General features: G+C 38.2%; 1 long non-coding RNA gene across 1 annotated transcript; it reads left to right on the plus strand.

Annotated features, from left to right (window-relative positions):
* The first annotated feature begins 13826 nt into the window (after positions 1-13826).
* LOC147356904 (uncharacterized) lies at positions 13827-33466 on the plus strand. The gene is made up of 2 exons (XR_015142825.1): positions 13827-13994; positions 33077-33466. It is a non-coding gene; the product is annotated as an uncharacterized LOC147356904 (long non-coding RNA).
* The last annotated feature ends 38623 nt before the right edge of the window (positions 33467-72089 follow it).

Genomic DNA, 72089 nt, shown 5'->3' on the forward strand with positions numbered 1-72089 from the left:
CTATTTTCTATATATGCTTGGTATTTTTTTTGTTTGTTTCTTATTTCCTCCATTACTGATTCCTTTTGTCTTTGTTTGTTGTCATAATGAAATGTTTTGATTCACTTCTGTTTTCTTTTGTGTATTTGCTACATTTTTTTTTCTTTCTGTTTTCCATGAGATTACATTTAAAATTCTAAAATTATAACAGTCTAATTCAAATTTATATCAATTTAACTTCAATAGCTTACAAAACCTGTGGTCCTCCTTTTTTGTTGTTTTTATAAGTTACATCTTTATACACATGTTCCCCAAAACATAAATTCATAATTATTTGTTCTATGTGCATCTTTAAAATTATATAGGAAACAGAAAGTGAAGTTATAAACCAGAAGTACAACAATACTAGCTGTTATATTTACCCATTTTTTTTAACTTTACTGGGGATATTTATTTCTTAATATGTCTTCCAGTTACTATCTGGTGTTCGTTTATTTCAACCTAAAAGATTCTTTTTAGGATTTCTTTTATGAGAGGTCTAGTAATAACAAACTGCCTTAGCCTTTGTTTATTTAGAAATTTGTTAACTTCACTGTCTTTTTTAAACTGAAATATAGTTAACCTATAGTATTGTCTTAGTTTCAGGGTTATAACATAGTGATTTAGTTATATGTGTGTGTGTCTGTGTGTGTATGTATATATTGCTTTCAGATTCTTTTCTGTTATAGGTTACTCCAAAATATTGGGTGTAGTTCCCCACGCTATACAGTAGGTCTTTGTTGGTTATATATTTTATGTATAGTAGGGTATATATATTAATTCCAAACTCCTAATTTCCACCACCTTTCCCCTCCTTTCCACTTTGATAACCATAAATTTGTTTTCTGTTTCTGTGGATCAGTTTCTGTTTTGTATATAATTTCATTTGTGTAATTTTTTAAGATTCCACATCTAAGCAGTATCATATGATATTTCTCTTTTTCTGTCTGGCTTGCTTCACTTAGTATGATAATCTCCAGGTTCCGTGTGGCTGCAAATGGCATTATTTCATTCTTTTTAGTGGGTGACTAACATCCCATTGTATACATACTACCCCGAAGACCGTAATCTTGACTATACAGACTTTTGTCGGCAGAGTAATGTCTCTGCTTTTCTACAGTCTGTCTAGGTTTGTCACCACTTTCCTGTCAAGAAGCAATTGTCATCTGATTTCATGGGTGCAGTCACCATCCACAGTGATTTTGGAGCTCAAGAAGAGGAAATCTGTCACTGCTTCTACCTTTTCCCCTTCTATTTGCCATGCAGTAATAGGGCCGGATGCTATGATCTTGGGTTGTTCTTTTTTTTTTTAATATTTAGTCTTAAGCCAGCTCTTTCACTCTCCTCCTTCACCCTCATCAAGAGGCTCTTTAGTTCCTCTTTGCTTTCTGCCATTAGAGTGGTCTCATCTGCATATCAATGGTCACGTATGGTTGTGAAAGCTGGACTATAAAGAAGGCAAAACACCAAAGAACTGATGCCTTCCAACTGTGGTGCTAGAGAAGACTCCTGAAAGTCCCCTGAACAGCAAGGAAATCAAACCAGTCTATCTTAAGGGAGATCAACCCTGAATATTCACTGGAAGGACTGATGCTGAAGCTGAAGCTCCAGTATTTTGGTCATCTGATATGAAGAGATGACTCATTGGAAAAATCCCTGGTGCTGGGAAAGACTGAGAGCAAGGGAAAAGAGGGCATCAGAGGATGAAATGGCTGTGCGGCATCACTAATGCAATAAACATGAACTTGGGCAAACTCCGGAAGTTGGTAAGGGACAGGGAGGCCTGGCGTGCTGCAGTCCATGGGGTCGCAAGAGTCAGACACGACTGGGCGACAGAACAACAACAACATACATACCACATCTTCTTTAGCCATTCAACTGTTTTTTGACGTTTAGTTTGCTTCCGTGTCTTGGCTATTGTAAATAGTGCTACTATGAACATTGGGGTTCATGCATCTTTTTGAAGTATTGTTTTCTCTGGATATATGCCCAGGAGTGAGATTGCAGGATCATATGGTTGCCTATTTTTAGTTCTTTTTTTAGAACATTCCATACTGTTTTTCCCAGTGGCTGCACGCTCCTTCCCAACAGTGTAGGAGGGCTGTTTATTCTCCACACCTTCTCCAACATTTATTATTTGTAAATTTTTTGATAATGGCCATTCTGACTGGTGTGAGGTGATACTTAATTGTAGTTTTGATTTATATTTCTCTAATAATTAGCAATGTTAAACATTTTTTTCATGTGCCTTTTGGCCATTTGTATGTCTTTTTTGAAAAAATGTCCATTTAGATCTTTTGCCCATGTTTTGATTTTTTTTTTTTTTTAATATTGAGCTGTATGAGATTGTTGTATATTTTGGAGATTAAAGACAGTCTGTTCAATAAGAGGTGCTGGAAAAACTGGATAGCTACATGTAAAATAAATTAGGACAGTCTCTAATACCTCACACAAAAATAAACTCAAAATGAATTAAATGCTTAAATATAAGACTGCTACTATAAAATCCCTAGAGGAAAACATAGGCAGAATACCATGACATAAATTATAGTACTATCTTTCTGGATCTGTCTCTTAGAGTAATGAAAATAAAACCAGAAATAAGCAAATGAGACCTAATTAAACTTAAAAGCTTTTGCATAGCAAAGGAAACTACAAGCAAAATGAAAAGACAACCTACAGAATGAGAAAAAAAAATATTTGGAAATGATGCAGTGACAAGGGATTAATTGCTGTCATTTTTTGAAGGACAATTTTGTTACAATCTTGGTTGAAAAATTTTTTTTCCCTCTCAGCACTTTAAATATGACATCCTGCTGCCTTTGTACCTCTGTGGTTCCTGATGAGAAAATGAGTGTTAATTTTATTGAGAGCCCTTCATAAATGATGAGTCACTTCTCTCTTCTTTCTTCCAAGATTCTCTAGCTTTTAAGAGTTTGATTATACTGTGTCTCAGAGGGGGCATCTTTCTTTTTATTCAACTTGGAGTTCATTTGCTTTCTTATATTTATAGAATTATGTCTTTTATCAGGTTTTAGACATTTTTAGCAATTATTTCTTCAAGCATTCTTTCTACAATTTTCTTTTTCTTCTTCTTCTGAGACTCATAAAATGTATGATGGCTTGCTTGACAGTATCCTACAAATCTCTTAGGCTGAATTCACTTTTATTCATATTTTTTCTACTGTACATACTCAATAATTTCAATTGCTTTGTGCTCAAGTTTGCTGATTCTTCCTTCTGCCAGTTCAAATCTTCTTTTAAATTCCTCTAGTGAATTTGTTTTTTTTTTTTTTATTTCAAGTATTGTATATCTTAACTTCAGAATTTATGTCTAGCTCCTTTCTATACTTTTCTGTATTTTCTTATATTCACTCTTTTATCAAACATCATTTTCCTTACTTCTGTTAGTTCTTTCCTCATGACTTCCATTAGCCCGATGAGCATGTTTATAACAATTAAACTACTTGGCCAGTTACTTTGATATCTTGGTGTCCTCAGGGATGGTTTCTATTCATTTATTTTGTTCATTTGAATGCAGTATATTTTCTGTTTATTTGTATGCTTTGTCAATGTTTGGTTGTTGTTTGAATCTGGACATTTAAATGTTATACTGTGGTAACTGTAATCAGATTCTCCCCTCTCCCTAGGGTTTGCTGTCTTAGTTGGTTGTTGAAGGTTGTCCATTCGTTCAGATATTCTTCTAAGCTATTTTTGCAAAATCTGAATTTCTTGTCCTGTGGTCACCAAAGTCTGTTTTCCTTTCTGTCATGTTCAACAAATGTGTTGACAGATATATCCTTGCATGAAAGAAGCTAAAAAGAAAAACAGAATCAGAAGCCAAAAAAATTAAAACAAAAAAAAAAATGGGGAAAATAAAAATTAGTGGGTAATCCAAATAGAATTGCAGATGTATACAATAAGGATTTATTAGCATTTTGAAAAGCCTTCCAGTTTTTATTTCATGTTTGTTTTAGTACCACCAGTTTATCAATTATAATTTGGTTTTTTTCCATTCAGACATCAGAAACATCCATTCCATTCTCTCTTATACAAATCTAAGATTGCAGATCAACTCTATATTAGAAAGTTTTCAATGTCCCAAAGAAGTTCCCTAACATAGTACTCTCTTTACCAGTTATTTCCAGGCACTTAATTTTCCATCTTTATCTCTTCCTCTCACCAAGCAAGAGGAAGAAATTTTCAAAATGGAAAAGATAAACAGCAATTATTTTGGGTCGACTAAACTATCAGTAAGTGAGTGAACAGAAATAAAAAGAAAATATACATCAGAACAATTGACTTCCAATACTAATAAATATTTCTCTAGCTGCAGTAAAAGGAACAGATATTTCTTTTTATTTAAAGAAATAAGAAGCATTCCCTCTTCTAACAATTATTTATAGGTTGTAACTATTCTACAAAGAGATAACTGAAATGTAAATTAAATGATACATCATTTAGAAATTGAGATTGCTGCTGACATCCTATATTTTACAACTTGATGAAATCCTTTTTGAAAGTCCATTATATTTTGAGAAACATTTTAAAACAAGAAACTATAGCAGAGTTTGCATAAATGGGTTCATCAGTTTCTCTCCCCAAGTTCTCAATATAACATGGTTCAATGAGTGTTTGCATATGCTCAAAAGTGGTCAAAGCCAAAAATAGCTGTCACATGGATATAGTAACTTATAAGTTATATTAATATTTATTTTTTCCATTTAATATAACTCTTGTAGTAAGTCAATACAATCCTCAAGAGTTAAATATATTATGTTTCAAATAAAATATAGTTAAGCACTTAATCTGTGTTTACTATTATTAACAACACTCCATGGCAGCAATCTTTCATATTTACTACATAAAAGAAGCAATAGTAAGTCCTGGATTAAACATATGAGTAATTCATGTTCCACTTAAACTGGAAAAGCAAAGATTGATATGTTTTATATAGGCCACGATTATAATCAGAAAATTTTAATGTTGTTTTTGGTTATGGCTGTATAGTTTTCAATTTGTTCAAAAGTTGTCTTGCTGGAATTATTTAAACATAGTAGAACATTAACCTTTCTTTTAGGTGACATGAATTTCAGCCAAAAATGACTTAAAACTTTACATGAATATATTCTATATGATTATCATAGTCTTAATGAAGCAGACTGACTTTTTATCACTTTACATCAATTTGTAGATTAATCATAAACAGTACAATTTAAAGTTCAAGTTAATTCCACTTGAAATTGTCATACTCTTCAAATGCATAATAAACATTTAGCCATTTTCTTTGGTTTTCAAAGAAAAGAAGTATCTAAACCAAAACAAAAGCAACCAAAATAATTTGAGTTGGTGCCATACTATTTTACCTGAGAGGGTAATATCTATGACAAAGGGAAGATGACTCATTCTATATTCTAAGAAAAAGTATAAATTTCTTACTTCAACAGAAAAATAAATGCTTAAATATAGAAAGCTTGTATCCTATTTCATGTACAAATTCCTCTGAAAAATGTATGTATTGCTCTCTTCATTTACTTATTCATTTATTAACACCTTATATGTACCAAACATTATAGAAGGCACTATAAAAATCAAGATCAGAAAAGAATCTCCCGTTTCTGGTATAAGAGATTATATCAAACCAGTCTTCATAACAAAAATCTTAGAGTCTGGACTAAACAAAATGAAATAAATAAAAAATAATTCTGTAGGGGGAATGGAAGAATGACTAAAGAAAGCAGAAACACGAAGGAAAGAAGTCATTCAGGATGAGATCCACGTTTGACCACTTTCTCAATGAGTACACTCCTGCTGCTGCTGCTGCGGCTAAGTTGCTTCAGTTGTGTCCGACTCTGTGTGACCCCAGAGATGGCCACCAACCAGGCTCCCCCGTCCCTGGGATTCTCCAGGCAAGAACACTGGAGTGGGTTGCCATTTCCTTCTCCAATGCATGAAAGTGAAAAGTGAAAGTGAAGTCGTTCAGTCGTGTCTGACTCCTAGGGACCCCATGGACTGCAGCCTACCAGACTCCTCCATCTATGGGATTTTCCAGGCAAGAGTACTGGAGTGGGGTGCCATTGCCTTCTCTAGAGCACACTCCTAGTCTGTGCTATATATGAGGGATAGAGGCCAACAAGAAAGTGACATTCTTGCTGGCTAACCAGTCAGAGATTGGAATTAGGAGCTTCCAGAATATACGAAAACTGAGGAAGAAGATCTCTGTGAAGAGGAATTCATAAAGATGAGGGAGCCAATGATCTACAAGTGAATTCGCTCAAAGTTTTACCTGACCACTAAACAGTGAGTTAAGGATGTTGAAATAATATTTTGAACTGAATGATATTTTGCCTACATTTGCAAAATATCACAAAAACAATAATAGAAGACAATTTATAGGTGTAAGTATGTTTGTTTGAAAAGAAAAAAGGCTTCAAAATCAATGAGATAAACTTCCAACTTATGCTAGAAAACGAGGAGCAAATTAAACTCAGAGTAAGTTGAAAGAAGGAAATAGAAAGATAAGAAAACGTATCAGTAAAATAGAAAATAAACAGTTGAGAAAGAAAGCCAAAAATATGTTCTTTGCAAAAATAAATTTAGTAAACCTTTAGAAACTCTGATTAAGGAAATATAAATAGAAAACACATATTACTAATAATAATAATGAAGGAAACACACCACAGAGCCCACAAATATTAAAAGAATAATGAAACATTATAAATAATTTTAGACCAATAAATTCAGCAACCTAGAAAAATAGACATAGTACTAAAACTCACTGGTTAATTAATAGAAGAATACCTGTGTATCTGTTTTAAAATTTAAATTTGTAGTTTAAAACTTTCCTACAGAGAAAAGTTCAGCCCCAGATTATTTTACGAGTGAATCATTTTACATAATTAAGGAAAAAAATAATGTCAGTTTAAATAAAACCTCCGTTCGTTTCCTAGTGCTGTTGGGAACAAATATTACCGCACAATGGTTTAAAAACAACAAAAATTTATTCTTCCACAGCTCTGGAGGCTAGATGTCTGAAGTTAAAGTATCAGCAGGACTGTGTTCCTGCAGACTCTTGGGGAAATCTGTTTATGCCTTTCTCTCAGCCTCTGCTGTTGCCAGTAACCCTGGGTGTTCCTTGGCCAGTAGAAGCATCACTGCATTCTGCCTCTGTTGTACATGGCATTCTCGCTATGTGTCACTACCTCTGTCTCTTTTCGTTTTCTTAAAAAAATACATCAGTCGTATTAAATTAAGGCTCACCCTAATGTCCACAGTAGATGTAGCTTAATTATATCTGCAACTGGCCAATTTCCAAATATCTGCAAATGGCCAATTTCCAAAAGGTCATGGTCACAGATATTAGGGATTATGACTTCAACATGTATTTTGGCTTCCCTGGTGGCTCAGATGGTAAAGAATCTGCCTGCAGTGCAGGAGACCTAAGTTCTGTCTCTTGCTGAGGAAGATGACCTGGAGAATTGATGGCTACCCACTCCAGTGTTTTTGCCTGGGAGGACCCATGGACAGAGGAACCTGGCTGGCTGAAGTCCATGGGGTCTCAAAGAATTAGGCACAACTGAGCAACTAACACTTCAACCCATAACAAACTATTTCTGAAAATAAAGAACACGTCCCAACTCTTGAGGCCAGCATAACCATGATCCCCAAATAAAAGAGGCATATTGATTCAAAATTCTCCAAGCCAGTCTTCAGCAATACGTGAACCATGAACTTCCAGATGTTCAAGCTGGTTTTAGAAAAGGCAGAGGAACCAGAGATCAAATTGCCAACATCTGCTGGATCATCGAAAAAGCAAGAGAGTTTCAGAAAAACATCTATTTCTGCTTTAATGACTATGCCAAAGCCTGTGACTGTGTGGATCACAATAAACTGAGGAAAATTCTGAAAGAGATGGGCATACAAGACCACCTGACCTGCCTTTTGAGAAACCTATATGCAGGTCAGGAAGCAATAGTTAGAACTGGACATGGAGCAACAGACTGGTTCCAAATAGGAAAAGGAGTACGTCAAGGCTGTATATTGTCACTCTGCTTATTAAACTTCTATGCAGAGTACATCAGGAGAAATGCTGGGCTGGAAGAAGCATAAGCTGAAATCAAGATTGCCGGGAGAAATATCAATAACCTCAGATATGCAGATGACACCACCCTTATGGCAGAAAGTGAAGAGGAACTAAAAAGCCTCTTGATGAAAGTGAAAGAGGAGAGTGAAAAAGTTGGCTTAAAGCTCAACATTCAGAAAATGAAGATCATGGCATCTGGTCCCATCACTTCATGGGAAATAGATGGGGAAATAGTGGAAACAGTGTCAGACTTTATTTTTTGGGGCTCCAAAATCACTGCAGACAGTGATTGCAGCCATGAAATTAAAAGACGCTTACTCCTTGGAAGAAAAGTTATGACCAACCTAGATAGCATATTGAAAAGCAGAGACATTACTTTGCCAACAAAGATTCGTCTAGTCAAGGCTATGGTTTTTCCAGTGGTCATGTATGGATGTGAGAGTTGGACTGTGAAGAAAGCTGAGCATCGAAGAATTGATGCTTTTGAAGTGTGGTGTTGGAGAAGACCCTTGAGAGTCCCTTGGACTGCAAGGAGATCCAACCAGTCCATTCTAAAGGAGATCAGTCCTGGGTGTTCTTTGGAAGAACTGATGCTAAAGCTGAAACTCCAATACTTTGACCACCTCATGCGAAGAGTTGACTCATTGGAAAAGACTCTGATGCTGGGAGGGATTGGGGGCAGGATGAAAAGGGGACGACAGAGGATGAGATGGATGGATGACATCACCGACTCAATGGACATGAGTTTGAGTGAACTCCAGGAGTTGGTGATGGACAGGGAGGCCTGGTGTGCTGCAATTCATGGGCTCATAAAGAGTCGTACACGTGAGCAACTGAACTGAACTGAGTATGTATTTCACCATGCTAATGAAATAAATGAGAAACTATATCCTTTCAATAAATGCAGCAAAAATATTTGTTTCTTATTAAACATTGTCAAGATAAAACTACTCTTATCAAACTAAGAATAGAAAGGAGTTTCCTCAATCTATGAAAAAAGGGCATCTATACAAAAACCGGCCTAGTTTTAAGAAATTGAGGAAAATGCAGCTTACTTTTTAGGGTCATCTATTCAGCATGTGGAGAAGGCGATGGCGCCCCACTCCAGTACTCTTGCCTGGAAAATCCCATGGATGGAGGAGCCTCATGGGCTGCAGTCCATGGGGTCGCGAAGAGTCAGACATGACTGAGCAACTTCCCTTTCACTTCTTGCTTTCATGCATTGGAGAAGGAAATGGCAACCCACCCCATTGTTCTTGCCTGGAGAATCCCAGGGACAGGGGAGCCTTGTGGGCTGTGGTCTATGGGGTCACACAGAGTTGGACACGACTGAAGCGACTTAGCAGCAGCAGCAGCAGCATGTATTGGAGGTCTTAGTGCACTAAGACAAGAAAAATACTTTTAAAAGCATAAAAAATTGGAAGTAAAGAATTCAAAATCTTTTTTACTTGTAGACAGTATGCCTGTGTATATAGACAATCCTAAGTAACTTAGTTAGGATTTTAATTAAGAAATTCAAGAACCAGAAACACATTTAGCAAGGTTACAGCCCGCTGAGGCAAAATACAAAACACAAAACAAAGCAAAAAAACCCCAAACAACCAAGTTCCTGCCTTCCAGTAGCTCACAATCTGCTGAAAAGAAATCTCTATACAAATACAGTTTTAGAGTGATTTCAGTAATATGGCAGAGTATGCTGGTCCATGTTCTCATCCCCCCACAGACAGATCAAAAAACAAGCAGAAGCTGTCAAAGCAACTTAGTTAGACCTCTGGAAAACAGTCAGAGGTTTATAACCACCCAGTGAATGCTGAATAAAGGCAGAAGGAATCTGAAAATGGTAGCAATCTTTGTGTCATTTTTACTGGCTTTTGGCTGCATCGCTCTCCTGGCGTGGCAGCTGGTATTGCCAGAGTGGGACCCTAGTCCCTGGTTTTGGAGGGAGCACTGCTGACCTTATTTGAAAATGATTGTGTAGGTCCATTCTCACCGGTCTAGGGGCTCTCTAAAGGACTGACACAAGATAGCCTTGACTAACTCAGAACTCAGGCCAGAAGAGCAGGGTGCATAGCTGGGAAAACAACAACAACAAAAAATAGCAGGGCCAAGTAACCACCCATAGTGATGCTTGGACCTTTCTTCTTAATTAAATGTTTCATAATTATATAAAATGTTTACCTGAATCCAAAATTAAACCTAACATCAGTTCAGTTCACTTCAGTCACTGTCATGTCCGACTCTTTGCGACCCCATGAACCACAGCACGCCAGGCCTCCCTGTCCATCACTAACTCCCAGAGTCCACCCAAACTCATGTCCATTGAGTCGGTGATGCCATCCAACCATCTCATCCTCTATTGTCCCCTTCTCCTCCTGCCCTCAATCTTTCCCAGTGTCAGGGTCTTTTCAAATGAGTCAGCTCTTCACATCACATGGCCGAAGTATTGGAGTTTCAGCTTCAACATCAGTTCTTGCAATGAATACCCAGAACTGATCTCCTTTAAGATGGACTGGTTGGATCTCCTTGCAGTCCAAGGGACTCTCAAGAGTCTTCTCCAACACCACAGTTCAAAAGCATCAATTCTTCTGCTCTCAGCTTTCCTTACAGTTCAACTCTCACATCCATACATGACGACTGGAAAAACCATAGCTTTGACTAGACAGACCTTTGTTGGCAAAGTAATATCTCTGCTTTTGAATATGCTATCTAGGTTGGTCATAACTTTCCTTCCAAGGAATAAGCGTCTTTTAATTTCATGGCTGCAATCACCATCTGTAGTGATTTTAGAGCCCTGCAAAATAAAGTCAGATACTGTTTCCCCATCTATTTGCCATGAAGTGATGGGACTGGATGCCATGATCTTAGTTTTCTGAATGTTGAGCTTTAAGCCAACTTTTTCACTCTCCTTTTTCACTTTCATCAAGAGGCTTTTTAGTTCCTCTTCACTTTCTGCCATAAGGGTGGTGTCATCTGCATATCTGAGGTTATTGATATTTCTGCCTGCAGTCTTGATTCCAGCTTGTGCTTCCTCCAGCCCAGCGTTTCTCATGATGTACTCTGCATAGAAGTTAAGTAAGCAGGGTGACAATATACAGCCTTGACGAACTCCTTTTCCTATTTGGAACCAGTCTGTTGTTCCATGTCCAGTTCTAACTGTTGCTTCCTGACCTGCATACAGGTTTCTCAAGAGGCAGGTCAGGTCATGGTCTTGTATTCCCATCTCTTTCAGAATTTTCCACAGTTTATTGTGATCCACACAGTCAAAGGCTTTGGCATAGTCAATAAAGCAGAAATAGGTGTTTTCCTGGAACTCTCTTGCTTTTTCCATGATCCAGCAGATGTTGGTAATTTGATCTCTGGTTCCTCTGTCTTTTCTAAAACCAGCTTGAACATTTGGAAGTTCACGTCTGACGTATTGCTGAAGCCGGGCTTGGGGAATTTTGAGCATTACTTTACTAGCATGTGAGATGAGTGCAATTGTGTGGTAGTTTGAGCATTCTTTGGCATTGCCCTTCTTTGGGACTGGATTGAAAACTGACCTTTTCCAGTCCTGTGGCCACTGCTGAGTTTTCCAAATTTGCTGGCATATTGAGTGCAGCACTTTCACAGCATCATCTTTTAGGATTTGAAATAGTTCAACTGGAATTCTATCACCTCCACTAGCTTTGTTCGCAGTGATGCTTCCAAAGGCCCACTTGACTTCACATTCCAGGATGTCTGGCTCTAGGTGAGTGGTCACACCATCTGTGTCATGAAGATCTATTTTGTACAGTTCTTCTGTGTATTCTTGCCACCTTTTCTTAATATCTTCTACTTCCATTAGGTCCATACCATTTCTGTCCTTTATTGAGCCCATCTTTGCATGAAATTTTCCCTTAGTTTCTCTAATTTTCTTGAAGAGATCTCTAGTGTTTCCCATTCTACAACATAAATTATATTAAGAGAAATCTGTATATCCCTATATTCACCACTACATTTCATTCCTCTTATAATCATTATCTTACCATATAAATTTGTTTTCAATTTCTCCATTTCTAACAGAGAGAGCACAATACATGCGTTTTTCCACCTTCCTTTTTTTTCATTCGACAATCCTTCTTTGAAATAATTCCATAGTGATATATAGAGATATCACATCCATATTTAAGGCTGTACTCCATTGTGTACCATAATTTATTCTAATCTGCCCCATATAGAAGAATAGTTGAAATATTTTCATTCTATTTTTACTATAAAACATCCTATAATAAATATCTTTATTCATACATATATTATAGCTTTGCCACTGTATATAAGGAAGATCATAAAACACGGACTTATGAATTAACTGAGAAATATATTCGTAATTTTGCTAGATATGCCATATTGCCTTCCACTGGAAATGTATCATTTAACATTTATCCCAACAGTGTATGAAAGTTTCTGTTTTCCAACAGCCTCACAGAGTATGTTGTATTTTTTATTTTAATACTTTAATAATGTTGTATTTTGTATTTTAATACTTTTATATTTTGTTACCAATCAATCTGGTAAGGAATGGTAGAACATGGTAGTTTTAATATACATTCTCTTATTATGAATGATTATGACCAACCTAGATAGCATATTCAAAAGCAGAGACATTACTTTGCCAACAAAGGTCCGTCTAGTCAAGGCTATGGTTTTTCCTCTGGTCGTGTATGGACGTGAGAGTCGGACTGTGAAGAAGGCTGAGCACTGAAGATTTGATGCTTTTGAACTGTGGTGTTGGAGAAGACTCTTGAGTGTCCCTTGGACTGCAAGGAGATCCAACCAGTCCATTCTGAAGGAGATCAGCCCTGGGATTTCTTTGGAGGAAATGATGCTGAGGCTGAAACTCCAGTACTTTGGCCACCTCATGCGAAGAGCTGACTCATTGGAAAAGACTCTGATGCTGGGAGGGTTTGGGGGCAGGAGGAGAAGGGGATGACAGAGGATGAGATGGCTGGCAGGCATCACTGACTCGATGGACGTGAGTCTCAGTGAACTCCGGGAGTTGGTGATGGATAGGGAGGCCTGGTGTGCTGCGATTCATGGGGTTGCAAAGAGTCGGACACAACTGAGTGACTGAACTGAACTGAATTATGAATGAAGTCTTATTATGAAGTCATCTTTATCTTTTCATATTATAAAGTCATCTTTTCCTATTATTAAAAGCCATTTTTATTTCTTTTTTCCTCCTCTGAACAGTCTGCTTTTCTAGCTCATTTATTCCATGGGGCAGTGAGAATTTTTCCTTTTCTATTTTCAGAAGTTTCTTATATGTTATGAAATATGAACCCTCTGATTATGATATAATTTTAAATATTTTTCTCATTTTCTCATTTTTATTTTTACTTTGTGAAGAGTCATTCTGCATATAAGATTATAATTAAATGTATATAATTTATCCTTATTGTTTCTAGATTTTCATTCATCATTAGGAATATTTACTCCTACTCCAAAATTATAAAGGAATTTACCTATCATTTGTTTTTAAAATCTTGGTTTTATTTTTATATACAAGTCTCTGTTTCATTTTGAATTTATTCATGTGTACTCCAAGGGATCTTCCCAAGCCAGGGATCAAACTCAAGTCTCTCACATTGCAGGCAGATTCTTTACCATCTGAGCCACCAGGGAAGCCCATTGTACAAAAATTGAATCTGACTTCTGGTTTTCAGTTCTAATATGTAAAGAGTTCTGAAGTTATCACTCCCATCTTTACAGCAAGAAAATCTGCACAAACTGAAGATCAATGGCTTTTTTTAGACCCATGAGAAAACTGAGGTTCCTGGGCAAATAATCACCCTGAAATCTGGAGAGACAAGGGAACCTGAAGAGTTACAATTGAGTTCTGCTTGTTTGGATCAGAAGCCACTGGAGTTATTAACTGGTAGGAACCCTGAAATAGTAATTTTGAGATTGTCAAATTCCTCATGGTTATGGGGTATATCTCTAAGAACCCATACCAGGTTCTCATGTTGAGGTTCTGAGAAAGATCCTCCTGTGGATCTGGCAGAGCAATGGGAAGAATAATCATTATACACTTTGCATTGATATATAGGAATATTTGAATGTTTTTTAATACGAAGGAGTATGGAATTTTGTCAAATACCTCTTGTCCATTTAAGATATGATCTTTATATCTAGGAATATACCATATTACATTAATGGATTTCCTTATTTCAGATCATCCCTGCTTTCCTGAAGTGATCACTTCTTGAATGTGCTGTGTTATTTTTGAAGTGCTGCTTGTTACAGTTTGCTAATATTTTAAGATTTTTACATGGACAGTCATACACATGAGATTGGTTTGTAGTTTTCTTTTTCAGTGCAATCTTTGGCATATTTTTAGAATCAATGCCCTATTAATTTTTAGAACCAATGCCCTATTAATTTTTAAAAATTCTGTGTTACGATTTATTTATTTTTGGCTGTTCTGGGTCTTTGTTGCTGTACAGGCCTTTCTCTAGTGGTAGCGAGCGGGCGCTACTCTCTAATTGCGATGCGTGGGTTTCTCATTGTGGTGGCTTCTCTTGTTGCAGAGCACAGACCCTAGGGGAGGTGGGCTTCAGCAGTTGTGGCTCCTGGGCTCTAGGGCACTGGCTCAGGAGTTGTAGTGCACAGGCTTAGTTGCTCCATGGCATGTGGGATCTTCTCGGACCAGGGACTGAACCCATGTCTCTTGCACTGGCACGCAGGCCTCTACCACTGAGCCACCAGGGAATCTCTTTACTAATTTTATAAAATAAATTTAGAAGTCTTTATTTCATTTTTCTCTATCCTCTACATTAGTTTTAAATAGAATGGAGATTTTTCTATTCTTTAAAATTTAGATGGAATTTCCCTGGGAAACCTTCTGGGGCTTATGCTTCTGTACTCCTCCTTGTTCATCTCTCATAATTGAGATTATTTAAAATTTCTTCCTCAACTGAGGACAATTTTGGCACATTTTCAAAACAAAAAAATTCACTTCATCTAGCAATGTGTCTCTCTCCTCACCTAAACTGGAGGTTCTTGGGGTATATTCCAACAGCAATTTTATGACACCAATTTGGTGTCCAACAAATCAGTTCGATTCTAGCATAATAATATATTATATATAACCAACTGGAGTTGGAACCCACAGGCTAAGGAGCCTAGTCTCATGATACTGTCCCCATTTGAAATGCCAGGTACAAGTCCCAGGTCCTCAATCTACGTGTAATTCTGACCAACTGTCTTTTCTTCAAATTCAGAGGATCTCATGACCCATCTTTAGGTTTGATGTTTTTCTAGAACTAGTCACAGAATTCACTGAAAGCACTATACATACAGTTATAATTATATTGTAAAGAATGCAGTCAAATGGAAGATGGAGCTGTGTACAGAACCTCCCTGCCCTCTCCAAGCATGCCACCCTCCCAGCACACTGATGTGCCTACACCCCAGAAACTCCAAGAACCTCTTTGTTTTCAGAGTTTTATCTGGACATTCATTACTTGCTTGATTAAATCACCAGCCACATGATTAAATGTAGTCTCTAGCCCCTTTCCCCTCACCAGAGATCAGAGAGTGAGGCTGAAAATTTTGGCTTTCCAATCAGATTGTTGTTCAGTCACTCAGTCATGTCTGGCTCTTTGCAACTCCATGGATTGCAGCATGCCAGGCTTCCCTGTCCTTCACTGTCTCTCTGAGTTTGCTCAAACTTCTGCCCTTTGAGTCGATGATGCCATTCAATCAGATGCTTGGTATCATTTCTAGGCAATCAGCCCCTCCCTAGAAACTAAGAGCCCACTGGTGCATTACCTCGTTGGTTGTAAACTCTAGTGTGGTAGAGTGGGGCTCATTACAAATAACAGAAGACACTCCTAACTTGCAGGAAACTGTGTTTTAAGAGGAGCCTGGTGGGCTACAGTCCATCGGGTCACAACTGAGCTCACATGCACACCAATAGTACTAGTAGTATTTGTATAATCATTATGTATTAAATTAGTGAACACAAGTGAATAAATTATTGTGCCAGTTAGTAAGGCTATGCTTTATTTATGGAAGAAAACTTGAACTTGCCTTTGCATATGTTATCTGGTAGTGCTAATTCATTACATTCCCTTCAGGATCTCCCCAAAGTGCAGGTTACTCTAAAGCTGTGCAATCCACAGACCTGAAACCTTGATTTAAGAAATACCAATGTGATCTTATGACCAGAGCTTTCACTGTAATGTACCTAGTCTCTAGTTACATGAAAGTATGAATCTTGCATTGACAAAAGTAGGAGAACATTTGGGATAAGGTCCAAACATCAGTTCTCTTCATTGCTCTTTTATTGACACAGGTATATTTGGAGGTTTTCTAATTGCATGTTCCCTAAAGGTTGTAAAATCTAGTACAATGTCTGTGTGTGTGTGTGTGTATGTGATCTCTCACATATTTCAATGGGAAAAGATCCAGTGCTCAGCTAGAACCACTTGAAGATAGGAACCAATTCCATTTGACAGTCACACCTGATGCTCCGTTAATCCTCAACATTTTGATCATCTGGATTTTGTAATTCTGTTGTGTTTTGTAGGAAAAGCAACTATGTTATGTGAGAGAGAAAACTTTGCAGTCTTCTCATGTTTTATTTTTTCAAGTCTGTCTTGGAGAACTTTTCCAGCTGGATGACTAATGCAGAGGGATTTTTCTCTTCCATTGCTATCATCCCTTATGTGAATTATTAATATATGTTTTTATTTATAATTCATTACCTTTTAAAAAAAGAGCCATGGATGAGCAAAGCCCCAGCTGCACTTGGGCTCATCCAATGTCCCGAACTATTTTTCAAAGTTTGAGCATATTCCCAAACTTGTTTCCATGAACATTCTCCCTTTATTTATAATCCCTGGTGTGTTTAAGGGAAATGTAAGCCTTATGTTTCTTTTTCATTTATACTTAACTCATCAAGATGTTTTGCAAAACAATTTAAATGTCCAAGAAGATTTTTATTACTGATTTTCTTAGAAACAGAAAGTTCTATTCTGCCAATAGTAGAAGAGAACAACACCTATATATAAGCCCAAGAACTAAAGTTTACTTCAAAATGTGAAACCAACAAAGTTTGATTAGGTTGTGACCTTGGCAATCCTGCCCTAAATCACTTGTAGGATACCATCATCTATTAACTACAAATAAGCAGTTTCATGTGTAAACTGACACTATAATTATATGCCTTACTGCTCGTTTTGCTTGTGCTTGTATTGATATAGAGCTATGAGTCAAATTGTAATATTTCGGAAAACAAGAGTTAGAGGCACAAACCATGTGGCCAAGTTATATTAGGTTGGTTTAAAAGTTCATTCAGGTTTTGTAAAACCAGAATGAACTTTTTGGCCAACCCAAGAGAATGAATTTGTCAGCCAACCAGGGATGAAAGAGATGTAAATTCTAGTTTATGAAGAAACAGTAAGAAACTGATTTTTTCTGTGTCTGTATAGTTTTCCATGTGACCTAATTAAAAGCATAGAATTGGAGTTTAAAATACTTCATTTCTTTAAAAGTTCCAAATGTTTTTCAAATCTTTTAGCTGCTTTTATATGGGCAATCAGTAGAGTTCAATTAGTCTAGTTTAGCCTTTAAAGCAAGACAATTAAGACTTCAATTTGGCACTAATAGAAACAGATCAAATTCGTATACTGAAGAATGAAATAGAGGCTCACCCTGAGCTTGGGTGGGGAGAGGTGGCAGTGGGGAATTTGATACATTTTATGAAACACTATCCATTTACCCTTTAGTTTCTTCAAAATAGTGGAATTGATTTTGACTTATTAAATAAAGTACTTAAATAGAGGTCTATTCTTTCTTTCATAACTTTTCAAGGTTGGGGTTCTTGGTAAGGCTAGGAATTATGACATCATAGAAAAAAGTCATATATCTGTTTTAAAATCCTGACTCGTCTGCATTGATTTTTCCCAGCTGTAAATAGAAAAAAAAAATCACTTTTGCAGGGTCGCTGTGTAAAGAGTCTAGTGTAATACCTGAAAATTGTCAGGTGCTCAGTAAATGCAAGTTCTCTGACAGCAGGAGAGCTCCCAGCAATCAGTGGTGTCTAAGCCTCAGTAAGCTCATTACTTAGTGGAAATATTATAAAGTTGGCCTCAGCATCTGGATAATGGACTTGATGATTTCAAGGCTCCTTCCAACGCTGATCTCTTTATTTCAGGTTCCTTTTCACCCACAGATGTGTTCATAACTGCTTTTTTAAGTCCATGTGCCCTAGACTAACATGGCATCATTTTGACCTATAACCTATAATCTCACAATGCTGAAGTCAATTGAGAAACCCAATGTGCCAGTTTGACAGAGGTTAACACTTTAAGAAGTCCCTATTTTTAATAAGACCTGAAAAGAATGCAGAAGGACGCTTTAGGGAAGTGTACTCCTTTCTAAAAAGCACATTTCGAGTACTCCAGTGCTGGTAGGAGAGCACTGTACTTCAATGAGAAACTTTTGTTTGTTTTTTGGCTAGGATTTATTAAAGCATGTGTTCATTAGAAAACAAAATAGAACAAATTTCTTTATAAAGCTATAGAAATAGAATGGACCCTCAGAGGAACCAATAAAGGGGGTGTCCATTTTACACACATCTGGCTTTCTTACCTCATACCCCCAGGACAGACTTTGCAAGTCAGTCAGTCAGTCTTTTTGACCACGGAGCTCTTGCTAAGCCTCAGAGTACTTTACAGTGAACATTCATTCCGTAAACGTACTGTAATTCTGTAATATGCACAAGTGGACTTTTGTTTTTAATCTAGACCATTCTTTCACTCATGATCTAAGTCATATGTTTATCAACTTCATCTCTAGCATTATTAGAAAAACTTGTCACTAGCTTTCTTTTCTTTTTTATATTTATTTATTTGGTTGTGCTGGGTCTTAGTTGCAACACGCAGGATCTTCGATCTTCGTTGTGGCTTGCAGAATCTTAGTTGCAGCATGTGAGGGTTTCCTGACTGGGGATGGAACCCAAGCCCCCTGTAACACAGAGTCTTAGCCACTAAACCACCAGGGAAGTTCCTAGCTTTCCTAATTATAAGAATTCTCAAAAGAGAAATTCTACAAAGAAATCCACTTTTGGTAATTGGTCTAGTTTACTCAAATTGACTGCCATACTGGTACATATCATGAAGGTAGTAACCTGATCAGATAAATTTTGGGTTAGTCTTGGCAAGTATCCACGATTAACCAAAAAAGTACATTTCCTTTCTTGTTTGTATCAAAAGGAGAATTTCTTTGTTGTCATACTTGTTACATGAGATACAAATCAGCATGGTACTGATTTATTGTATTGATGATTTTTAACCAGCAGTTTAAAAAGTTTGATGAAAAAGACCATCTAAATGTTAAACATGAAAAATATGAATAAAACTAGGGGCTTCCCAGATGGCGCAGTGGTAAAGAAAAAAAAATACGAAGAAACTAGGGGATTCCCAGCTTGGTACACCTGCCAATACAGGAGCCCAAGAGAGGTAGTTTCCATCTCTGGGTCAAGACAATCCCCTGGAGGAGGAAATGGCAGCCCGCTTCAGTATTTTTGCTGGAAAATCCCATGGACAGAGGAACCTGGCAGGCTATAGTTGATGGGGTTGCAAAGAGTTGGCTACAACTAAGCAACTAAGCACACACATACAAACATGAAGGAAAAACAGAAAAATTTAACTCCTTGAAAATGTAAAACTTAGTACCTCAGAAAGACCAAAATCAAAGTTTAAAGACCAAAAAGCACTGAAATAGATATTCATAATGTTCAATTAAAAACTGGAAACATGTTTGATAAACAAATTTCATTTATCAATCAATAAAGGTAAAACTTAATATCCCCCCCCAAAAAATGGACCCAAAAAAATGAGTGGAAGAGTCATTAAATAAGTGACAAAATGGACTGTAACATGATTTAAAATGTTCAGCTTCTTTAATAAAAGTATTTTCAGTTGAATTAACGTTAGATTCATTTTTTTCCACAATAAAAAAAATATGAAAGTACCCAGTGTTGGCAAGTGTGTGGGTAACCAGAGATTACTGCGCCACTGGGAGGAGGGCACCCCTACAGCTGTTGAGAGCCACGTGGGGTCTATGCGTCAAGAAGCTTTATAGACGTTCAGTCCTTTTGCCTCAGTATTTCAAAATCTAAACATCTCCTTAGAAATAACGAGATAAAAAACTAGAGTTCACAATAGTACTATTTATAATGAAAAACTAGAAACTATCTAAATGCCCAATAATAATAAAAAAAATTTTTCAATATAGTACACCCATATAAGAAATGAAGCTAGATTTAGAAAAGGCAGAGGAACCAGAGATCAAATTGCCAATATATTTTGGATCATAGAAAAAGCAAGAGAATTCCAGAAAAATATCTACTTCTGCTTCATTGACTATGCTAAAGCCTTTGACTGTGTGATCACAACAAACTGGGGGAAATTCTTAGAGATGGGAATACCAGACCACCTTACCTGCCTCCTGCGAAACCTGTATGCAGGTCAAGAAGCAACAATTAAAACCAGACATAGAACAATGGATTGGTTAAAAATTGAGAAAGGAGTACACCAAGGCTATATATTGTCACCCTGTTTATTTAACTTATATGCAGAGTACATCATGCAAAATGCCAGGCTCGATGAAGCACAAGCTGGAAACAAGATTGCTGGGAGATATATCAATAATCTCAGATATGGAGATGACACCACCCTTATGGCAGAAATCAAAGAACTAAAGAGCTTCTTGATGAAAGTGAAGGGGGAGAGTGAAAAAGTTGGCTTAAAACTCAACATCCAGAAAACTAAGATCATGGGATCCATTCCCATCACTTCATGGCAAATAGATAGGGAAACAATAGAAACAGTGAGAGATTTTATTTTTGGGGGCTCCAAAATCACTGCAGATGGTGACTGTAGCCATGACATTAAAAGATGCTTAATCCTTGGAAGAAAAGCTAGGACAAACCTAGACAGCGTTATTAAAAAGTAGAAACATTATTTTGCTGACCAAGGTCCATCTAGTCAAAGCCGTCATTTTTCCAGTGTCATGTTTAATGTGAGAGTTGGACCATAAAGAAGCATGATAGCCAAAGAACTGATGCTTTTGAACTGTGGTGCTGGAGAAGACTTTCGAGAGTCCCTTGGACTGCAAGGAGATCAAGCTAGTCAATCCTAAAGGAAATCAATCCTGAATATTCATTGGAAGAACTGATGCTAAAGCTGAAGTTCTAATACTTTGGCCACCTGATGTGAAGAACTGACTCCTTAGAAAAGACCCTGATGCTGGGAAAAATTGAAGGCAGGAGGAGAAGGGGATGACAGAGGATGAGATGGTTGGATGGCATCACTGACTTCATAAACATGAGTTTGAACAAACTCTGGGAGATGGTGAAGGACAGGGAAGCTTGGCGTGCTGCAGTCCATGCAGTCACAACTAGCTGGACACGACTGAGTGACTGAACTGAAGTGAACTGAGCCACTGAACAGCAATAATAACATGTAAGAAAATACCATAGAGGTATTTAAAGTGAGATTTTTTTGATACATGCCCTACAGTGTCCATTACAGCACTATTTGCCAGGACATGGAAGCAACCTGAATTTTCATCAACAGAGGAATGGATAAAGGAGTGGTACATATGTACATATAAGGTAATATTACTCAGTCACAAAAAAGAACAAAATAATGCCATTTGCAGAAACATGGATGGACTGAGAGATTGTCATACTAAGTCAAGTAAGTCAGACAGAGAAAGAAAAATATCATATGATATTGCTTATGTGTGGAATCTAAAAAAAAAAAAAAATGGTACAAATGAATTTATTTACAAAACAGAAATAAAATCACAGATGTAGAAAACAAACTTTTAGTTGCCAGAGAGTAAGGCAAAGTGAAAGTCGCTCAGTTGTGTCCTACTCTTTGCAAACCCATGGAATTCTCCAAGCTAGAATACTGGAGAGGGTAGCTGTTCCCTTCTTCAGGGCATCTTCCCATCCTAGGGATCAAACCGGGGTCTCCTGCATTGCAGGCGGATTCTTTACCAGCTGAGCTACCAAGGAAGCCCAGAGAGTAAGGGAGGGGAAGGATAAACTGGGAGATTGAGATTGACACATAAACACTACTATATCACACAAGGAACTCTACTCAAAACACTGTAATGGCCTATGTGGGAAAAGAATCTAAAAAGAATGAACAATTGGACAAGAGGGGAACTGGGTAGCCATTTCCCTCTCCAGAGGATCTTCCCTATCCAGGGATCAAACCCAGGTCTCTTGCATTTCAGGCAGATTCTACTGTGTGAGCTGCCAGGGAAGCCCATTACTTTTATATTTAAGAGAAAAAAGACCATTAAATATAAAAAGTATAATTCCAGTACAACATATTTGGCTATCCATGTCATTCTGAATGCCACACGCTCATTCTTAGACTTTAATTTTACAGTGGAGAAGGAATCGTTTTTCCATTTCCCCTGAACAAAATTGAGTCAAGTTGACAGCAGGATCGCAGAGGTGGGCAGAGGCAGGCAAGGCAGGCAGGGTTTTAAATTGCTGCTATCTGTTTGTCATTAGGAATTGTTTTTCTTTCCCCCTAAGACGTAAATGTCTTTTAATTATAGGTCAACTGATTCTGTAACTGAAAAGTTGAGCAGCAGATTAAATACAGCCTGCTGTTGCTATAATGAGGAGTGATTAGGATCTGAAACAGTTTTCTCCCTTGCCTGGAAAAAAGCACCAATTAGTATTAATGAATCACTACTTGTAGGAGGCGGCCAGGCTTCCAGTTTTCCCAAAATATGAGAATGACTTAATTTTGGCCAAGATAGTCTGTTCCCTTCTTCTCATTATTATTTTATTTGTATTATTTTTTAATGAAGTCTTTGTTTTGAAGGAGTATCTGAAGTTTTTAAGGATAATCTTTACAAATAATGATTGAGATTGTTTCTAATGATGAGTAGGTTTAAATTTCTCACATTGAATACAAATGTACCTAGGCTGAAAACTAAGAGATTTTTGTTTGCTTGTTTGTGGTTTGGTTACATATCTGAAATAACTTGTGTACTTTTATTTTCCTGTCTTTGTTTAAGGTGAATGTTGTCTTAACTGAAAGAGATCCTGTTTGTCAGGGAATATTGAAGTAGTCGTGATTGTACATTTGTGGTGTATAATATAAATTTTACAAGCCTTTTGGGAGGTATTTTGGCGTTATTGTAAAAAAGTTTAAGTATGTTTATACCATTTATATAATAAAAGCATTTCTAGGAATATATCCTAAGAAAATAATGATAAACACCCAAAGATTCATGGTTACAGTGTGGAAAGTTGGAAAAAAATGTAAAATGTGCAATTATAGATTTCTGTTAGAGACAGGAATTTTTTCTGTCTTGTTCAGTACCATATCACGCAAGCAAAAAAGTGACTGTTCATAATAGATAATAAATATTTATTGGGTGAATAAATATATAATATACAATGAATAAAAGTAATCTAAAAAGCCATTTTTTCTGAAAATATTTAAGAGCTAAGTGAAAAGGCAGGAAAATTTTGCATGTGTAGTATAACAGATATTAAGCTTATTTGAAAGTGAATATGTTTTGGAAGGGTAAAGAACAAACTGCAAAAGTGATTGCCTCTGGGAAACACTGGGGATTTGGGACAGAAGAAAAAGTTTTGCTTTCAATGTATAACTTTTCGTGTAGTTGGTGCTTGATCCATGCATATTCTTTTAAATTTCAAAAAGCTGACTAAAAGTGGATATTGGAATTTTATTAAAACCTTTCTCAATATAGAGATGATCATATGGCTTTTATTCTTCAATTTGTTAATGTGGTCTATCATATTGATTGATTTTCAGATATTGAAAAATCTCAAAATTTTTTTGGAGATTTTTGGATACATTGAAAAATATATCCAAAATTTTATATCTGACTACATAATCCAAAAATATATCCAATTATATAATCTAAAAGTATATCAGTTATATGATACAAAAATATATCCAATTTTATAATCCAAAAATATATCCAGTTTTCAGATATTGAAAAATCCCTGGGATAAATCCCACTTGATCATGATTTATGGTCCTTTTAATGTATTGTTGGATTCATTTTGCCAGTATTTTGTTGTGGATTTTCACATCTATACTCATCAGTGATACTGGCCTGTAATTTTCTTTTTTTTGTGATATCTTTGTCTGGTGTTGGTATCAATGTGATACTGATCTCAGATAATGAGTTTGGAAGTGTTCTTTCCTCTGCAATTTTTTGGAATAGCTTAAAGATAGATATTAACTATTCTTTAGATGTTTGGTAGAATTCATCTGTGTATATGTGTATTTTTCTCTGTGTGTAATATTTGAAGCATATGTGCTCAGTCGCTTAGTCATGTCTGACTCTTTGTGACCCCGTGGACTGTAGCCCACCATGCTCCTCTGTCCATGGGATTTTCCAGGCAAGAAAACTGGAGTGGGTTGCCATTTTCTCCTCCAGAGGATCTTTCAGATTCAAGGATTGAACCTGTGTCTCCTTCATCTCCTGCATTAGCAGGCAGATTCTTCACCACTGAGCTACCTGGGAAGCCCCAGTAAGGCTTAAGTCAACTATTTAATAGTAAAGCTATAAGGGTGGTATGCCTAATCCAACTGTTTAAACAGAACTGGAGAATTCACTTTGAATAAATTAAATGAGGACTACTTACTTGAACCCATGTTCTCCTTTTAAAATCACACATATGGGACCAATGCATAATGACCCCAGTTAAATACCTTATTGACATGAACCCACTCAAAAATGCCAAGACAGCAACCATTATAAATATTTTAGGCCATTGTTAAAACTGGTACCATGCCATTGGCTTAGGGTGGTTAAGATGCTGTAGCTTAATGTTGACATTTGGCATGAAAAGCTTATGGTCTGAATCATGTTCCTTTTTATGTAATTCTGGCTCAGGAATCAGATACAGAGCAGCTGAGAAATAAATTACATTGTTGAGGTTGAAGACGAGGCACAGCAGTATGGCTCCAGCTATCTGAGAGAACAACAGGGGCCCAGAATGGGCCAGGAGCCATTCCTTCCTCAGAGTCTTGTCCAGAATGATGGCTTCCATCTGCATGTGTGTGGCCAGGATCCCACACACACAAAACAACTGGTGACTGTGACAGATGCCGTCAAAGCAGCCAGGAGCTGCGGCAGATGTGCAGAGTAGAAGATAGGGGCCAGGAGGGTCATGGCCTATTTGCAGATCAAAAGCCAAATTTGAAAGCTCTACACCATTTTATATTTTTTCTGCTTTGTAGAATTACTGTAGAATTGTTTCTTCATTATGCTTTTTTGGAATTTTCCATTCTCTATGAACAATATTACATTGTAGTTAAGATTTAAAAGATATATAATAAGTAAACAGATAAGATTGGTGGAGATAAATATCTTTCATCAACAGAGCAGTTTACCTGAGCCATAGGTTATAATTCCTGGGGGGTGGAAGGGAGAAGCACAGGGTAAGAGGAGATCATTTTTATACTTGAGGCTGTGATGCCTTGACAACTAAAATTAATAGAGTAAGTTCTTAAAAGGGGCTTCCCAGGTGGCGCTAGTCCTAAGGAACCTGTTGGTCAATGCAGTAGACGTAAGAGATGTTGGTTCGATTCCTGGGTAGGGAAGACCTCCTGGAGGAGGACATGGCAACCAACTCCAGTATTCTTGCCTGGGGAATCTTATGGACAGAGGAGCCTAGTGGGCTATGGTCCATTGGGTCGCACAGAGTTGGACATGACTGAAGCATCTTGGCACACATGCACATCCTTTAAAACAGCAAGTGTGAAAAATTTCTATGGGCTCTACTGGAGGATGGATAGCTAATGGGAAGAGGAGGTTGGGGAAAAAGTATGTAGCTTGATTCAGATTGGAACCTCTGCATGTCCGGTGAATAGGAAGCTCTTAAGGGACTCTGAGCTCCTTGTTGAGTGCTGGAACAAACATACCAGAGTTAAGTCAGAGGACTGAAGAAGGACAAACAGATGAGAGTGAAAAGTAGAAATATGGAACAGAATGAGAGCAACAGAATGGTCTATGGGAGCTGAGATCCTAGGGGGATTCTGAGCCTGCTACAGTATTAGTCTATTCATATATAAAGTGGTTTGTAAATAGTCTCTATTGGCATATTTCTAAAACTTTAGGCACTTCATTTGAACCACACCACTGTGCTTCTCTACTGTAATTATAATTCTATGTATAACATGGTATCCAGGCAGGAGTTTGTATGTATAGATGAATCTGGGGAAATTGGCAGCTTCATTCCCTTGTGGGAAGCACTGTGGTTCATCAGCAGAAAGTGGAAGTGTTATGCAAACACTCTGCTGCAGGAAAACTGGTAAATGTTTGGAGTGTGACATGATATATCAGGAAAGTTGTCACAGTTGTTCCTTAGTACTAGGGAAGAGCTTCATTGCCTTCTTTTCCTCATCTCCCCTTCACTGCTCTGCTTAAAGCATTCTGCCTTTTGCAGAGATCAGAATTTGTTGATGTTCTTGCTGCTCTCATCCTGGTCTCAATTGTCTCTGATTGCAAGTTGGGAAAATGACGTTTTCCATTCTTCCTCTTGCTCCATCACTCTGAGGCACTCATGCCATTGACCACTTTCTCCTTCATGACATTCTCTTGTTACTGACTTCTGTGAATTAGAGATTTTCCTGAGTTGTACAACATTGGTTCCTTTCTGACTTTAAGTCCTTGCTGCTCGGCTCTGCTCAGTCACTCAGTCATGTCCAACTCTGTGACCTCATGGACTGTAGCCCACCAGTCTCCTCTGTTCATGAGATTTTCCTGGCGAGAATACTGGCGGGTTGCCTTGCCCTCCTCCAGGGAATCTTCCCAACCCAGGGATCAAACCCGCATCTCCTGCATTGGAGGAATGTATTTACCTCCTCATTTATCATCGAGATACCTGGGAAGACCTTAAGTACTTCCTGTGGATAATCTTAAACAGAGATACAACAACTGCATACCAGCTTTAACTTTCCATCCTCTGCCCTTATCTCTCTTCTCAGTTCAATGCTCATAGTTCTAGGTTCATACTGACAATTGTGACCCCCATGTCTTATGCATTTGGTATTTTTAAATTGAACCAGCTATCTTCCAGAAAACATGATCCTCTATCTTTATTTCTCTTAATTAACGTAGAAAAGATACACCCAGTCTTCTGAGCTAGAATGCTAGAGTCTTCCTTCTCCCCTTGATTGCTTTCACCCATTGCCTGTCTCCATCCTCATCACACCACGTATCACACTCTCACCTCATGCCACATTCTTGCTTCCTTCCCCACTGCCCCCTCCACAGACTGCATGCTTTCATCCCAGTGAACCTCTCCAGGGCCCCTAGAGACATTACATTATGCAATGACACTTGATGCCCTTAAATATGTTCTTTCTTCTGCTTGAAATGACCTTGGCTGCTTTGTTCACCTGATGAAAATGTATTCATCCTTCCAGGTCTCTGCACATATGCCTCCTCTCTGAAGACTTCTCAGACTTTCATTTCCAGAAGAATGAAACACACTTGCAGTTCTGGTTCAACAAATACTACGTAGAGTTCTATCATAATTCACATCAAGTTATACTTTCAGTGTAATATCTTCATGTCTTCATTTTCCATCATTCCATGAAAATAGGGATCCAATTAACCTAAGAAGCTTTCTAAGAATACAAAGGAAAAGTAAAACTAGATGAAAGTAATGAAAAGAGAATAGCAGGCATCTAATGTGAGAGTTATGGGCTTTCCAGGACAAGAATCAAAATAATTGGAACAGAAGAAATAACATAGTTAAAGAAAATTTTGTGGAGCTAAAAATTGTTTATTTATGAAATTCAAAGGCCTCAGTGCATTCTTGGCAAAACTAATGAAAACAAGAATTTGCATGCTATTTGGGGAAAACGTAAGATAACATGAAAAACAAACTAACTTTTCACTTTTCTGCCATACTGACAATTTTTAAGGCAGAAATTTGCGTTTCATTCATAGCCAATTAGTCCTCATATGTGAAAGCAATAGAAAAATATCATGAGATATACAAAGGTTTGGAAAACAAATTGCACATGAACATTTGGAACAATTTTCCTAGAAATAGAGTCCATCTGAACCCTGTTATGAGTGAAAAAATGTATGCACAGGCAGGAGTGCCAGGTGATTCATGCTAAGTCGCTTCAGTCGTGTCCGACTCTTTGCAACCCTATGAACTGTAGCTCGCCAGGCTCCTCTGTCCATGGAATTCTTCAGGCAAGAATACTGGAGTGGGCTGTCGTTTCCTACTCCACGGGAGCTTCCCAACCCGGGGATCTAACCCGCCTCTCTTATGTCTCCTGCATTGGCAGCTGGGCTCTTTACCACTAGTGCCACCTCAGAGGTCAACCTATAAGACTGTCACCAGCCATAAGGGACTGTCACTGCAGAAGTTATAATAGTAATTTGTTCTCCAGCATCACAGATGGCTGAACCGATCACAAAAATGAATCAGTAAAAAAAGTGTACAGCATGGTAATGCCTTCCATTGTTAGACCTGAGTCAAGATTAAACTGAAGCAATTTCGCTGCATGTTGTTTAGCTTATTATGGAAATAATCTGATGATTTGATACATTCATTCCTGCTATGACAGGAACCTCTCTCAGGCAAAGTGTATCTCCAGATTTAAAGCTATCAGTTAAACAATATTATTAAATAGAATGACAGCTATTATTTAATGTTGTGGTACAGATTGTACTGCTCACCAGATCTATGTTAATTCTCTTTTTAGTCACACAGCTAGACTACTCCCAGGCCTAGCCTTTACTTTGGCCACATGACTGGGTTCCAGCAATAGAATTTGAGCTGAAGTAATATATAACAGTTCTAAGCCTAGTTCATGTAAATCACGCAGTCTTTGCTTTTTATTTTTTCTCACTCATTGGCTAAATGGAGAAGAATGCAATAGTATAGAAGACAGAACCTCAAGATGTAATGAAACTTTGTCCTTGAATGACTGTATGAAACAGAATCCCTCATTAAACTATTATTGATTTAAGTCACTGAATTGGGGCATCATTTTGTAAAGCTATCTTATTCTTACAGACTTAAGTACCTACAAAAAGTAAAACATCAAACTGTCGTTATGGTTGTGTTTTGTTGTTTTATAATTTTCTTCTTTCTACCTGTTATTTATATTCACTTTATTAGTATACTTTAAGTGAAAAATCCTTGGATCTTCCATATAGTGATATCAGTCTTATATGCCTAATATCTCCAATGTTCCATGCTTGAGCTCCTTGACATATGTTTCATTCTTCATTCTTCAAGGCTCTTATCACAGAACTAAGCATATGAGAGGAGTTTAGTAGTTGACTTTAATTTAACTTATAATTGTATGGAAGATTGATATTTTCTGGCTCTATAGACCGAAACAGTAGTTCCCAATTTCCTAAAAGATGCCAAGTCTTACTTCATAGGTAGTAAAAAATGTTGAATACTCTCTTCCAGAAAACACAGTTGTGGCTGGGAATATGGTAGAAACAAAACAAAGTTTCTATTGTCAAGATATTTATATGCAACCAACAGGGAGACAGACAAATAGGCAGATACATAATATAATTTCAGGGAATAATAAATTCTATGGGAAAAAATAAAGCAAAGTTTAGATGCGAAGGACTCATTCAGTGAGAGAAGGGGACTATTTGAGGCAAGAGTGATGTCTGAGCAGAGACTGGCGAGATACTGAAGAGTACGTCCTTTGAATTCTGGTGTAAGGGAGCAGTCCTTGTAAAGTTCTTGAGACAGAAAGGAGTTTGAACTATTCAAAGAGTTGAATAAGTTCCAGCATAAATTATGAAAACAATGGGAGGAGATGGTATCAGAGAGACAGTGACTCACAGGGCACAGCAAAGAGTTTGGACTTTATACTATATGACAGTTTCTTTACATTTAAAATTCCATTTGATTCTCACTGCAAACCTGAAAGGTAATGCTAGTATTTTTGTAGTTTTAGAGAACTGGGCTAAGAGGGTTGTACTCTAGACTACAAAATCAAAAGACCCAGAATCTACATTATATCTTCATTCTGATTGTCTCCAAACCCTGTTGTTCAGGTAAACACCTGGATACTCTGCCTCCAGAATGTAGTCAAGCCCATGAAGGAGCCTAAATGTATGTTGAAAGTGAAAGTGTTAGTTGCTCAGTTGTGTCCATCTCTTTGTGACCCCATGGATTGGGGCCCACCAGGCTCCTCTCTCCGTAGACTTGTCCAAGCAAGAATACTGGAGTGAGTAGCCATTCCCTTCTCCAGAGTCTGAGCCACCAGGAAAGCCCCAAGAAAACTGGAATGAGCAGCCAGTCCCAACCCACGGATCGAACCCAGGCTGCCTGCATTGCGTGCAGATTCTTTCCCATCAGAGCCACCAGGGGAGGCCTCATGTATGTTATGCCTCCCCATTCAGGTTTACAGTGCAGTTCAGTCTCTGAGTCATGTCCAACTCTTTCCCTAACCCTCCCTGGTGGTCTAGATCTGTCCCTTCTCCTTGACAAAAATCAAACGTTCCTCCTCCACCTAAGAAGATGGAGGAAACCTGCTTTGACTCAGTGATACCCGTTTCTTCTCTTTTGTCTGTCAGACACGACTGAACGACTTCACTTTCACGCGTTGGAGAAGGAAATGGCAACCCACTGCAGTGTTCTTGCCTGGAGAATCCCAGGGATGGGGAAGCCTGGTGGGCTGCCATCTATGGGGTCGCAGAGAGTCAGAAACGACCGAAGTGACTTAGCAGCAGCAGCTATTAAAAAATAATAATAAATGTTTTACTTTTTCATTTGAGTGCCATCCTAAAAAATACTATATCCTGGATTATCTGACCTCTTTGTGAATTCAGTGTCTACATTGTCTAATGTCCTTGTGAATTTAGTGTCTGTATTTGTGTTTACGTCTAGGATTTTCATGGTCCTTAAGCTACACAGGGCTATTCTATTGTTGAGTTAGTGGAGGTGAGGGAAATGAGTGGCAACCAGCAATCAAATGATGGTCACTAGCAAACAAAGGCTAAGTGATGTTAAGATAATCTATTTAAGTTGAGAAAGTACAGGGAGAATAGAACAATCCCAGGATACCCACAGTCTTCCAGGTGTGATTAATAGAAGGTAACCTGCACCATGGTATTTAATTTCAGCAAAAGCAGCATTATTTGGTGTAATAAATTGTCATTCATTCGAATTGTATTAGTCCTAAAATTTTATCTTTAGAAAATTTGTTTGATTAGATTACCATTCTGTTCGTAGTTTATACCTATTTTATGTTTGTATGTCTTTTTTGTGTGTGTGTCTTAAAGAAGCACTTGATTCAAACATTTAAATTAAAATTAGATTCTTCAAAAATAGTTTCCTTTAAAAGAGGTTCACACACTTCTTAAATTTAAGAAACTCTGGTTTAAAATGTATATTACATATAAAGGAAAGAAATGTTAATAGTTTTTGGTAATTTTATAACATCAGGACTATAACTCCAACATTTATAAAATTACTATAGCTTAATCCAGATGGCTTATTTTAATTTAAACAACAAAGGTGTCCATTGCAATGCTTTTCATGATGGTAAGTATTGGAAACAATTTAAACTTTTATTATTACAGGATTAATTGAGTTAGAAACATTATACAATTGAATATGTTTTATACTTCAAAATAATATTATAGATGCATTTTTATTGATTTGGGACAATGTTCACCATATATTATTAGGTGAAAAGACTGAACAACAAAAATGTACATATAATTTAATCCTATTTTCATAAAAAAAAAATGTGTGTTTCTGTTACATGTGTGTGGAAATCTATGCATGTGAAAAGGCCAGGCCTGAGAAAACATATACCATGGGATTTAGAGCGATCTTGTCTGGACTATTGGATTATGGTTTTTTCCCCTTTTGGTTTACCTGTATTTTCTAACTTTCCCACACTGATCAGAAACTGCTTTTGCAATAAAAAATAACTTAAATTTTAAAGTGTAGTTTAAATGTTTTAAAAATTGCCCAAGATAACCATTCAATTTTAAAAAGAGGCAGCAAGGAGAACTTTCATCAGGTTACATAAGAAAGATTAAAGAGTGGGTGAGGTAAAAGATGGTTCACAGCTTTTGATAATTCTTTGAGAAATATGAAATAATATCAGAAATATTCATTGGAAATAACAGGTTGGGGCATCACAAAACCACACATGGGAGTAACTTACTTAAACACTAAAATGTGGGTCTTTTCATATAGTCTGGGGTGTAATTTTAGTCTTTTATCTTCCCTAAATGAAAATAACAGAATCTGTTAAAGTCAGGTTGCAATTTTCTACTAAGAAGTAAAGGCATTTTTTTTTTGAAAGAGTTAAGTTTTACAATTATTTCCTGATAACTCATGATCATAAAAAGGAAAATCCTAATCATTTGTATGTTTCACTATTTTGAGAAATAAAATGGTGTGTATAAATCCAGAAAAGTAATGCTTGAAATAATTATGTTTTTCCCAATTATTCCTGTTTATAAACATTTATAAAATATATAAAATTTCAAAATATAAGCCAGAACATCCATATTTTTAGCACTCAGGGAGAATTGTTATTAACACTTTAATTCATATAGTTTTGGTTATTTTCATTTTTATTCACATTGTAAAAATACTTGGATTTAGTAAACATACTGTTTTACAAACTAATTTTGATTTAAAATACCCTTAGAACATTTTTCTGTATCAGAGAAGTCTTAGAAAAGAAAAACGTTATTTCATAGTAATCTTTTATTAAATAGTTTGCAGGCTGTTGTATTTTTGTTTACATACTACTATCTTAAACGATACTGAGAGGATCATGTTTGCACATGAAACTCTGAGCATCTCTTTAATTGTCATCTTAGGATAAATTCCAGGATTAGGGCTTGTGGATCAATACGTAGGCAGTTTAAAGATATTTACACATATTGTCATTTTTGTTTTCCTTCTAGAAGACTATATCTGCTAATACACCCATCCTTGTTGACTATTTACGGTTTTACCCAACTCCTGGTAAGTACCTTGAAGGAAGAAACCCTAAAGATTCTACTTTAATTTCTAGACACTTATGTACTTTGTATTCAGAGCTGAAGAGAAAACAGAAGGGCTATAATAATTTTAAGTTCTTACAGAACTTCCTTACTGATCAGAAAGAATGATTGTAAAAATCTTCCCACCTCAGTTTTGCAGATGGCAGAAATCAAGTTTGACAGTTCCCAGAGCTGACAGCTCCTTCATGATACCATTTCTGAAGAAGATGGAACACAGGACAGGGATCTTCTATCCCTTTGCCTTTGACAGAGTTACTTTCCAGAATGCAATAAACATCCCAGGATATACTATTGAACTGAGTTAGAAATAAAGACCCCCAAGGCCTGGAAACCATTTAATTGCTATTCAAGCATTTCTGAAAGTGCTTGGAGCCCCTCACAGGAAAATTCCCTTATGCACAAGACGAGGGAATTGCTAATAACAGGGGTGGGAGGAAAGCCATTTTTAAGGGTAAGAATTGGCTTGGGGTGCCAGAATTAAAACATTCAATGTGTCAGGTCAACCTTTATATTGAATTATAAATATTTACAGTTTCCTTTTCTTCTAAGAAGAGGAAATAGTTTTATGCTTGTTTGTTTCTTTGTTCATTTTTAATGTTGATTAGCGGGAAAAGTGTTCCATTCTCTGGCCTTGCCCCCTCCCTGCCTCTGGGGATGTCATAGAGAGATGCTCTGCTGTATAACATTGCTTCCTTACACTGAGCTATACCTTATACATCACATGCACCCCTAAATGATTGGATTCCAGCCTTGCTAGTCTGTGCCCAAACCACAGGGTTAGGGGAGCAGTGGGATAATATATGTGTATCTACTCTGAAGCTACACTTAAGGTCTTAAATGCTTTGACTATTTAATGCCTATCTCTGTTTACAGTGTTTGCCCCATAGACCTAGAGTTCCTTAGGGGCTGAATCTGACTTTCTTATTCACTTTTGTATCTGCTACACAGAAGTCCTGTTGAACTGGCAGTCTGTAAGAGCACATGCTTTCCCATAATCTTACCATCACAGGGAATTCATTTTGGTTTTAAACCTTTGCCAATTTGATAGCTGAAAATGGAGCTCATTGTGTGACGCTGGTAAAGTTGAACATAGACTCATTTGTTTATTTTTCCTTTGTAATTTACCTCTTTGTGTCCTTTGGGTATTTTTTCAATTAAGAACTCCTCTTTTTCCTGTTGATGTAAAAGAAGTATTATTTTTTATAATTAAGGATAGTAACCTTTTGTCTACCATATATTTTATAAATATTACTCCCCTAGTATGTTATATCTAGTGTTTTTAGTGTAGAGAGAATACACTAAATACTTTTTTCCTCAAATACATTGTTTTCCTTTATGATTTTTGCTTGATGCTTAGAAAGCTCTTCTCTACTAGATGTCAGTTCTTACTTTTTTAATGTTAAACTTTAAAATTAATGTAACTCATCGAATTCAACAAAATAGTATTTCAAGAGCTTTAAATTATTACCTCAAATAATGTAATTTGTGCATTATTTTTATATTTGGAATTTTTATATTTCCAAGCTTCTTAATCTGCAAATGTTACAATGATTAGGACCCAATAGAGGAATGTCTCTTTGCATGCATGCATGCTAAGTTTCGTCTAATTCTTTGCGACTCTATGGGCTGTACCCACCTGGCTTCTCTGTCTATGGAATTCTCCAGGCAAGAACACTGGAGTGGACTGCCATGCCCTCCTCCAGGGGATCTTCCTGACCCAGGGATTGAACCCACATCTCTTAAGTCTCCTGCATTGGCAGGCAGGTTCTTTCTCACTAGCACCATCCTAAATTCAAAAGAGGAATAACTAATAAATATCACTGGGTCCCCACTTGATTTCCTCTTTGCATAGATCATTTCATAGAGGGGACAGTTGGAAACTGGTCCGCCAGGGAAAGCACTACTTTTGTATGTCTCTGTGGTCTTGGAAAAATAAACCTGCACAATGTGCAAAAAAAAAAAAAAAAAAAAAGAAGAAGAAGAAGCCTTGAGAAATAATGTTGACTTTTTCCTAAAGTTTTTCTGAAAGAATGTGAGGATAGGGGTTTTACTTTAAATGACACAAGGAATGCTTCCTGAAAATATTACTGAATAGCTTCCCCTTCCCCCCAGAATTCCATATTGCAGAGTGGTAGCTAAAAATATATACCCCAGTTGTTCTCATTGAAATAATCCATGCCCCTCACTATCTCACAATTTTCCTTTCTCTGCTTCTCTGAGCCAAGGTGTTGGGGAGAAAAATTTCTACTCTGCCTCCGTCTAGTCAAGGCTATGGTTTTTCCAGTAGTCATGTATGGATATGAGAGTTGGATTATAGAGAAAGCTGAGTCCCGAAGAATTGATGCTTTTGAATTGTGGTATTGGAGAAGACTCTTGAGAGCCCCCCTGCAAGGAGATCCAACAAGTCCATTCTAAAGGAAATGCAGTCCTGAATATTTACTGAATATTCAGCTGAAGCTGAAACTCCAATACTTTGGCCACCTGATGTGAAGAGCTGACTTATTGGAAAAGACCCTGATGCTGGGAAAGATTGAGGGCAGGAGGAGAAGGGGATGACAGAGGATGAGATGTTTGGATGGCATCACCAACTCAATGGACATGAGTTTGGGTAAACTCCGGGAGTTGGTGATAGACAGGGAGGCCTGGCGTGCTGCAGTTCATGGAGTTACAAAGAGTTGGACATGACTAAGTGACTGAAGTGAACTGCCTCTCGTTGATTATCTGGAGAAATAGCCTGCTATCCAGATTTCAGTATGACAAAGAGCGTGAAAGGTGACAAAGAAGTCCAGAATCCTTTCCTTTTAGAAAGTGGACAGAGACTTCCAGTTTCTGGTTTTTCACATTAGATGCTTGGGAGTTGCTACTTTGTCCTAAAGGAAAAAGCTGAAGACAGTGACAAAACAACAGCTCTTCTTGTATTCACAAGAGAAGGGTAGACACAAGGCAGACTACTTGGAGAGACAGTCAAGTCTATGCATGGAGTCTAGGTTTCCCAGAATGAAAACTCAACATAGAAACCACTGCAGAAGTTAAAAACCTAAATGCAATTGATGGATTACTGGAGGCTCACTGGAAAATTCTGAATTAACAACTCTAGGGGATCCAGTCACAGGAGGGCTCCCACAACACTGTGACATTTACCTCCAGGAGCTCCACCAGATTCCCACAGTAAATACTAGGCAAAAATCTCCTAGAACTTCCTGCAGGAGGGGCTGGAAGACGAACCATTTTGAAATACACCAGAGGACTCAGTTCTTCCGCCATCAGGGGAAACCAGTTAACTAAAGCCTACCCTCCTGGGGCATTATTATCAGAACTTAACTGACCTAGACAGCATATTAAAAAGCAAAGACATTGCTTTGCCAACAAAGGTCCATCTAGTCAAAGGTATGCTTTTTCCAGTAGTCATGTGTGGATGTGAGAGTTGGACTATAAAGAAAGCTGAGTGCCAAAGAATTGATGCTTTTGAATTGTGGTGTTGGAGAAGACTCTTGAGAGTCCCTTGGACTGCAAGCAGATCCAACCAGTCCATCCTAAAGGAGATCAGTCCTGACTATTCATTGGAAGGACTGATGTTGAAGCTGAAACTCCCGTACTCTGGCCACCTGAGCTAAGAGCTGACTCATTGGAAAAGACCCTGATGCTGGGAAAGATTGAAGGCAGGAGGAGAAGGGGACAATAGAGGATGAGATGGTTGGATGGCATCACTGACATGGTGGACATGAGTTTGAGTAGGCTCAGGGAGTTGGTGATAGATAGGGAAGCCTGGCATGCTGCAGTCCATGGGGTCACAAAGAGTCAAACAGGACTGAGTGACTGAACTGAAATGACCTGGGGGCAGGGAACTAACACAACTCTATCCAGCTCTACCCATCCTGCCTCAAGAAAGGGAGGAAAGAAAAAATGCAAGAAACTTGTGAAGTTCATAGCCCAAAGGCACAGCTCACTAAAAGTCTGAGACCTAATCAAGACCTATAGAATACTTCCATTCCCATCTCACCACCATGTTACTAAGGCCTATTTATAGTAGTCCCTTTTGTCTTTTACATGATATCTGAATATCAAGAAAAAATTGCAAGGCATATCAAAAGGCTGAAAACACACTTTGAGAAGCAGAGCAAGCATAAGAACCAGACATGACAGGATGCAGGAATTATCAAATGGAGAATTTAAAATAAAGATGATTAATAGGTTAAGAGCACTAATAGATACATTAGACAGCATGCAATAAAAAATGGACAATGTAAGCAGACAGACAGAAATGCTAGGAAAGAGGAGGGAGAAGTTGGGAAGGAGGAAGTGTACAGATATTGATTCAGTAATAACTTTCAGTGCTATCACAAACTAAAGCTACTGTTCTTGCACAGCAGGTGATAGTAATTTAATGCCACTTTTGATGAAAAATGGTAATGCTCCTAAATTCTTCATGCTAAATCATTGAATAAAGCCTCTTTCCCTCTGATTCTCTTACAGTGTCACTTATTACCCTATTCTCAAAGGGAGACTTTTGGTGATATGATTCTTGACATGTTTTATAAACTTTCCTGATTTTATTTTTAATCAAAGCTGAGATTACTGATGGCCAAGCTCCAAGCTAGCTCACCCAGTACCTTTGATCTAATTTTTTAAAAAATTTCCGCCCTTAGAAATGGATGCCAGGTGAATTCCTTGAGTGCAAGAGTGAGATCTAAGCCTGCCGGACAGGCTCTCTTATGCAGGGCACACCCTAAACAGTTGTACAGAGCACCAGGGGTCTTGAGGCCTCTAACTTATGTAAAGAACATGAAGTTGAAAAGTGGCAACATAGTGGGCAACCACCAGATTCATCATAAGGCCGTCATGCTAATTTACTGGGTTGGATGAACCATGGCTCTGGTCAAAAACTTATTTGTACTGAACTGTAGTTGATTTACACTGTTGTGTTAGTTTCAGATACACATCACAGTGATATACATCACTTATTTTTCAGTTTCTTTTCCATTATATGCTATTACAAGATTTTGAATATAGTTCCCTGTGCTGTACTGTAGATCCTTGTCTATCTATCGTATATATAGTTCTGTGTATCTGTTAATGTCAAACTCCTGATTTATCCCTCCCCCTAATTTCCCTTTATTTATCCCTCCCCCTAATTTTCCTTCAGGACTTCCCTGGTGGCTTAGACAGTAAAGCGTCTGTCTACAATGCGGGAGACCTGGGTTCAATCTCTGGGTCGGGAAGATGCCCTGGAGAAGGAAATGGCAATCCACTCCAGTGCTATTGCCTGGAAAATCCCATGGACAGAGGAACCTGGTAGGCTACAGTCCATGGGGTCGCAAAGAGTCAGACACAACTGAGCGACTTCACTTTCCTTTCCTTTCCTAATTTCCCTTAGGTCACCATAAGGTTGTTTTCTATGTCTGTGAATCTGTTTTGTTTTATAAATAAGTTCATTTGTATCTCTTTTTTTAGATTCCATGTATAAGTGATATCATGATCTTTGTCTTTCTCTGCCTGACTTACCTCACTTAGTATGTTAACCTCAGGTCCATCCATGTTGTTGCAAATTATCTTATTTCATTCTTTTTCATGGATGAATAATATTCCATTGTGTATATATATATATATATTGTATCTTCTTTATTCATTCATCTGTCAATGGACACGTACATTGCTTCCATGTCTTGGATATTGTAAATAGTGCTGCTATGGACACTGGGGTGTGTGTATCATTTTGAATTAGAGTCTTCATCTTTTCCAGATATATATCCAGAAGTGGGATTGCTAGATCATATGGTAACTGTATTTTTAGTTTTTATGAGGAACTTCCATACTGTTCTCCATAGTGACTGTACCAATTTATATTTTTAACAATGTAGGAGGGGTTCCTTTTCTCCACATCCTCTCCAGCATTTATTATTTGTAGACTTTTTTGATGACAGCTACTCTGACTGGAGTGAAGTGACACCATATTGTATTTTTGATTTCCTTTTCTCTAAAAATTAGTGATGTTGAGCATCTTTTCACGTGCCTGTTGGCCATCCATCTGTCTTCCTACATAGAAGGATGATACTTTGAATGAATGATTGCATCATTAAAAAAACAAGCTAACTAAACAACCAGTGGCTCACTGAAGAAATCCAAGAGGAAATAAAAAATTACCTAGAGACAAATGACAATGAAAAGATGACGATCTAAGACCTAAGGGGTGCAATGAAAACAGTTCTAAGACGGAAGTTAAGACTGAAGCGACTTAGCAGCAGCAGCAGCAGCATTACCTTAGGAAATAAGAAAAATCTCAAATAACCAACTTAACTTTATACCTAAAGGAACTAGAGAAAGGAACAAATAAAACCCAAAGTTAGTATAAGGAAAGAAATCACAAAAGTAAGAGCAGAAATAAATGAAATAGACATGAAGAAAACATTAACAAAGATCAATAAAACTGAAAGCTAGTTCTTTGAGAAGACAAACAAAATTGTTAAACCTTTAGCCAAACTCACCAAGAAAAGAAGGAAGAGGACTCAAATCAATAAAATTAGAAATGAAAAAAGAGAAGCTGACACCAAAGAAGTACAAAGGATCATAAGAGACGGCTACAATAAAATGAACAACTTAGAAGAAATGGGCAAATGGTTAGAAAGATACAGTCTTCTAAGACTGAACCAGCAAGAAAAAGAAAATATGAACAAACCAATCACAAGTGCTGAAGTTACAAAACAAGCTATGCCACTTAGTCCTCATTTCCAAAAACACATAATTTTTGTTTTTGAAAAAGAAGTTTCTGGCTAATGTCGTACAACTTCTGTTTTATTTTACTTCTGTCAAACCAATGTTTGGTATTCTTCTATGTTGGGAGACTGAAAAAGTCTACATTTATTTTTAATTAGTGCTATGTGAGTTCCAGCTTTATTCATATTAAAAAGTGCAAAAAGAAAAGAAATAAAAATGTTCATATTCTCACTCTCTAAGGGAGATGCATGGAGCACTGTGATTATGCAAGTATCTGTGGAGAGAATGCACAGATTGGTAGAAAAGACCCAGCTAACCTAAATTCAGGGTCTGGCTGCTGAATTCCCTTATTTGAGCATGAATTTCCTTGATACCTAATTGCTACCGTATCTTTTTGACTTGTGATTTGGCTAGACTTTGTTTTTCAGTACCGTATATTCCATAGAGCTCTGCATCCCTCTGATTTCCTCTTCCTTATCTTTGGATTATTGATGGGATAGAGGGAATGTGGAGTCAGGTGGGACAAACACAAAGGAGAACATTGGAGTCCAGGCTACCTGAGCACCTTGAGGAGTATCAGATAGTGATAGAGTATCAGAAAGCACTGCATGTTTGATGCACTAAGTCATGGGGAGCAAGCTCAAGGGCTTTTTCACTTAATCATGGTAGGACTCAGTGGGTGTGTGTACAAGAAGAAAGCCATGTCTGTTCCTCTGATGGAGTGGGCTTTCCCATGGGCCTCACTTTTGGTCCTAACCGTATTCTTCTCATTGCTGTCTTCATGGACATCTGTGTGTCCTCTAGGGCAGCAATCCCCAGTCTTTCTGGTACCAGGGACTGATTTTTGTAGAAGACAGTTTTTCCGTGGACTGGGTGGAGGGAGGGATTTGGGATCATTCAAGTGCATTACATTTATTGTGCACATTATTTTTATTATTATTACATCAGTTCCACCTCGGATCATCAGGCATTGGATTTTGGAAGTTGGAGACCCCTGCTTTCAGGTAACTCAGTTATCTGAACCTTGGCTGATATCTATTACAGAATTACTGGCTGGTGGTGCCTGACTCAGCTGTTTCCTACTCATCAATGACGATGAAATCATGCCCATTCAAGATTGAAGGGACCATTCCAAACTTCTAGTTATACTAGATTATATTTCATAAAAGAAGCTTTATGTTCTCAAGGCATTTATTAATATAATCATTATGATTGGCAAATGTTTCTTGTCCTTCACTCTTGCCTCAGGTTGGTCAAGTCTTTGAGAGTGTTTGCATAAGATTTATTTCATGGACAGGTATTGTGTTTGAATACCTATGATAGCGTTAGACAGTCACATGGAAACAAAAATCAGAGAAAAATTCATTAGAAAGAATACTGAACTAGGTATCAAAGGACATTAGCTCTGATTCTGACTGGCTCTCTGCGAACCTTGAGAAAGACCTTTGACTTTTCTGTTTCAGATGCTTCATGCATAAAGGGAGGAAAACAATGCTTGCCTTACCCACATCAGAGGCTTGTTCTGAGAATCTTAAACGTGAAGGTACTTTTGCAAACTGTTAAGACCTTCTTAAACTCATTGTTTTCTTATTAGGAGGCTCTGCCACCTCCCTACCTGAGGGAGCCTTTTACAGACTCTCCCTGCCCCCAGCCATTATGGGCATTTCTGCTGCTCTGTTTAGAGAAACACAATTTATGGCGGCACAGATACAGACCTGGATCACAGGGTCACTGCTCTATTTCCATTACAAACACACAGGCTTCAGGCTCCAGCCCTTTCCACATGCTGAACTTCACTGGAGTCCCATGTGTTGAGAGCCTTCTGGAAGAAACCCAACAATTACAGAGCAGTGCACCATACAGACTTGGCCTGAATGCAGTTTCAGCCTGAACTTTCTGGGGAATGTTACGGGGTCCCATCCTGCAGTCTTTCAACATGCAAAACTCTCCTGGGCCTGGAAGGTTTGGAAATGATTCAAGACTGAGGAGTACTGCCTCTAGGATTGAGCATCAGGGAGGACCCTTCAGCCAGAATGGACCTTAAATCTCAATTCATGAGCCCGCTGCTTTTCTGTGTCTGTGTGGCCTTCTACTTAAAATGAATAAGTAAAGGATATCATTTTAAGTACAGTGGTTTCTACATTCCTAGGGCTGAATTTTCCTTTGTCCCCCAGGTTGATAGTAGTAAAATAAATGGATCCAAATGGATTTTGCAGAGAGAGTCAAAAAGCCACGCCAACTTGACCTTTCTTGTACAGTAAGTACAGTATAAGCAGCTGCCATTTAGAGAGGATATGACCTCAAGTCAATTATCGATTGTTTTAGCTCCTCCTTAGGCCAGACAAACACAGTTGCACATCGTGTTCTAGCACCCAGAATGTGACCTTGGAGAATGAGGGGCCACATGTACACAATTTCTGCCAAGGTAGAAATGTCAGCCCTGGTGTGGCATGACTACTGTAACTGGGCCTCTGATCTACAAGTCAGGTTTCCATGAACTGTGTCTTTTGTCCAGTGTCTCCACGTGGTGATATTTCATGTGACCCCAAGGTAGATGGGCTTCCCAGTTGGTGCTAGTGTTAAAGAATCCACCTGCCAATGCAGGAGACGTAAGAAACATGGGTGCCACCTTTGTGTTAGGAAGATCCCCTGGAGGAGGGCATGGCAACCCACACTAGTATTCTTGCCTGGAGAATCCCATGGACAGTGGAGCCTGGAAGGCCACAATCCATAGGGTCACAAAGAGTCGGACATAACTGAAGCAACTCAGCACACATGTATGCACCAGATCCAGAGGAAGGCTGGGAATGAAAATAAAATAAATTCAGTGGTATTCATTTTTCTTTTTGTGTTTACCTTAGCTTTGGCTTTATACTGATAGTCAGCATGGAGGGGTCCACCCCAGGGCCGTTAGTTCATCCTCTGCATTATGGTACCCTTCCTGCATCAAGATGCCTACTATTGCTAGTGACACGTCTCAGCACATCATAGGTACTCTTTGTTTTTTGTTTGTTTTTAATAAAATTAGGTTCTCCTTTAAAAAAGCATTGAGTAAATAATTTCCTTGCGAAAATGAAGCTTCTACATCAAAATATAATCTTCAAAAAACCACATGGTATGTGAATTAGAGGTTCTCCAAGAGCTCTCTCACTATTCAGGCAGAAGTGAATAGGTAACTCAATTCCATAGGCCAGGGTTTGGTAAAATTTCTATACAGGACCAGGGCCAGATGGTAACTATTTTTGGCTTTGTGGGCCATGAAAGGTCTCTGCAGTGAAGGCTTAACTCTCCATTGTAGCATAAAAGCCACATAAACAATACTTAGATAAAGATGTGTGGCTCCATCCCAATAAAACTTTATTTACAATAATAGTGAGCCAGATTTGGTCACAAGCTATGGCTTATGGACTTCATTATAGGTTCCTGTGTATGGTAATACTTGTTTTGGGCTATAAAAAAAATGTAGCAATCGTTAGTGCAAATTACATGCTATTGTGGATGCAAAACTGGGTTAAAACCCCATTTTATGCAGATCTGTTATCTGTTTCTGGCATCCAGCAGGACAGGATCTGGTCCCTCCCCATCAGGTCAGTGTGTCTCTCCAGTAGGCTTGCCTTTCATCACAGTCTCTCTCCCCATGTCCTTCTCCTTCTCCATCTACCCAATGTGCCTTGAGGGCAGAAAATGGTCATTTCACCCGTAAAACAGACAACTGATTCACATTCAGCTTCAATTTACACTGTACTGGGCACGCTCACATTCACATCTTTAATCTTCAAAACAATCCAGTGAAGTAAGCTCCATTATTCTTTGTTTACAATTGACACAGTATAGGTTCAGAGAAGTTAGGTCACATCCCCCAAGGGTTCTACACTAGTTGGTAGCGGATCTAGGGTCCAACCCAAACCACAAGAACGTTACCATAAGTGTCCTACATGGCAGATTTTCTTTGGGCATAAGTAGTTTATTTTGAACAAGAGGAAAAATGATAAGAAACATCTTAAAATCCAAATAAGGGAACTGGGAAGAGGGTGGCTGGGTGTCCAAGACCACTTGGAGGGTGGAGTTTTGTTTTGTTTTGCTTTGTTTTAACATTGACATTGTGGCTGTCTGATGGAAAGGACATACATTCTTCATTCTTTTTTCATTACTTGGAAATTGTTGCAACCATTATGCAAAACCAATAAAGGGAAAACTTAAAAAAAAAAAAGTCCTTTGGCAGGCAGGCAGTACCCAGTTGAGGAATAGCACAGGTCTCAGGGGAAAACAATATGCATTTTGTAAACTTTCTTAAGAGACAATTTATGGTTTTGAGAAAACAAAACAGGAAATTGAATTAAAAGGAGAAACATATTTAAATAATGCTCAAGTGATGACATAACCAACTGAAGTCCAACAGTCACAACTTTAGAGTCAGGCATTGTCAGCTGCAAGAATCTTCTAGCATCGGGTTGGTGGTGTCCAGAGTGCAGAGGGATATTTTATTCCTTAATTGGTACAGCATCGCAACTTTGGGTAGATAAAAGCTAATTTTTAAAATTGGAATTTGGCCCTAAATATCAGGTTCCTGGCATATCTTTACTGAAAACACTGAAATCTGACCTTCCTTCTTAATGTCATGAATTTTAGTCCTTGTTTCTGAATTGGCAGTTCTTGGCCCTGGAATGAATGTAGAGTATGTCAAGTGGGTATTCTTTTTTTCTATTATTCCATACTCAATATATCTTGTGGAGTAAGGGATTAGAAAAATAAAATGTACTACAAGAAAGCAAAGATTTTTTTCTGTCAGAAAAAAAGGAAAATCAGAAGTCATTTGCTACCATCAGTAGTAAATACACACACACACATTTTTTTTTTTTTATGTTCCATCCAATTAAAAAAAATTGTTTCAGGAAAAGACAGTTGATCCCAGTTCAAACCAGTATACTACATTTAAACCTTCTTCTATTAATTTTTGTTTGGTTTTCCAAGATCCTTGAAAGGTAAGGGGTAAAGGAGAGAAACCGTTGACACTTAAGTAAGTTCAGATTCTGAATCTTTCAGCAAACAGTTCTAAATGAGAGTCCTTGTTCTTCACAAGTTATAAAATAATAATACTGTTATATATGTAATGAAGAATTTTATACACTTTGTGCTTTCTCTTCTCTGTTCCACATATAATTGTATGAGATAGATTATAGTATAGCTTCTATTTTTTGGTGAGAATGTGGAGACTTCACTTACATATGAAAAAAGAATATATATATATATATATTTTTTTTTTCTGTTTTCTTTTGCATAACCAAATTCTTAACTACCACCCTAATCTGCTTCAGTGGGGATCAAAACCTGTTTTGTCATGCAAGTGTGATGACAATGTAATTAATTTAGTCTTGGCAAAAAAAAAAAAAGAGTATTTGATTTGCTTGCTTCTATTCATTTACTGTCATGAAGTAATGAGGTTGAGTTTGTAAATGCACATGTAAACTTTCTTGCCCAGTCCATTTTGTGATGAATGGCATACATCTCTGCAGTGCCTGGTCAGGTTCAGCAGTTCAGCTGAACCCAACTAATTGCGTCACATGGTCACTGAGCCACTTCACATCCAGGAAATGCACTAAACTTTACTCTCTGGCAGAGATGAAATCATTTAGAGCAAGAGCTGTACGCACACACACACACACACACACACACGGATACACACACACGCACACATATATAGCTCCTTCTGTATCACTAGCACCTGGCACATAGTGCATAGTAAGGAAAAAAGTCATCTAGGTGAATCAGGAAGATGAGTAGAAATTAAGCATGGATTAATTGATTCTTACAAAGGTATATGGGGCATGGCAGAATATTGGCAGTGTGGATGCTATAATTCCTCTCTGAGTATACATGTCTCTGGGCTTAGACAGAATGAAGTAGAAATGATGGCATGTGAATCTAATTCTCAGGCAGTCTTGTAGCTTCTGTACTTGTACTCTGGAACCTAGTACTCCACCAGCTCAGGCTCTCCTGCTGGAGACATGTGTCCCAGTCAACTGTTACTGATAATTTCGAGAGATTTCTGTGAGGCCAAGTTAGCCCATGACACTCCAGTTTCATTACTGGTTGACTGCAGTTTCGTAAGTGACCAAAGATAACAGAAGCAGAATAGCCTTCCAGTTGAGCCCAGCCCAAATGGCTAACACATAGAGTAATAAGCAAATAAAATGGTCATTCCTGTAAGTCATTAAGTGTTGAGGTAGTTTTTTATACAGCAATAGATAACTCATATATGAGCTTTTGACAGCTGAACAGTTTCATCTGTTACCCCCTTAAAATGAATAAAAACAGACAATTTAATAATAAGAAGCCAACTAAACAATACCCATCTGAAAAACCTCTTAAGAATCGAACACCTCTCTATCTTATGAGGGAGGTTCTTTAAATATAATCAGCAAGGGCAATCTGTTCTTATTTTGTTTCTTTTTCTTAGAAGAGTTAGTGATATGAAACCAAATTTGTGGTTCAACTTAAGGGCATTTCTTCACAGATTGAGGAGATATGTTTTGTTAGATCTATGTTTCGTATTGTCTGATAATACATTAAGTGAAAAGAAATCTACTGATACTGTTTTTCTTGGGAATTTGATTTGCAACAATAATAGTTTCAGGATAATACACTTGGACTTGAGGAGTGGTCATTAGAGTAGATTGAAAATGAAATAAAACATTGAGAGAAAGTTGTCCTGCCCATTAAGGCATGGAGCGCTTAGACCAATGAGGGGGGTGTGGATTTAAGAGGAGAGAAGTTTGAACTTACTTGATAAAATAGTAATAACATATTGACTCGATGTAGGTTGGGGTCATGAGCAGTAACCACATTCTGAAAGGCTGAGGGTCTTGTCCTGGTGGTGGGAGTCCTCAACGGTTTACAAGGCTTGTAGTTTTCCTCAGCCAGATTGCTAAGCAGCAGATAATCACTCTTTAGTTTAAAAATTTTGCCAATTTAATATTAAATATAGTGCAATTACTACATACTTAGCAGTGAATGAACCATTTTTTACACATTGTCTCAATTTCACAACAATTTTACAATGGAAGAAATAAGGCCACTATATTATAGATAAGGAAAGTTGAGTAACTTGCTCAATATACAGTTATAAGGAGTTGGTTGAGATCTCAGGCCCAAGATGTCTCACTCCAGAGCACTTTACTACCACAATACTAGATTGTAATCTAGAAACTAGAATGTGATGAGAGACCCTGGGAAGAAAAACACCCAAAAAGCCGTGCATTGATTCATTATAGAATTGCAAGACATTTTCACCAAATGGTTATTTTGCTCATATCTTTACCACCATGCCACCTAAATCATCTCAGATGAAAATGTAACTTCTTACAAGGAAGACACTAATTCCAATCAGTACTTTTTCTTTTCTTTCAAAACACAAAGTGAAACGATTTCCTTGAAGAATATTCCCCCCCAAACTGAAACAATATTATTTTCAGTTAGGATTTGCCATTGTGTAGAAATATCTTTTTTTGTTCATTGTGTCAACTCTAATCAAGATTGAAACAAATTCAAAAATCTATCTTAAAGATACTACTGAAAAGTACCAACAGATGTAAGTTCTCTAATAATTTTGTACTACCCTGAGCTATGTCTTCTTCTTCCAGTAAAATTGGAAAGCAGATTATGAAAATAAGTCCCCTTCCTAAACGATCTCCATGAAAGAAATGCTCTGTGTTATACTGTATCTGCATAATTCTTTTTGTAATTCAGCTGCAAGTCATAATATTCTGTTATGAACTTCTGGGTATAGAATCACATAAATATGGAGTCAGTATGAAGTTGTTACAGATGGCAGATGAAATGAACTGAGTGGAGCAGCTTTCCAAATCTCTGTTTATGCAACACCAAAGGAAGTTTTGATATCAAATTAGTTTAGGGTTTATAAGTGATAACAAAATTTGGGTAGTGTTGAGAGATTTTCACCTACAAATTTCTGTTTGTATTTCTTTTCTGTTGCCCACAAAGATAGGAAAGGTCTCTAATCCAGTCACTTATTAATTGAGGTTCTCATACCCCATAATTGAAGTATTGATGCCCCATCTGGAAGCAAATATCTGTTGTAATAGATCCTAAGCAATAGGAAGAATAGGATCTATGCTACTAATTAATTCAGGATGCCTTTCTAGCATGTCTTTGATATCGACTGTTTTTTTTTCTTTTCAATTGTTGACTAAGTGTAAATAAAGATGACCAGAGATGGGAAGAAAGGATGGAATCCATTTCTATCCTTTGAAAAGTTTCAGGGACACTTTGAAAAGCTTGAGTCTTGTAGTAAAATAACATCTATATAATTGAAATGAAACAGACAGCCATTCATGCTGTGACTACTTCAGGTTGTCTTAATATAATGAAATCATCACAAAAGGGACTTTCAGTCCAGGTGTATTTGACAACCCTGCTCTTGCAGAACTGGCAGACCTAGCTCAATTTCCCAGTTACTGTCCCAGCTGGCTTTTCAATTATTATTTTTTCAAATTATGTTTCAGTTTGAGTCATCTCTGATCATTTCAAATGTAGCAGTTAATATTCCTATCAGATAGGAAAATATGTTTTGTGAAAATATGTATCTTTTATTTTTTTATTTTTTCTCTTTGGTGATATTTGGTAAGGTAAGGAGGACAATAAGCAATTTGAAAATGGCCTCTCTGTTCCAGGTTGCTGGGATGTGAAATTTGGGAGAAAGAAGATGAAAGTATAAGATGATGGCTTTTCTCAGCAGCGTGGATGCTGAAATGTACAGAACACATTGTTTACAGCATCTCTGGGCTGTGAATCAGCTGTGATTACAGCTGGCTGGGGCAGAGCTGAAAGGGCAGAGGCATCAAAACCCAGCTCATTTTTTAAAAAACACAAATCCTTTTCACTGCCCGTGGACGAAATGACTGACTGACATGCTAAACCTATTAAATATGTATTTTGCAAATTTCGAAATGAGCAAAAATGCTATGTAAAAATTTTTACAGATGCTGAATGATTGTAAATGTGGTTAAAGATGTGGGACTGGCTCCAACTTTGTTCTTTCGTGGGCTGCTATTAGCTTACATTTGAAATCTCTGTTGGCCACGTAGTCCACATTGTTCTTCCAAATGTAATCATTTCTCTCTTTTATCTGATCTCCTACAGTCTTTCTGTTTTCATCAATATCTGACAGCAATTCCCAAAGATCCAATAGCGTCCACTCTAATATCCTTATGTGTACTCTCTTCTCTCTTTGAAATCTAATACCTTAGCAGTGAAATAATTTATTGTGCTTTATTTAGTCTTTTATTTTTTGCATGTGTTTTGATACTATCCTTTTGAAAAGAGTTATTTGGAAATTTAAACCAACTGTTCACCAAAAGTTATGAAAGCATGATTAAAAAATTTTCTCTGTTTTTAAATCTCTTTTTTAAACCTTGATTTTTTTAGAGTGCTATGGTCAGTGCCACCAAGTTCATGGGTCTGGCAGTGATGGGAAAATGGAGATGCATTTCTTGCAGTCCAGCTAATGGGTAAGCCATACAGAAGATCCGATGAGCCAGAGGATTCAGTGACAGTCCTAATTTTTCTCAAAAACTGTTAGTTCATGTATTTGTCCCAACCTGGAGATGTTTCATTTCTTGAATTTGATCTTCTGATAAAACAATTGTGGTTCCAACACATTCTCCTAATAAGTGAGAGCCATACTTGGTTCTAAATGGCACATACTGTACTTCTATTTGTCTTGAGTCCTAAAGAAATGCATTTTGTAAGCACTATCTGAGAAGAAATTTTTATGGGTACATTACAGTCTAGTATGTGCATTGTTAAAGGGAAAACTTATTCCAGTGAAGTAGTTGGCAGAAAACTATAAATCTTAATGGATAGGAAAATATGCATTTCTGTAAAAAGGAAAGAAAGAAACAGACACGGAAAGCAAGCAAGACACCCTGCTAGAGACTTCTCAAAAAAAAAATCACACCTCGGACCAGCATCTAGAATGTTCATCCTTTTCCAGTGTTTATGAACAGTCCACTTACATACTGCCATTCTCCTCTGCGCTCTTCCATTCTGTTTGAGAAAATTGTCCCTTGGCTGTGCCAAAAATTTGAGGCAAAAATGAAAAATGTTTTGCTTTATTGCTAACCTGTGAAAATGTGTTTTTTTGCCAGTGTTGTGATGGTTGGGTTTTGGTTTTTTTTTTTTTTTCTTTCTCACATGGCTCTAATCCTGGCTGGATAGATCTTGATGTGCAAATAAAATTCCATCCTAAATAAGTAAGTTGTGTTTCTCAGTTGGAGGCTGGAAAACCCTATTCCTTAATCTTCTGCTCATACAAAATATAATTCCCACTTCTCATTACTGAAGTTCACGTCTTACCACCAGAGTGGACAAGCAAAGAAAATATCCAGGTAAGGGAAGTGTCCCTTTTCCTTTAACCAAGACATGAGAAGTTGAATTAAGGAACCTCTATGGGTACTTCCTCGGAGAAGGCGATGGCACCCTACTCCAGTACTCTTGCCTGGAAAATCCCATGGACAGAGGAGCCTGGTAGGCTGCAGACCATGGGGTCGCTAAGAGTCGGGCACGACTGAGCGACTTCACTTTCACTTTTCACTTTCATGCATTGGAGAGTGAAATGGCAACCCACTCCAGTGTTCTTGCCTGGAGAATCCCAGGGACGGGGGAGCCTGGTGGGCTGCCATCTATGGGGTTGCACAGAGTCGGACATGACTGAAGTGACTTAGCAGCAGCAGCAGCAGCATGGGTACTTCCTACAACTCTAAGTATCTTTTAGATATCTGCAGAATACTCACTCTGTTGACAAAATTTTGTCTTTAGAGACATATCTACATTACAAAGACATGACAGACTCAGCCATTCAACAAAAAACCATAATGAGAGTCTTAAGTGCTCTGGAATCAAGCGCGAACAAAACAAACTGACCACAGAGATAGCTGTCATCGGAGCTATCCTTGCATAGTGTTCAGCACTTATATTTAATTCTTCAACCAATGAATTAATTATTTGACAGTGCTGTTTGAACCTGCGTTATGTACCACAGTTATGTTGCTACTATGTTAGGTTTTAGGATTCAAAGACTTGATCCCAACTGTCAAGAAACTCTCAGCCTAATAGTAAAGGAAAACATCTAAGCCAATACATTCAATAAATTATAATTGCCCTGGTTGCTGGGAGAAGGTGAGTGCTCAGTACTAGTGGGTCATGTGAGTAGGGGAGATACAATTTTTCAATCTAACTATACCATCCTAAAGGAGACCAGTCCTGGGTGTTCATTGGAAGGACTGATGCTGAGGCTGAAACTCCCATACTTTGGCCACCTCATGTGAAGAGTTGACTCATTGGAAAAGACCCTGATGCTGGGAGGGACTGGGGGCAGGAGGAGAAGGAGATGACAGAGGATGAGATGGCTGGATGGCATCACTGACTCCATGCACATGAGTTTGGGTGAACTCCGGGAGTTGGTGATGGACAAGGAGGCCTGGCATGCTGTGATTCATGGGGTCGTGAAGAGTCAGACACGACTGAGTGATTGAACTGAACTGATACTGTCTCCAGTGACTAGTATCCATGAGATTTCTTCCCTGGAACTTCTCCAGACAGGCCACATTAGAACTTGTATTATCCTGATGTGACTGTGAATTCAGCTTTTCTCCTGTAACTTACCTGTGCTTTGCAAAATTTAATTGTTTTTCTATAGCAAGTTTAGTTCATCTCATAAATTCAGACCCCACCAATTCAAAAAGTTTAATTCACCACACATTTTCTATAATAAATACTCTGACGATATAAAGCCTATCAGTCTTGTTTCTCATACACTGAAGATTGGTTATTGAGTGACAAAGCTAGACTTAACATGTATTTTTTTAGCAGCAGGGAGCTCTCATAATGTAGAGTTCAGAGCTGGCTTTGTCATGTGAGCACTAGTTTAATTTAGACAGGGTAGACTGAGTATCAATTAAGACTGAGTATTCTAAGGGTATTCTGAGTATTCTAAACTGAGAGGAGTAACCCCATGTCCAGGCAGCGGTGGCTGCATGGGTGCAGAAGGGCTGAGAGGAGCTACGCCATGTTCAAGGTCAGGAGGGGTGGCTGTGAGGAGATACCCCTCGTCCAAGGTAAGGAGCAGCGGCTGTGCTTTGCTGGAGCAGCTGTGAAGAGATACCCCACGTCCAAGGTAAGAGAAAACCAAGTAAGATGGTAGGTGTTGCAAGAGGGCATCAGAAGGCAGACACGCTGAAACCATAATCACAGAAAACTAGTCAATCTAATCACACTAGGACCACAGCCTTGTCTAACTCAATGAAACTAAGCCATGCCTGTGTGGGGCACCCAAGAGACAGGTCATGGTGGAGAGGTCTGACAGAATGTAGTCCACTGGAGAAGGGAATGGCAAACCACTTCAGTATTCTTGCCTTGAGAGCTCCATGAACAGCATGAAAAGGCAAAATGATAGGATACTGAAAGAGGGACTCCCTGGGTCAGTAGGTACCCATATCCACTGGAGATCAGTGGAGAAACAACTCCAGAAAGAATGAAGGGATGGAGCCAAAGCAAAAACAATACCCAGTTGTGGATGTGACTGGTGATAGAAGCAAGGTCCGATGCTGTAAAGAGCAATTTTGCATAGGAACCTGGAATGTCAGGTCCATGGATCAAGGCAAATTGGAAGTGGTCAAACAGGAAATGGCAAGAGTGAACATTGACATTCTAGGAATCAGCGAACTAAAATGGACTGGAATGGGTGAATTTAACTCATGACCATTATATCTACTACTGTGGGCAGTAATCCCTTAGAAGAAATGGAGTAGCCATCATGGTCAACAAAAGAGTCCAAAATGCAGTACTTGGATGCAGTCTCATAAACCACAGAATGATCTGTTTGTATCCAAGACAAACCATTCAATATCATGGTGATCCAAGCCTATGCCCCAACCAGTAACGCTGAAGAAGCTGAAGTTGAATGGTTCTATGAAGACCTACAAGACCTTTTAGAACTAACACCTAAAAAAGATGTCCTTTTCATTATAGGAGACTGGAATGCAAAAGTAGGAAGTCAAGCAACACCTGGAGTAACAGGAAAATATGGCCTTGGAGTACAGAATGAAGCAGGGCAAGCACCAATAGTGTTTTGCCAAGAGAATGCACTGGTCGTACCAAACACCCTCTTCCAACAACACAAGAGAAGACTCTACACATGGACATCACCAGATGGTCAACACCTAAATCAGATTGATTATGTTCTTTGCACCCAAAGATGGAGAAGCTCTATACAGTTAGCAAAAACAAGACCAGGAGCTGACTGTGGCTCAGATCATGAACTCCTTATTGCCAATATCAGACTTAAATTGAAGACAGTAGGGAAAACCACAGATCATTCAGGTATGACCTAAATCAAATCCCTTATGATTATACAGTGGAAGTGAGAAATAGATTTAAGGGACTAGATCTGATAGAGTGCTTGATGAACTATAGACGGAGGTTCGTGACAGGGATCAAGACCATGCCCATGGAAAAGAAATGCAAAAAAGCAAAATGGCTGTCTGAGGAGGCCTTACAAATAGCTGTGAAAAGAAGAGAAGTGAAAAGCAAAAGAGAAAACAAAAGATATAAGCAACTGAATGCAGAGTTCCAAAGAATAGCAAGAAGAGATAAGAAAGCCTTCCTCAGCGATCAATTCAAAGAAATAGGGGAAAACAACAGAATAGAAAAGACTAGAGATCACTTCAAGAAAATTAGAGATACCAAGGGAACATTTCATGCAAAGATGGGCTTGATAAAGGACAGAAATGGTATGGACCTAACAGAAGCAGAAGATATTAAGAAGAGGTGGCAAGAATACACAGGAGAACTATACAAAAATGATCTTCATGACCCAGATAATCACAATGGTGTGATCACTGACTTAGAGCCAAACATCCTGGAATGTGAAGTCAAGTGGGCCTTAAAAAGCATCACTACGAACAAAGCTAGTGGAGGTGATGGAATTCCAGTTGAGCTCTTTCAAATCCTGAAAGATGATGCTGTGAAAGTGCTGCACTCAATATGCCAGCAAATTTGGAAAACTCAGCAGTGGCCACAGGACTGGAAAAGGTCAGTTTTCATTCTAATCCCAAAGAAAGGCAATGCCAAAGAATGTTCAAACTACCTCACAATTGCACTCATCTCACATGCTAGTAAAGTAATGCTCAAAATTCTCCAGGCCAGGCTTCAGCAACACATGAACTATGAAATTCCAGATATTCAAGCTGGTTTTAGAAAAGGCAGAGGAACCAGAGATCAAATTGCCAACATCCTCTGGATCATGGAAAAAGCAAGAGAGTTCCAGAAAAACATTTATTTCTGCTTTATTGACTATGCTAAAGCCTTTGACTGTGTGGATCACAATAAACTGTGGAAAATTCTGAAAGAGATGGGGATACCAGACCCACCTGACCTGCCTCTTGAGAAACCTATATGCAGGTCAGGAAGCAACAGTTAGAACTGGACATGGAACAACAGACTGGTTCCAAATAGGAAAAGGAATACTTCAAGGCTGTATATTGTCATCTTGCTTATTTAACTTCTATGCAGAGTACATCATGAGAAATGCTGGGCCGGAAGAAGCACAAGCTGGAGTCAAGATTGCCAGGAGAAATATCAATAACCTCAGATATGCAGATGACACCACCCTTATGGCAGAAAGTGAAAAGGAACTCAAAAGCCTCTTGATGAAAGTGAAAGTGGAGAGTGAAAAAGTGGGCTTAAAACTCAACTTTCAGAAAACTAAGATCATGGCATCTGGTCCCATCACTTCATGGGAAATAGATGTGGAAACAGTGTCAGACTTTATTTTGGGGGGTTTCAAAATCACTGCAGATGGTGATTGCAGCCATGAAATTAAAAGACGCTTACTCCTTGGAAGGAAAGTTATGACCAACTTATATAGCATATTGAAAAGCAGAGACATTACTTTGCCAACAAAGGTCCGTCTAGTCAAGGCTATGGTTTTTCCAGTAGTCATGTATGGATGTGAGAGTTGGACGGTGAAGAAAGCTGGGTGCCGAAGAATTGATGCTTTTGAACTGTGGTGTTGGAGAAGACTCTTGAGAGTCCCTTGGACTGCAAGGAGGTCCAACCAGTCCATCCTAAAGGAGATCAGTCCTGGGTATTCACTGGAAGGACTGATGTTGAAGCTGAAACTCCAATACTTTGACCACCTGATACGAAGAGTTGACTCATTGGAAAAGACTCTGATGCTGGGAGGGATTGGGGGCAGGAGTAAAGGGGGACGACAGAGGATGAGATGGCTGGATGGCATCACCGACTCGATGAATCTGAATTTTAATAAGCTCTGGGGGTTGGTGATGGACAGGGAAGCCTGGCGTGCTGCAGTCCATGGGGTCACAAAGAGTCAGGCATGACTGAGCGACTGAACTGTACTGAACTGCTCCTACTCTTTTGACCCTATGGACTGTAGCCCACCAGGCTCCAGGATCCATGGAATTCTCCAGGATAGAATACTAGAGTGTGTTACCTTTTCATTCTCCAGGGAATCTTGCTGACTCAGGGATCAAACCAGTGTGTCCTGCATTGCAGGTGGATTCTTTACTAACTGAGCCACCAGGGAAGCTCTGTTCTAAGGATAAAATTTGTAAATAAAAGTGTGATGGCAATGTTTAAAAAAAAAGCTATTCTGAAGATGATACAGATTATTCTGGAAAAATTAAGCTGGGATCAAAATATCTTTTATAGCATTTGACATGCAGATAGGGAGTGTTCTTCCTGGTTGCATGTGGATTAAGTGGCCCTCCTAAGAGCTGTCACAAGATAATATGTATGTCCTAGTCTCGCCTCATCATGTGGAAATGTAATTGCCTGCTATGATGTCAGCATCTCCCACTAGACTGCATGCAATGACGGAACCAGTGATGTCTATTTGATTCTGGCTGTGTACATAGTAGGTACTCAATATTTGTTCATTTTAAGTTCACTCAACAGCAAAAGCTTTGGCAAAATGTTTAATTATCATTCAATTGACCTTTATAGCAGATTCTTTTTTTTTTGCCAAGTTAATATATAAATTTATTTATTTAAAAATTTTCATTTTTAATGGAAGGATAATTGCTTTATACTATTGTATTGGTTTCTGCCATACATCAACATGAATCAGCCATAAGCACACATATGTCCCCTCCTCTTGAACCTGCCTCCCACCCCATTGCATCGCTGTAGGTTGTTACCGAGCCCCCATTTGAGTTCCCTGAGTCATATAACAAATTCCCATTGGCTATCTATTTTTCATATGATAGTGTGCATGTTTCTATGTTACTCTCTCTGTTCATCTCACCCTTTCCTTCCTCCCTCCACACCCGTGTCCATAAGTTTGTTCTCTATGTCTGAGTGTCCATTGCTGCCCTGCAAACAGGTTCATAAGTACCATCTTTCTGGATTCCATATGTATTTATGGAAATAGGTACAAAGCTTTATAAAGTCCCACTAGCGGATAGAACTAAAAAAAAAAAAGTTTTATGATGACCAAGTGTAAGTTTTAAAATTAGGCAGAACTTATTCTTAAAACTTTACACTTCTATTGGCTTTGAATCATCTTCAAGCAGGTAGATTTGTCACTTGAAGGGCCTTGAAAAGTCGTCTGAAGACTGGGACATCAAAGCTTAAATTCAAGGTATTTGCCACATTTCAGACAAAGGGAATGCACCCAACATTGGTGGGAGGAAATGTCATCTCTGGTCACTTCGTAAACTGCTAACCTACCAAGATATGTCCAAGGATAAAAGTCAAAACATTTCAACAGGGTTCTATTTAGTGGTCACATTCTTGAATATTTCATCTTGTCACTATTTTATTTCCAATCAAATATAGAAAGTGGTCTCAAAAGTTGTCTTTGTTTTTCTTTTTGTGAGATGGCAGAACTGTTTTTGCTTAAACTGGAGTAGTACAACTTATTTTTTCCCTAAAACTTTCTGATAAAAAAAGTTCCAACCTAGGATGCTTTTTCAAGACTTTCTTCCAACAAAAGTAGTGGATAAGGAACAATGCGTGTATTTATTTAAGCACAAAGAACTTGTTGAGCTCCTACCATGTTATGAGACGGCAGGAGGAATGGCCATACAAAAAATAAATCGCAAACTGATTACACCTGGGTTCTCTTTAGAGGTTCAGAATGTAATGGAAATGACAGACATACATACAAGTAACTATATTAAATGTTATATATCAATGTCTGTATGTATACATATGATATGTAATTATATATATTATATAATTAAATATATAATCACTATATATTTATTCAGCACCTGCAATGTGATAGACATGAGGTTAGGCACTAGGAATATAATAGTGACTAAGATGCAGATTCTTGCCCTTGTGGTGCCTGCATTCAACTTGGCAAAGCACATGATAAATGAATGAATACAAAAAAATGATTAAATACATCATCAGTAAAGAAGGGTATTAACTGTAGGAAGAAGATCAAGAGGGGGCTGTGATAGAGAGTGGTAGAGTTTATCATCATGGAAAATGTGATCATGAAGATGCACATAGGTAGGTAACATTTTGGCAAATACCTGAAGAATAGTTGTCAGTCATGCAAAAAGAAGGAGTTGGGAAAGGATGTTTCAGGCAGAAAGAATTGTCATACTAAGGGCTAGAGGTGTGATTCAGTTCAGGTCCGTTCAAATGTCACATCTCTGTGTTAAAAACTTTCCTGAAACCCTCCAGGCAAAGTAGCAGAGTTGTACTCCTTTCCCAGTATTTGATGATGATGTTAATCCTGCTACTCTGATCTGTTCCTCATTATGTTAGAACGATTTGTATATGTGCCTGATTTCCCACTAGACTGAGTTTTCATTCACCATTCACCACTGTACCTGTTGTAACACCTGGTGTAGGAGTCACGCTGTTTGATTTTCTTCTTTCTTCCGGCAGGTTGGAACACGTACCAGGTGAGAATATGAGAAGGGCGCAGTTTCTCATATAATGCTCGTAGAATAATTAATCTTGATGGTGTGAAAAAATGTTCTCACTGACCCCCCACATTCTGAGGGAAGAATGGGTTTCTTTTCTCTTCTCTTTCCTTTAAAAAAGAAACTATAATAACCCGTACCACTGCAGCGGAAAGCCCTTGGAAGTGGAACTGACAACTAGCAGAGAAAAAGTGAGACCACAGGGGTAAGAAACAAAAAGACAAAGTAAATGAAAGAAGAGAGAGGGGATAAATGGGGGGAAAACTTCTCAGTTTATCTTAAATAACAGAAAGATATTTAAGAATAGAGACATGACATTCTTGAATGTGTAAGAGAATCTGGGAAATTACCTAAATCTCCAACTTGTCTTGAGAATATTTTTACAAGTTAAAGTATATAATCCCAATATGTGATGTTGGACAATATTATATTATTTCCTAGACATTGTGTGTTTTATTTACTAACAGTGAATATGTGAACACAGGTAGCCCTACCCTCACCTATCAGTGATTAGAGTAAAATGATGGATTTTTAAATAGTAAGTTTTTGATATTTTATCAGTAGGTGTTAAATAAAAGTTCAAAGCAAGAGCTATTTAATGACTGCTTCCCTTGTGGCTCGGCTGTTAAGGAATCTGCCTGCAATGTGGGAGACCTGAGTTCAGTCCCTGGGTTGGGAAGATTCCCGTGGAGAAGGGAAAGAGTACCCACTCCTGTGTTCTGGCCTGGAGAATTCCATGGACCGTACAGTTCATGGGGTCACAAAGAGTCGGACACGACTGAGCGACTTTCACTTTTCATGATTCTATTGGATTGTTTGAAATAAAAGTAGTTTTATCAATTCAGGCTCCTGGACATATATTATAAACGGGGAAAGAAGCCCAGTATCATTTTATAATGAAACAAAATACTGACACAAAGAATTAGCTGGTTTGGTTAAAAGTTTTAAGTTTTAAAATGGTGAAATACAAAATGTCTAGAGTAATTTGAACTGTGAGGAAAAGAAAATGGGATATCTCAGGGGGTTCTTAGTGGGTAGGATGTAGGGTGCTACTATGAAGAAAATCAGTGATGAATGAATAATCTATTATACTTTTAGGGGTTACTTTTCTGAAAAGTACCATGACTAACAAATTTTATCTTGCAATATTGATGTCCCAGCAAACTTATGAAAGCCAATAAAAATGATATTATGCCTGTGAATACCATATATAAAAACTCAAGAAGCTCTGCTTCCAAACCAAACTGAATTATTAAAAATAAAAACAAAAATACTGCAGCTGGTACCTTGTACTAGTTAAGATAGCCTAAATCATGCTATAGTACAAGAAACTTCCTAATCCACTAACACAAAGCTTACTCCTCACTCATGGGAGGGTGTTACTTCTCATAATAGTCAAGTAACTCTTATTGAACTAACCTGACATCAGGTAATACTTGTAAACAGTGGGGAAATTTTTAAAAACTAATCCCTTGAAAGCTTGTGCAAATGGCCAAACCAGGAAAATATTGGAGCAGTATCAACACTTATAAGAAGAGAAGAACACAGGGTGAATTTCCAAATGTTTAAATACTCTTAGGCTGATAGCAGTCCCCAGTGTAAACACTCCTCTATTCAAAGAATTCTCCAGGCAAGAATACTGGCTTGAGTAGCCATTCAGTTCTCTAGGCTTCCTGATCCAGGGATTAAAGCCGTGTCTCCTGCATGGTGGGCAGATTCTTTACCACCTGAGCCTCTGGGGAAGCCCATAGGGCTGAAACTCAACTAGAGAACTGTCAGACTTCTGGCTTCAAGAACCAATTCAAGATTCCAAACAACATAGCAAAGGCTGGAAGAATGACTTGGGAGTCTGCTGCTGTCAAGTACAGAGGAGAGAGAATTTGTTGTTGGAGTTTCAGCTAATTAAACTATCTGCTATATAAAGGTTAATACTTCTTGAAGGAAATAACATAATCCAGAGTATCCACACACATACACACACACACACACACCACACACACACCACACACACAAAAGAATATATTATCCGGGGCAGGGGTAGGGTGGGATTGTTTGAAATTAGTAGGTGAGGATTTTAAAGCAACTATTAAAACTATGCTAAAGTATAAAGAAAACTATGTTCCTAATTACTGAAAAGTTATGAAATCCAAACAGAAACATAAACTATAAAAAAATCAATGTAGCTTCTAGCACTGAAAAATAAAATATCTGGAATAAAGAAAAATCACTGAGTGGGTTAACAGCAAGTTGGAAATGACAGAACACAAAGATAGTAAACTTAGAAATGGATGAATTGAAATTACCCAAAGTAAAAAACAGAGGAGGAAAGTCTTTTTTTTTTTTTTAATAAGAATGAGTAAAGTCTTCGGGCCCAGTGGAGCAATTCAAAACGCCTAATATGTATATAATTGTAGCCTCATAAATAGGAGATAGGTAATAGAGAAAAAATTTTGAGAAATTGCTGAAATTACCAAAATTAATAAAAATTTTAAAAAACAATTTTAGTTTGAAAAAGTTCTGTGCACGAGAAAGATAATGCAAAGAAAATCAACTATGTATATCATAGTCAAACTGCTAAAAGCAGAGATAAAGAGAAAATCTTGAAAGCAGGAAGAGAGAAAAAGACACAGGCCTTTAGGTGAACAACAATTTGATTAAAACAGTTTGTGACTTTTCATAAGTCACACAGAAGGTCAGGAAAGAATGGAATATTTCTAAGGACTAAATAGGAAAACACTCTCAATGCAGAACTTTATATTGAGTAAAAATATTCTTAAAGAATGAATTATGCCTCAAAAAAGCTGAGAGAAAAATAATGAAATCAAAAATCATTTTCAGATAAAAAGAAAGTAGAATTTGTTGTCAGCAAACCTACACTATAAAAAGTGCTAAAGGCAGTTCTTCAAGATGAAAAAAAAAGAAGAATGATACCAGATGGGAACTCAGGTCTTCAGGAAGAAATGAAGAGCCCTGGATATCATAGATGCAACATCACATTGAAAAGATATTTTCCTTTACATATACATGTAATGTATATACATATAATGTATATACATTTTCCTATACATATAATTTTAAAGTAAAAATTATAATAATTTATTATGAAAGTTTGTGGTGTACATGCTACTGCTGCTGCTGCTGCGTCTCTTCAGTCGTGTCCAACTCTGTGTGAACCCATAGATGGCAGCTCATCAGGCTCCACCGTCCCTGGGATTCTCCAGGCAAGAACACTGGAGTGGGTTGCCATTTCCTTCTCCAGTGCATGAAAGTGAAAAGTGAAAGTGAAGTCGCTCAGTCGTGTCCGACTCTTAGCGACCTCATGGACTGCAGCCTACCAGGCTCCTCCATCCATGGGATTTTCCAGGTAAGAGTACTGGAGTGGGGTGCCATCGTCTTCTCCATGTTGTGTACATAGAGGTAATATATGTGACAAATTTAGCATAAAGGACAAAAAAAGAGGTAAATGGCCATATGTATTTGCAAGTCTCATGTTTTGGGGGAAGTAATGATTATTAACAGTAAGTAGACTCTAAAAGATCAAAGATTTATGTTTTAATCTCAACAACAAAAGATTAATATAAAGACATTGATAAAAATCCAATAGATAAATTATAATTGAATTCTAAAAATATTCAGTTAATCTAGAAGACAGAAAAGGAGGAACTGAGGAACAGAAATTGAGGGAACAACCAGAAAACTTATACTAAAATGGTAGACCTAAATCCAACTATCTCAGAGCTGATATATAGTGTAGATGCTCTATGCACTCCAGTGAAAAGGCATTATCATGTTAGATTTTTTGAAAGACCCAGTTATGTCCAATCTATAAAATATGTGCTTTAAATGTAAAACATAAATACGTTGAAAGCAAATAAGGCTAGTGTGACAATCAATATCAAACAATGAATATGTCAGGACAAAAGATTCCCAGAGATACAGGGATATTTTGTAATGATAAAAGGCCAATTTATCAGGAAACATATATGTGCACCTACTAACAGAACTTAAAAATGCATGAAACAAAAATTGACAGAAACAAAGGGAGAGATAAAAAAATAAAATCCACCATTATAGTGAAGGATTCTTAATACCTTTTTCTAAGCAGTCAGTAAAAAAACTTTAAAAAAGATAATAAAGATATGGAAGATTCAATAAATAATGCCATCAACCATCTTGACCTAATTGTCACAAAGCAATCCAGCCAACAGCTAGAGAATGTACTGTTTTTCAAGTACATATGAACACTAGAAGCTTCTATTGGAAAAGAAGGGTCTAATATCAGTGACCCAAGAAGTCTTTACAACCTCTGCACTGTAGGGAGCTAGAAAAAATATCCAAAAGAGGTAGAAAGAAGGAAATAATACAAGAGTAATATAGTCAATGAAATAAAAGGAAATAAAAATATAGAAAAATGGGCAAAGTTCTTATATAAATAAGGTGTTAAGTGCATGGTTGAATCAAAATTTGTTGTGACAAACTGAGATGGTGAATGGCATCCTGAAGTACACATTGTGAGCATCAATAATACTTTAATTTCAAGATATCACTCTACTTATTAAGGGCTTCCCTGATAGCTCAGTTGGTAAAGAATCCACCTGCAATGCAGGAGACCCCAGTTCGATTCCTGAGTTGGGAAGATCTGCTGGAGAAGGGATAGGCTACCTACTCCAGTATTTTGGCATGGAGAATTCCATGGACTGTATAGTCCACGGGGTCACAAAGAGTCGGACACGACTGAGGGACTTTCACTTCACTTCACTGCTTATTAAAGAAACAAAGCCCCTTACTGAAACCCTTTCCACAAAGAAAACACCAGGCCCAAATGGTTTTCCTGTTGAATTATATTCCTCACTCACATAAAATGTGCTACAGGTAGTAGTGACTCCACAGGGAAACATTTCCCAAACTCAACAGTGCAGGGGATTTTGTCTATAGCGTCTCGGTATGCGGCTTCCAAGGTGGTCCTAGTAAAGAATCCGTCTGCCAAGGCAGGAGATGTAGGAGATGTGGGTTCCATGCCTGGGAGGACACTATGGCATCCCACTCCTGTATTCTTGCCCAGAGAATCCCATGGACAGAGGAGTCTGGTGGACTACAATCCATGGGGTCCTAAAAAGTGGGACATGACTGAAGCAACACTATCTCCTATTCGACCTCTTTGATCACTGAGGGAGCACAATAGAGAATTGAATTTCCTCCTGGCAGCCTCATCCTGGAAGGGGCTCTTCACTTGTATTCACTTTTATTGGCTAGAATATACCATATGACTTCACCACCCTTCAAGAGGTGGGAAAATATAGCTTATTATTTTGAGGAATGAAGAATATGAAACAGGAGGCAGTGAACCTTTAGCACTGTTTATGACCCAGAACTCTTTTTCTGTAACCATCTTTGTCACATGATCAGAAAGTATCACGATCAGTGAGGCAAAATCGTCTCCAAATAGTGTTTGTTCAGACTGAACTTGGAAAAGTAAGATCATGAATGATGATGATCATGATCTTACTTTTTTCATTTTTGTAAATCTTTATGAAATTCCTGAACTTTAAAAAGATGATTATAGTACTTAAAGTGTATTTCTTTTGCTGCATTTGATATTTTAGTCTTTTATCCATATTCTGAAAGGATGAAGGATTAAAAAAAAAATCTACTCTTTGCTATACTCCCAGGGACATACTGTGTTGCGCTGCGTTGCTCTGTATTTGGGAAGGACAGAGTCGGCAACAGTGATCTTTGCCCTGCTCTTTTGTTTAAGGGAATCAAATGGAATCAAATTTTGGTATGCAGATATAATATAAAATATTTTCAAACTACAAATTGGCTAGTGAATACTATGTTAGGAAAATTGAATAAGAGCCTTAGTTGAAATTGCTCTGCTCTGAAATTGACTATGTATACAATAACTAGTGAAAACCTACTGTAGAGCACAGAGAACTCTACTCAATGCTCAGTGGTGACCTAAATGGGAAGGAAATCCAAAAAAAAAAAAAGGGGGGGGATATATGTATGTGCATAGCTGATTCACTTTGCTGGATATCAGAAACTAACGCAATGTGGTAAAGCAACTGTATTCCAATTTATAAAAAAAGCTATGGAAAAAAACTATTGTTTGCCTCAAGTACAAACACTCTGAAGAAGGCAATTGTCATCAAATGAGTGGGAAGGTAAGCCTGGGTAGCTGATGCGATAACTTCAGATCTTTAGTCTGAGAAAAAGAAAGCCGTGCAGTTAGTCACTGACACACACACACAGCACTTATAGAACTATAGGCAGTGCCACGTGAGGGAGAAACATTGAACAGTGCAGAGTGGATACTGTCAGCTAGAGGGCAGAAGTACAGTGGGAGAAAAATGCCATGGTGCCTTGGAGATCTAGCTTTCAGAACAGACAGCTTTGGTTTCAAATCGTCTTTCTTGCCCTTAGTAGCTTTATTACCTGGTTGGTGCCAGTTATTCCGGTTTTGTAAGCTCAATTTCTGCCTCTCCAAAATGGTGATAATTGTGCTTTCTTTGGAAGGCTCACATGGGGATTAAGTGTGTCTGGGACGTAGGAAATGCTCGGTGTATCTAGGGGCTGTTATTGTCAAGGATTCAGAAATTATCAATGCTTTGGTCGGTGAATTCAGAAAACTTTTGCCTGAAGAATGTTTTAAAGTTGTGGGGACCTTATCATGGTTGCGATTCATTTAATATGCATGGGCAGAGCCGCAGCAAAGAAAGTAGATTATGTTTCTTTGTCGTTTTCCCTCTTCCTAATTTATTTACATGTTTACTGTACACGCACACACACAGAGACACACATACACACACAGACAGAGACGCACATACACACATGTTACAACACACATCTCCATCTTTTTTTCCTGTCTTTGTGGTGGTTAGCACGTGACTGAATTGAGACTTGTTGAGACAAAGCAAGACGGAAAATGAAGTCCTGAAATAAACAGTGTGAACATCAGTAATACTTTAATTTCCATGTTTCATGGTTATGCAAGCCCACTGCTTTGGAATTTCAACAGAACCTTGAACCATCACCAACTTTAATTTTCCTCACACTTCAACCAGTAGTAATTGGGTCCTCCCTCCTGCTGCTGCTGGTGCTGGCATTTTTGCTGTTGCCTTTCCTGTGCTTTCACTCACTGGGTTTAATTCTTTTTGGCAGCTGCAAGAGCCGGATGCCAAACTCCTGTGTTTGTCACAGCAGAGCCAGGGCTCCCACTCTTGCAGCGCAGCGGGCTGAACAAAGCTTCTGATTCTTCAAGTCGCCTTGATGAGATCTCTGGACTCACCAAGGCTCTTCTCCTGAGCTGACACGAAGAGCAGGCGCTGCACTAGGGTCAGGTACAACTGGATTCAAGTCCTTGTTCTTCCTCTTATTATTGGAGCACATTGGGCAAGTTATTTCCTCTGTGGGAACCTGAGCTTTCTCTTTTCTAATATGACAATCAAAATAGTGGGGGTTTTTCTTGAGATTAAATGAACTAGTGTAGGTCATGTGTGCCCAGAAGGTATGAGGCCTTCAATAAATGTTAGTTATGTATGACTATTTCCATTTCTCACGGTAGGCCAGCTGTCCCCTTCAATTCATCTCTAGTTCAGTGCTTTGACATCCATGACTAGCTGTTTATGGTGGGGCTCAAGAGCTCTGGGGACGTTCCAAACACCGGCCTGTGCTTCATTCCCCCACACAGGATGCATTACAGAGTATCACAAACTGGGTGGTTTAAAGCAGTAGAAATTTCTTCTCGTAGTTCTGGAACCCAGACATTTGAAATCAGGGTATTGGCCAGGCAAGCTCCCTCTGAATCTGTAGAATCCTTGTTTGCCTCTTTTTAGCTTCTAGTGTCTGCTAGAAATCCTTGGCATCTTTTAGCTGCATCACTCCAGTAGCTGCCTCTATTGTCACGTGACTATCTGGCCCCTGTGTGTCTCTGGATCTTCACATGGCCTTCTCCTCTCTGTGTGTCTTTCTTCTAATCTTCCTACAAGAATTCTAGTCATACTGGCTTAAAGCCCCACCCTATTCTAGTATGGGGCTTCCTTGGTGGCTTAGAGGGTAAAGCGTCCGCCTGCAATGCGGGAGATCCAGGTTCAATCCCTGAGTGGGGAAGATCGCCTGGAGAAGGCAATGGCACCCCACTCCAGTACTCTTGCCTGGAAAATCCCATGGACGGAGGAGCCTGGGAGGCTGCAGTCCATAGGGTCGCAGAGTCGGACACGACTGAGCGACTTCACTTTTATTCTAGTATGCAGCCCATGGGGTCACAAAGAGTTGGACATGACTTGGCAACTGAACAACAACATTCTAGTAGGACTTCTTCTAAGCTATGCTGACAATAACCATATTTTCATATAAGGTCTTCAAGGTTAAGACATATGTTTTGGAAAGGGGGCCGCAATTCAACCATAACCTGTGAACTCCTTTTGTTTTTACTAATTCTGGTTGTTGTTCTCAATGTCTGTACCTCTTGGTAGGGGATGTTATCAAGGTCTGGTCAAAAGAGGTGGCTGCGATGGACTTCTAATGGGCTCAACAGGAAAGGACTGTGGGAAGGACCAGGTTAGGACCAGACAGTTATTCTTAAACTTGAGTAGACATTGAGATTGGCTAGGGAGAATCAGAAATGATGATGCCTAGGTCCCGCCGTCAGTGAGTCTGATTAAATTCGTCTGTGTTTAAGCCTAGGGCTTAGGATTTTATACAGTTCTCCAGGTGACTGCACTATTCAGGTAGGTCTAAGAACCACTGAACTAGAAGAACTCAAAGCAATGGTGGCAGCTTTTCTACTTGATTGGATTAAGAATAATTGAAAAAATAGGCCTGTATTTTCTTTTCCAAAATCCTTTGGGAATTCATATTTAGGATTTTTTTCAGAATTTAAAAAAGGAATAGTGAGTGTCTACACTATAAAACATAAAACTCCCAGTATTAAGGGGGTGTCTGGATAGTACCCCTTCATATAAAACAATATTTTTTTCCAGTGAAATATGTAAATATCTTCACATTATAAGGTGGCCTATGTCCATTCAAGCCAGGTTTTGCTGCCAGAAGAGAATTGGTAGTCAGTTATTCAATTTAGGCAAAAAAAAAAAAAAGCAAACAAACAAAAACTCAGCTTTCAGTTCTTTGTAGATTCTAGACTCAAGGATGGGGGATTGTGAATGTAAGTATAAAACTCTGTGTCGATGGACCTCAGGTATTATATATCAACACTGTATACCTGACTAAAGAAGTCTTAGGTAGAAGTAACGTGCAAAAAGAGTTCTGATGTGTAGCCAAAAGGGTCAGCCCTGATCACGTTCTTTCTACCAGAACCTGCTCCTGAAGCCTCTGCAGGTTAACTTCTTATCTTTGTTTAGGCCCTGAGTCGTGCCTGACTTTGCAACCCCATGGACTGTAGCCTGCCAGGTTCTTCTGCCCATGGGATTTTCTAGACAAGAATACTAGAGTGGGTTGCCATTCCCTTCTCCAGGGGGTCTTCCCAACCCAGGGACTGAACCCTAGGCTCCTGCATTGGCAGGTAGATTCTTTACCACTGAGCCACCAGGGAAGTCCTCTCAGGTTAACTTAGTCATTTTCAAATATCCCTTCAAAACAACAAAGAAGTAGCAGGTTTTGATTTCTGGCTGCTGCCTCAGAGGGAATCTGTACTGGGTTGCAGGGTAGCCCCCAATTCCTATCTTTCCCAGAACCTCAAATTGTAACCTTACTCAGAGATGGAATATTTGCAGATATAATGTATTTAATTGAGGTCATATTGGACTAGATCAGGGCCATAATCCAATAGGATTCGTATCAGTATAAGAAGAGGAAGAGGGTCACAGTGACAGGCATGCACCAAGGGAAGACACCGTGGAGACACAAGGAGATGGCCATGTGACCAGAGCAGCAGAGACTGAGCTGTGCAGCTACAGGCCAAGGATGGCTGCCATCACCAGAACCTAAGCGAAGGTATGGAATGGACCCCCAGAGCCTCTGGGGAGACTGTGGGCCTGCTGACACCTTGATTTTGGATTTCTGATCTTCAGAACTGGGAGAAAATACATTTCTGTTGTTTAAAGCATGTAATGAAGGGGACTTTGTATGGTGGTTCTGGGAAATTAACAGAGAACCCTAAGATTAGCACTTTAGAGAGAAAGAAACCATGTCCTGTGTTGTGCTGGATAAGATCTTTCTTCAATATCACTCTGTGAGTTGCATATGGAGAGTAGTCTCACTGATCACACAAAGATTAATCTTATATATGTGTGGGTTTTCTCGATGACTCAGCAGGTGAAGAACCCACCTGCCAAGGCAGGAGACACAGGAAACTCGGGTTTGATTCCTGAGTCAGGAAGATACTTCAGAGGAGGAAATGGCAACTCACTCTAGTATTCTTGCCTGAAAAATCCCATGGACAGAAGAGCCTGGCAGGCTATATAGTCCATTGGGTTGTAAAGAGTCAGATACAACTGAGTGACTAAGCATGCATATATATATATATATATATATGCTTATTTAAATAGAAAATTATACATATATATATCTATGAGAGAGAGACATTGGAACTGCATTTTTCTCTAATAGGAAAAAAAAAAATGAAAGGATCTTGAGGCACACCAGGACACCGGTGCTATTTTTACTACAAGGAAATTTTTGGGTAATGTTTCACTTAGCTTCTAACTGGAGTGAAGCTGAGAAGAAGATCAGAAAAATATCCAGGTGCGCAAGTATTCCACACATACTTATGGAGAAGATCACTATGGGGAAGTCATGAGAAAAAGTGATAATCAAAGCAGAACATGTAAAAGGTGAAATAGATAAATACATAGAGGAAAAAATTGTTAGACATTTCAGGAAAGCTGACCAAGCAAATTGACTAATAGAAAGAGAGGGATGGAAATTATGTTAAGGAACGGAAGTCTGGTAATAGTTTTATTTTAAGAGACATAAACCAGAGCTGCACAAGTTGGGTTTGTTTGAGTTTTCTCCTTCTTCAATCCATGCCTCCTCAGTATATACATGCACCTCACTGCACATTCTAGAACTCAGCAGCAGCACCCAGCAGTCTTGGACTTTCTGCAATTCCCCTCTGCCTTTTCTCTCCAAGGGACAGATTGTGTGATAATCAGGTAAAATACATATGAGAACCTGAGTGGAATGGGGTAGGAGGGGCTTTTCTATTGAGCATAATGTGAATTCTGGGAGCAAAGAGCCACAAGAAATGATAGACGAATTTCTCACCTGTTGTTCAGTTGCTAATTCATAGCTGACTTTTTGTGACCCCATGGACTATGCACGCCAGGCTCCTCTGTTCTCCACTATAGTTTGCTCAAATTCATATCCATCGAGTCAGTGATGCTATCTAACCATGGGGAGCTTACTATCCATTTTCAGACAAAGAAAATCTGCATTAAAAAGTGACTTATGAATGCTTCCTAAAGATAAACAAGGACCTACTGGATAGCACAGGGAACCATATTTGTTATCTTGTGATAACCTATAATGGAAAAGAATCTGAAAAGGAATATGTATATATGTGTAACTTAATCACTTTGCGGTACCTGACACTAACATGATATTGTAAATTAACTATACTTCAGTTTTTAAAAATCTAAAAATAATGCTTCCAAAGTAACACAATGCCACATACTTAAACAGTGTGTTGCAGCTGGCCAAGCATCTCCCATGTGCTATTGAAATTGGTGCTGATAAGGAAGGTAAGGCTAATGTTATCAAAACCCATTTTATACAAGGAAAGGTAGGCAAGGTGCCCATAACGGGCAAGTGGCAGGCCAGGCTTAGAACCAGGTCTGGTAACTTTGGGCCCAGGGCTTTCACCACTGTCCACCAAGCACTCCATGTGCCACTGAGTAATGGAGTGGAGTGGGGGCAAGTTGAGCTCTGTTGCCGAGAATTTAAGAGGTTGGACTTTGGAATCAGATGCAAAATAGCTCTGCCTCTTAACTACATTGGTGACTTTGAACCAGTAACTTGATTTCAGCCTCTTTTCTCAGCTGCAAAATTAGTTTTCTTCTAATTCCTGAAGGATGTTGGTGATTATTAATGGGCTAATGTCCACAAAGGTCTTGACCTAAGGGTTGGAAGATGGTATTAATAATTGAAAAATAACACAAAAACTTTTTAGAGGTACTGAGAGTATCCAAAGTAATGAAGTGGTCTCACAGTCAGGTGAGATGTGCTAGGAAAGGAAGCTCTGTGTTCCTCCTTCTATGGTTTCTATTACTAGATATCTGCCTTTGTCTTAGCCTTAATATCATCCAGTGTGGAGTGGGGACAGTGTTTGGAAAAAAACATAAATATAAGCATCTCTATATAGTTATTAAACTGTTGTTATTGTCATCACCAAAATTATTATTATCATGCTTAGATGGCTGTTGGATAACAGTTCTTCCATGTTGAGTCTGGTTGGATCCCCTCCCTGATCCTTGCAATTTATCAGATTATTTTTTTGTCTGAAACTGCAGGTTGTGACATTTGTTTTGATGAAGGCTACTCTCTATTCCTAATTAGGCAAGTGATCACGGGATACGCCACTCACTCATAGGAAATAATAAATAACCATAGTCATGGAAAACGATTTCCTAAAACATTAGTTGCAAAGGAGAAACAGTAACCAGTGAAAGGAAATGATCTATTCAAAGAACAGGAGTGTTCCCATCCTAATTGGTAAAATAATTGACTTGTAAAAAATTAATTATCAGGGGATTTCCAAGGGCAATTAGTCAGACAGTCTTGATTCAGGCTAAAAAAATTACAAAGTGGAAATAACGTGTGTGTGTGTGTGTGTGTGTGTGTATACTCAGTCATGTCCGACTTTTTGCAACTCCATCGACTGTAGCCTGCCAGACTCCTCTGCTCATGGGATTTTCCAGGCAATAATACTTGAGTGGGTTGTCATTTCCTCCTCCAGGGGATCTTCCGACCCAGGGGTTGAACTCATGTCTTCTGCATTGACAGGCAGGTTCTTTACCACTGAGCCACCAGGGAAGCCTGAAAACAGCAATGGAAAAGATTAAAAAAAAACCTCAAATATTACATAGTTGGTAAATATGCAAAATAATATGGTTTGGGGTAAGCTACCAAAGTATTTGGTGAAGTCCTGTTGAACCTACTTGGCTTTTTCTAGGCTATCTCTTGCCATTTCTTCTGGAAAAATAAATAAGCTGAGGGAGTCTAAGAGGAAAAAATGTAACATCCTTATGCTGAGGAGACACTAAGAATGTTGCTGATGCTGAATTACACAGCTTGATATTTCTCAAATTAATCTGAAGCATGAAACAATGAGCAGTGTATAAGCTCACAACTGCCTTTTATTTATAGTACAAAAGCAAAGGCTTCAATTAGTACTGTTATTGCCACTCCTAATCATACTGGAGGAATATTTGTAGTAAATAATATGCAAGGGAACAATATCCACCAAACTTTAGTTGTTCTGTAAAATATAATATAGAGTACATACATATATAGCATACATAGGTAATCCCACCTAAATACATACAAATGTAGAAAGCATACATACATAAATAAAAAATTGTTTAAAGGAATCAAAATTCCTTTAACATATAAAACTGTCTTTAGTTTAAGATACACTGATAGGATCCTTTATATGAATGGTGATGGTACCCAGGGTGTAGCCAAGATGCATCAGATGGAAGGAGAACTGAATTGCTCGACAGACAAATAGAAAAGGGAATATCATGTATTCAGGGGTATACTTCCCTCAGCCTTTTTACTCTTTGTATTTTACAAATGAGAAAAGTGAAGTTTAAAAAAGTTGAGTGATGATTCCCATATGTTCAGTCTATAAACGTGTACAGGGTGGCCATTGGGTGCCAGTCCCAAAGCCACCCAAAGTTCCTCATGGAACTTTTATTTTATGGAGTGATGGGGGAGCAGACAATGAAAAGGTAAACAAGTAAATATGTAATAGAATTTATAGTTATCATAAATGCTATAAAGAAAGAAATTAAAGGCTAAGGGAATAAATAGAACGTGGATGAGGAGTGTACAGTCTAGCTTAGAGCAATTCAACACTAAAAACACACAGTATGGATTAAAATTAATCACAAATAGTCATGTCAGTTTGAATAAATCTAAATTAAATCATAAAAAGTAAAAAATAGTGAAAGAGCATTCCATGTAGAAAAATACCAAGTACAATGCCCTGAAATGCAAAGAGCTTGTTGTGTTAAAGGAAGAATAAGAAAGCACCAGTG

The sequence above is a fragment of the Bos grunniens genome, chromosome 16 (assembly GCF_055505025.1).
Source record: "Bos grunniens cultivar Pamir isolate PY7600 chromosome 16, Bosgru_T2T1.0, whole genome shotgun sequence".
Classification (NCBI taxonomy): Eukaryota; Metazoa; Chordata; class Mammalia; order Artiodactyla; family Bovidae; genus Bos; species Bos grunniens.